The sequence below is a fragment of the Botryllus schlosseri genome, chromosome 1 (genome assembly GCF_051294905.1).
Source record: "Botryllus schlosseri isolate E-star chromosome 1, Bs_hap1, whole genome shotgun sequence".
Taxonomy (NCBI): Eukaryota; Metazoa; Chordata; class Ascidiacea; order Stolidobranchia; family Styelidae; genus Botryllus; species Botryllus schlosseri.
Genome location: NC_137236.1, coordinates 18,546,070 through 18,618,158, shown reverse-complemented (window position 1 = coordinate 18,618,158; position 72,089 = coordinate 18,546,070). Strand labels below are relative to the sequence as shown.

The 72,089-nt window shown below is 40.4% G+C and overlaps 2 protein-coding genes across 4 annotated transcripts; both read right to left on the bottom strand.

Moving 5' to 3' along the window:
* Positions 1–37,757: 37,757 nt before the first annotated feature.
* Positions 37,758–41,886, bottom strand: LOC145444011 (uncharacterized). The gene has a single exon (XM_080321917.1). The coding sequence runs from the start codon at positions 39,321–39,323 to the stop codon at positions 38,292–38,294; it is 1,032 nt and encodes a 343-aa protein (XP_080178043.1). The 5' UTR covers positions 39,324–41,886; the 3' UTR covers positions 37,758–38,291.
* A 7,568-nt stretch (positions 41,887–49,454) lies between these two features.
* On the bottom strand, positions 49,455–67,091 carry LOC145444050 (uncharacterized). 3 transcript variants are annotated; one of them, XM_080321969.1, is made up of 9 exons: positions 64,238–67,091; positions 61,523–61,645; positions 57,595–57,713; positions 57,121–57,211; positions 56,591–56,679; positions 54,605–54,736; positions 54,007–54,159; positions 51,377–51,555; positions 49,455–49,549 (listed from the first exon to the last, which is right to left on the bottom strand). In XM_080321969.1, the coding sequence occupies exons 1-5, from the start codon at positions 64,281–64,283 to the stop codon at positions 56,639–56,641; spliced, it is 420 nt and encodes a 139-aa protein (XP_080178095.1). In that variant the 5' UTR covers positions 64,284–67,091; the 3' UTR covers positions 49,455–49,549; positions 51,377–51,555; positions 54,007–54,159; positions 54,605–54,736; positions 56,591–56,638. The 3 variants fall into 3 exon arrangements, with proteins under 3 accessions (XP_080178095.1, XP_080178102.1, XP_080178087.1); XM_080321976.1 differs by lacking the exon at positions 54,605–54,736 and having other exon boundaries at positions 57,090–57,211; XM_080321961.1 differs by lacking the exon at positions 54,605–54,736.
* Positions 67,092–72,089: the final 4,998 nt, after the last annotated feature.

The window sequence follows — 72,089 nt, the reverse complement described above, 5'->3', positions numbered from 1 at the left end:
GAGTTTGAAAAAGCAGGGTGGTACCAAAACGTGATATTGTTTCAGTGTGGACAGGCGCCAACATGCTATTTTGTTATTCTCTCCCCGTGGCATGAAAGCAGGCGTTGGGGTGTCCCCGCAAGTCCACTGCGAGCGTAAGTCAATCTCACTGTTTGGACTGCTAATGCCGTCGCAATAATGATCACTCGCTCATGCTTAGAAAGCAGAAATTGACGCCTCGATTATTTTTACGACCTCGTGGCTTTAGTAGGCTTACTAAAGCGGAAAAGACACCGTCACATGGGACATTAAATGAGTTGATACTTGTTCTCTAGTTAGCGTTGATATTCGTTGGTACATGTGTTCATGCTTTTAAAATTTATGCTGGTTTTTGGGGTGCTCACCAATACAGTGTTGAACGTGATCTATAAGGACCCCGCTGCGTGCTATACGTCTAAATCAGGGGTTCTCAGCCCTTTCTTGGCCATGGCCCATTTTCCGGTTCAAAAATGTGCTGTGGCCCACCTGTTTAATGCGTCGTCATGGACAGCGCCGATATGCCTATTTCTCTAAAATAGGCGCATTTTTCTCTAACTGATGATATTTAGAACTCGATCTCCCGGGATATGAAATCGCGCCAAGCGCGAAATAAATTTCAACTAGAGTAAACATCCTCCAACAAACGACCAACGAAATAATCTTGGGCTCCTTCGAGCTCCCCCAATTGGGGGTGAGGGTGCGGCAGTTACAGCCCTATAGTATATCATAAGCTAAAACTCCTAAGTAGATTATTTTCGTCCGCTGCTCCATTCACGTCGCGAAACACAATGATCACTTCCCCGCACTGTGTGATTGGGACTTAAGTGATAGGCTACTATTGTGGGGAATACTATAATCATTATGGGCCTGCATCGGACAATTCATTGGTGAATATGGTACCACAGAGAATCGGAGAATGATTTTTCAATATGCATGATGTACTTTGTATGTCTTGTGCCAAAACAAGTGAAGTTGCGATGTCAGAATATTCAATCCAATGATACAATCAATTCCTGTGACTCTTCCATTATGTATACAATGATTTCCAGGCCGGACATTTTAAACCGACTTCAAAGATTTTTGCGCTCCGATAAATTCTCAATCCATTAAGATTCGTTGCGTTGGTGCAGTATACATCCGGCAGAAGTTGCAAATAATTTGCTATTATGACTCATTTTAGCTTGCAATAATACGGCCTGCCGAAGTACAGTAAATCTGTACATCAATTGCACTTCAATGCGAGTCCATTGCACACCCTTTTCAACGGCATACGACAAATGACCGTGCCGGAATACTTGGTTACTTCAGCATCATCTTCCAGTTATTATACGCTTGAAATTATTTTAGTTACTGTTAGCCGTAGTTTGTCATAGCCAGTAGAAAAAGCCACCGTTTCTCCCTAACGTTTTCGATTTGTACATGCTGACTTCATACGTGCCACTACGCCTAATCAGAGTCGGATGAAAAGCTTTATGTAGCCTACGTATAATTCGATTACGTATCTATATTTTTAAGTGAATAACGTAAGAAATATAACTAAACTTACATTAATTCTGAAATTTTCTAAATAGCTCTGTGGCCCACCTCAAAATGCTCTGTGGCCCACCAGTGGGCCATGGCCCACCCTTTGAGAACCCCTGGTCTAAATAAATATGTTTACTCGAGTTTACACCCTGCGTGGAGCAGTGAAGCGGGTGCAAAATCGCTATATGCTCACCCACTTTCATGGTCGTTTCTAATACTCGACTAGGACGAGTCGTGTCTATTGTAATACCGTCTCTTTTATCTCCGTAATACCCACTAAATGATTATAATACCAAGAAGCCTCGGACAAACAACACAGAATTACACAGACGCGAAAAAAAAACATTTATTGACACACTCATATCGAAATACGATCGGCTCACACAAAGTGAGTAGTCTCGTGTCTGTGAAGATTTGCTTGTGAACCAAAAGCTTTACCGCAAACACCGCATTCACATTCACACAGAACCTTTCAAAAAGGTTCGCGTTCACACGAACCCGAACCTTTCAGAGGTTCACACCATCCCTAGGAAATAACGATTTCAAGGATGCAACTCTATCCGATGTACTCGATTAGGATTTGTCCATCTGCGCTATATGAGTCGTTGTGTTTCAGACTGCCTCACAAATATCAGTCACAAATCGTCTAAGGGTCAGGTTTTGTCATCATGATGTGGAAATGTGGCGAAATTGTGAATTTTCCGCTGCATGGTAGCGCTTGCAATTGATGGGATAGTGAAGTTTGATGAATAGTTTCGGGCTTTCGGAGCAATCCAAGAGGAAATTCTTACTTTGCAACCTGAAAAGATATATGTGACACTTATATATTGCCAATTAAATAAAAATCTAAAATGACGTCGTGATAGGTGTGTGGGAGACTGTTTCCTGATCAATGCGGGTTACAAACTCACCTCCAGGCTCACGTGGGACTGAGAAAACATCCATGCGGTGTTTGCGGTAAAGCTTTTGGTTCACAAGCAAATCTTCACAGACACGAGACTACTCACTTTGTGTGAGCCGATCGTATTTCGATATGAGTGTGTCAATAAATGTTTTTTTTCGCGTCTGTGTAATTCTGTGTTGTTTGTCCGAGGCTTCTTGGTATTATAATCATTTAGTGGGTATTACGGAGATAAAAGAGACGGTATTACAATAGACACGACTCGTCCTAGCCGAGTATTAGAAACGACCATGATAGTGGGTGAGCATATAGCGATTTTGCACCCGCTTCACTGCTCCACGCAGGGTGTAAACTCGAGTAAACATATTTATTTAGACGTATAGCACGCAGCGGGGTCCTTATAGATCACGTTCAACACTGTATTGGTGAGCACCCCAAAAACCAGCATAAATTTTAAAAGCATGAACACATGTACCAACGAATATCAACGCTAACTAGAGAACAAGTATCAACTCATTTAATGTCCCATGTGACGGTGTCTTTTCCGCTTTAGTAAGCCTACTAAAGCCACGAGGTCGTAAAAATAATCGAGGCGTCAATTTCTGCTTTCTAAGCATGAGCGAGTGATCATTATTGCGACGGCATTAGCAGTCCAAACAGTGAGATTGACTTACGCTCGCAGTGGACTTGCGGGGACACCCCAACGCCTGCTTTCATGCCACGGGGAGAGAATAACAAAATAGCATGTTGGCGCCTGTCCACACTGAAACAATATCACGTTTTGGTACCACCCTGCTTTTTCAAACTCTTTCAAATTGCAAGCCGCAGCTAGATGGACTCGACTGTAGAGTTGTACTAACACGTATCGGCGGAAAATATTGTGGGTTATTTCCACATCAGTATATCATTTCTTCGGTTTGTGTGGGCTTGGGTGAGTAATGGTGTCACGCTACTGATTCGAGTACTCGTGCTATATACCCAAGTCGTTTTTAACTTACTCCTCAACCGCTTCAGGCGAAACCTGTCTCTCGTAGGTCATCATTTCGCGTTATTCATGGTCTGTTTGGGTATTTTAAGCTGAATCGGGAGATAAATTCACAAAAAGGAGTACATTTGTGCGAGGACATTTTCCTGGGGAAGGAGGACGTACGGCAACCCCCCATTAGTATCAACAGGGTCATCAAATATAACGCATTGCCGTCAACCTTACTGAATATACGAGTTTTCTCAAATAGCTGATGGGCGATCGTGTCACACTCGAATGATCACAGCTGATTTGCGCACGTCACACCGAAATTACAAGTACTCGTACGACAAGCGATGAGAGCCCGTTGTAAAACAGAGTTCCGTTGTAAAACAGAGTGAATTTCTCATACTGAGTCGTCGGTGAATTGACGCAATAGCGTGACAATTTGGTTTGTCTTTACTGGTACTTGTCTGTAGCGTCGTTAGAAAACAACTTAATGAATTGATATCTCTGTCAATTTAGGGTATCGGGCTTATAGACCACTATGAAACCTTATTTAAGTATTGTACCGCGCGTTAATTGATTAGAGAGAAGCAGGCATGGCGGTGCCTGTATAAAAATACTGTTATAAAATCCACATTGTCCTCGTTATTATCGGGGAGATACGGCTTTGTAGTGATATTGCTGTTGCCAAAATATATTGAATACGATTTATTCCTCGTATGTGTTGGTCGGTGGTCGAATAATGTATCGATTCAGCAATTCGCACCGCCCGAGGTACTATGCTACACACGCCCCGCGGACTGCAGAAGTTGCCTGCTCCTACACATACGTAAATGGTGCAATAGCGACAGCTAACGGTTGTCAATCAGCCATAAAAGTACAACTAACCAGTAATACAGCTCTCAAGGATAAACTAGGAATATAAGTGTGAGCCGACTCGGTTGACCTATGGGGCACGCATAGACACAAAAGCTCTGTCTTGGTACTTCATGTTTATGAAAGAGCTTGGCATTAGGTCAATGGAGAGATACTCTGATCCACCCGGACAGAAACGCGTGTATATCGCTTCCGGTTCACACCGCAGTGAATTGTACAGACTCGCCACGTTCGCCAAATTCTCTAAAGTATCATACGCGACACGCACCGATTTAGCATCTGAAGGATACTACTGGCTAGGATTTGAAGACAAAATCAAATGCTTTGGATGCAGTGTATACCTCGAAAGATGGACCGGGTCGAGTGCACGGCGTCATGACGCGAATTGTGTACGAGACGCGTTGAACATACCTATTGTGAAATCGAATTTCAAAAGTTTATTGAGACAGTGTAAAGCCGTTGGAAACGCCAACATCAACTTTGCGAATATCGTTGATCAAGAGCACGAGTATCGGGTTAGGAATCTCGACTTGCGAAAGGAGTCGAAGCGTCGCGAAACCTTTGAGAAATGGCCCAGCTATCCCATACCGCGGGCGGTCGGCGAGTTGGCAAAACAAGGTTTATTCTACCTCGGTGACCTGGACAGAACGCAGTGCTTCAACTGCTCCGGCGTTCTCCGCAATTGGAGGCCTACAGACGATGTATCTGAAATACACTTGACGTATCACCCGGGTTGTTGTTTCGCACGTGGCGACGATTCGGGGAATGTGGCGCTAACCGAGCACGAACGAGACAATTTGGATAAGTTGCTCGGCGACAAAATACGACGTCTCACTTTACATCTGCAAGAACCACGGGAACCCTCCGAGGACGAAAAGCGATGTCTTGAGCAACTATTTCCTTGTCTTAACCCCGTGAATCCTCTCATGTCGTCGTTGTCAAAAAGAATCGCAACGTTCGACAAGGGCTGGGAACCGAATAAAATTAGAGCTAGTGTTGAACAGTTAGCAAAAGCGGGGTTTTACTACATTGATTCGGACAGAACCAAATGTTTTTACTGTGACGGCGGGCTTCGTTGGGACCGTGAAGACGAGGTTTGGACAGAACATGCAAAATGGTTTCCGCAGTGTGAATACGTACTCCGAACGAAAGGTATCGAGTTTGCGCAACGTATCGAAAAGACACACCCGAATCTCAATCGCCCTGTGATTAGAAACCCCATAACCAGGCAAGAGTTGATCAAACGTCAAAAATTGATCTGCGGAAACGTCAGTCGTGTGATCGGGCTATGAGTTGAATAGTGGCGATAAAACGATTGTAGTGTATCGACACCTATTTACGAGACTTGTGTAACTGTGTCTTTTGTGCTGATAAAACTACCGACAAATGAGAATGGATTTCGTGAATTGTAAAATTATTTGATGTAACTGTGTCTTTTGTGCTGATAACAATACCAACAAATTAGAATCAATTTCGTGTATATTCATTGTAATATTATTTGAGCAATAAGAAGATGACGGGGCGCAGTGGCTTACTACGCGAGTCAGTCGGTGTGAATAAGCAGGCGCGTGGCCAGCAACGAAATACAGGCACTATTTCTGAGGTACTCGAGTCAGTTTTGTCTACTATCACAGTTACCAACGTGCTTGCGCTCGACAGTTTTATGGGCACCTACTCTTTTATAATTAGGATAGAAGGCGATTTCACGATACCGACATTTCTTAAAAACTACTTGAGTACTCCAAAGCTATATTTTGTCTTTCCGTTTTGAAGTAAATGTAGCATGTGTTGTAAATCGCTCCGGCTATCTCGATAACCTCGCCAGAATGCGTAGTTTCGTCTGGATCTGCAGCTCTCAGCACGTTGTGCATACACAGAGAGAGGGACTACAGCGGCGACTTGCTTCAGTCGGGTAACGGGCGATGTCGATTTCACACGCATTCCAAAGTACATCTCGTGAGAATGATATACCACCACCCCGGCCATTCTCGGTACGACGTTGGATCATTTGGCTGTACTAAGGTAGGTATACCCCGGCATGGTCGACTGCGCTCGATCTTTTTACATGTAACGGTAGATTAAGTCGCTTTTACTATTCACATGTTTACACAGGTCCGCACGTATATCCATGTAATAGACAGCACAATACCATCATAGCGTCATTTTTCCGATTTGGCTACATACCCGACTTTTGTAATCTAGGCCCACATTTTGCGTTACTCGTGGTGTTTTTTTTTGGATATGTTAAGCTAACAAGGAGAGCAAATTGACAGAAAGAGAGTACATTTTGGCGAAAGGGTGACTGGGAAATGAAGGACATATGCTCCCCTAAATGAGGCCGCATGGTAACCCTATTAAAATAGGAGGGTCGACGGGGACATCAAATATATCGCGTTGCTGTCAACCAGAAAACGCGAGTTTTGTCAAGTCGCAGATTGATGACTGACAGCGATTGTGTCACGCTCGATTGATCACAGCTGATTTACGTACATCACACCGCGTCGTTGACCGTTGACCGCATGTTGACCGGTAAAGCTATTGTCATCGTGACACGATTTTTACCAATATACTCCTTGAGGTACCAAATCTGATCGCCCTAATAACACCTGTATAGACGAATCAAACAGAATCCCGCCAAAGGAGCGATACCAAGTCTCCTTGTACGTAAATTATTATACAACGACACCTATATTACAGCAGAACAATCTTGTCTGGACGGGGGGAGGTCACGAAACATCTCCGGACCCGGCGCAGATTTCATCAGTTTTCAGCGAAGCCAGATTGGATGCGACCAAATGGCCTTGAAAGTCGGATTTATACTATATTTTGTCCTCACAACATGTGAAAATAACAGGACTTTACGTGCTAGCCACATTTTCTGGACTTTGATTTGGCAACCCGAGTCGGGGTGGAGTCAGAATTCGAAATCTCTCGCTCATCTTTACACCTCACCGAAAGTAGGCTAGATCGCATCTCGTATGATCTGACACAATTTATCCCCCATTATTGCACCACCGCAACCGAGCGTGTTTCAACAAAATAACGTCGGTCCACCCCGCTAAAGCGAGCTATCCCAGATTCGTCACTGTACAATTGAATCTGACATCGTACTCGCAGTTACCGAGAGGAAAATGCAAGGCTCAAAGGCGTGACACAGCAATTCTCTGACGGTAACACTCCCCCCGAATCCATATATCCGTAGTATGATGCCGCAAATATGCTTGGGGGTGTTGGCATAACATGTGCTGAGGATATATGATGCCGCAAATATGCTTGGAGGTGTTGGCATTATTATTATTATTATTAATTTTGAAAAAGGGACATTGTGGCGCTTGTCACCTTATCGGTCTGGTGCGCCACGACAGAATTGTCGTATTACCTGTCGCAAATCGTGTACCTTGAAGAAAATTTGTCAAATCAAAACATTGCTGGCCAGGACGAACTCGACGAGAGGCGAGAGAAGTTCTGGTCGTACGAGAAGGTTATATGTAGTGAACTCAACTTTCAAGTTCAAGCAGGAATGAATCAAGTATGCTCGGTGCCAATCGTATTTTGGGCATACGAGGAGGAAGTGATCCACATTCTCCGGTACGAGGCATAAGTCACACAAGGGCGTGTCGATGCAGCCTATTTTAAATAAATGCCCTTTTAGGCGACAATGGCCGGACCGGAGACGGAATATTATCGTTTCATACAAACGCGATCTGTGCATCGACGGAAACGTTGTTTGTACCGTTTGGTGGAAACGTTTGTAGTGGTTTCCCGTCTCTGTTGAGCGGTACTCGGTCTGCCACTCAGTCCGGACGTATTTGCGTACTTCGTTCTTGACATCTCTATAGGTAATTTGAGGTATTCCCTGACTGTCAAATGCGAAAGAGGCGGTGGAACGTGCAAGTTCATCTGCAACCTCATTCCCGGGAATGCCACTATGTCCTGGAACCCAGGAGAAGGCAACGTCCATCCCCATCCCTGCCATCTGCAGGAAGAGAGGAAAAATCTTATTGAAAGTTCTGCTCGGTGTGCGGTTCGGGGTGGCGATCGTGTTCAGAACACTAAGACAATCTGTCAGAATAACATATTTATCGGTTCGTCTGCCATGATTGATTATCCACGATAGGGCATTAGCGATAGCTAGCATCTCCACTTGGAAAACGGAAAATAAACTCGGGCAGATCTGGCTAAGTCGGACTGACTGAGATGGTATGTAAATCGCGAAAGCCGTTGCTGTATCCGTCTTAGAACCGTCTGTGTAGATCTCGACGGCTTGGTCGTGGCACTCGAAAAGGTAATCTCTGAAACACGAGTTCACTGAGATCGGCGAGTCCCCCTTTCGTATAAGCCCAAGTAATGATCTGTCGACCGTGGGGGGTGGAACTGTCCAGGGTGCCACGCACTGAATTCGTTCTTTTTCCACCACCAACCGTTCCAGAATAGGGGATTTTGACAGGGTATTGAACGTCTTGAAGTTTGGTCTTATCAAGGAGTAAATTTCATGCCATGTATCAGTTAGTAGTTCAGTTGATGGGTGTTGGTTGTATTCCTGACCAAGCAAATGGCACCGATAATTCATACACAAATATTTGTGTCGAATGTGGAGAGGCGGCTCGTTACATGCGGCTTGCAAAGCACATATGGGTGTACTCCGCATTGCTCCGCAACACAAACGTAAAGCTTGGTTCTGTATGAGCCCTAATTTGTGAGTGTTATACTTCGATGTGAAAAAGTATGCTGGCATACCATAGTCGATGACGGATCTGATAAGAGATCTGTATAACTGTAGGAGTGCGTGTTTATTAGCACCCCATGCGGTGTTTGTGACGACACGAAGTAATCCCATTCTTCTGGAGCATTTTTTCGCGACGTTGTCAATGTGTGTTTTATATGTCAACAACTTATCAAAAGTAATACCAAGATACTTGAAGTTGTCAACGAGGGTGATTCGATTTCCGTCAATGTGCAAGTACACATCGGGAATCTTTCTTTTCCTGGTGAAGAGCATTGCCACAGACTTCGTTTTTGAGAGGACGAATCCCCATTTCCTACACCAGGTGTTGGCATAAAATGTGTTGAGGATATATTTACGACACATACGCGAACACAACTGATTGTCTGCAGCGAAATTTGTCGACTTCGAGCGATAGTGCGTGGCTGCCGAAGCAATATACCCGTAGTATGATATTGTAAATATGTGTGGAGGTGTTGAGGATTTTTTTACGGGGCACGCGGACACAAGTGATTGTCTGCAGCGAAATGAGTCGCCCTCGAACGACAACTGCGTGGTGAGCTCGTGATCGATATGTGTATGTTACAGACGGGCAAAGCATTCGTTCGCCAACAGATCGATTCAAGTTGTGCAATGTACATCATGTACAACATACAAAATTAATATGCCGCGGTAAATTGTATGTTATTTACAGACACCGGCCCGATTACGCTTGACCAGACGTGAAGCAGTAAAAGAACCCATCATAAATACATTGTTTGGTTGGGACTGTCTGTCCTAAGACGCTAGAACGCGGTATAAGTATGGAACAGCAGTTGTTGCTTGCACCGATTACTAGGTACGTAATGCCGGAAGTTAACACGTTGATGAATTGAGGATCAGCTATTTGTTTAATTACTTATTATTTTCATAATCCTGCTTTATTTAAGTCAATCCATGTCGGGGCGCCTAATACAAATTTCTACCAAATCTGATTCTCGGTATGACTCGAAATGACACACATATTTATAATCATAACAGATCATTTCTCCTCACTATTTAAGTCAACAAAACAGCAAAAGGCGGACAAGTACGACAGTATGAGACAGACCACAAGCGTCACTTTACACAGCCGGACGTATGGACACCTAAAACACGCACCAGAATCTAACGGATCAGGAGAAAACTACACTGACGTCACGACCGGTAATTATGACCTCCCCGTACACGAAATTGAATCAAACGCGGAGCGACAAGTCATCCGAGGGGGATTTGAGGGGCAATTATTTCCAAGACTCGTCCTCGGATTGGCCACGGACCGATAGGTCACGACAGGTGGCTATTATCAAGCCTCATTAAAAAAATACTAAATATACAAGTCTCGTGTTCAGAGATCAAGCGAGGTAAAATCAGGAGTGGAAATTAAAAACCGAGCCATTGCTATTCATGGGAAAATATAATAAATACTATCAAATACGTGGGAAAATATAATAAATACCCAATACGCAAGTCTCGTGTCCAGAAGTCAGGCGAGGTAGAATCAGGAGTGGAAAAAGTACAAGTAGAATGACTCCAGTACAAAGGTCAATCCAGATTCTTTGTTCGTTTTCTCTCAGTCAATCCCCCTTTTTTAATTGCCGCACAGTCAGAAGGGAAATCCCCTCGAGTATTGCTGCAAAAATGAGAATGAGCTAATTCTTTCACTATCTTTTATCTTGATAATCTTTGTTTGTTCTTTATAAATCGCGAATGGGCGCGTCGTGCACATTTATCTAACTACTTATATATTTCTTGAATACATTTCGTCCATATCTACAAATATATCTTGATGCTATCGTGAGCCACTAAAATGTTGTCCGCATGCGATCCGCTAACCGTAGTTTGCTCATCCCTGGTTTTAATCATAATCTTTCAAGTGAGTTCCGTTGGTAGGCAAGCCCTACCAGAGTATATTTTGATAAATGCGGGAGTAAATCGTTATCGAGCCCCTTTCGTTAGCAACTTCTTCAGTAACACAAAATGGGTGACCAATCGCGACCTCTCGAAATAAATGAACAGCATGCAATATGAACAGGACATGAAGCTACGATGTCCGATAATTCCTTTCAATTAAAGTAGAAGTGCAGGGTTGTAACCAAGTCACATGGTTCCGAGTCACGAGTCAATCATACTTTTGTGGTTTTGACTCGAGTCGAGTCGAGTCATTTTCAATTCATCACAGACTCGAGTCCGAGTCCAAGTCACCGTTTAAAGGGTCAAGTCCGAGTCATGGTGTTATGACTCGAGTCGAGTCCAAGTCACAGTATTGAAGTCATGTTCAACTCATGTTTTCTATCCTGCCTGGGTGATATCGAATTCCCTGTTTGCGAAACATGCTCATTTTGTCAATATCAGAGTCTTGGCACGTGTTTATTTAGGCAGATAACGGACAGGTCCTGGCCTCATTTACCGATGCTAAAGATAACTTTACTAATCTTAGAACTTAAAATCAAATATCTCTCTTGTCAGTCTGATACATCACCAATACAAGCATTCAGTTTTTATTATGAACACATGGACGATAGCTCGCGAATAGCTGATAGAGAACCAACGAATTCACGTCTACATACTATCTGATAGAGAACCAACAAATTCACGTCAAGATACTAGTTGATAGATAATCAATAAATGCATGTTTATGTAGAGGTATTTACAACAGGCCAGCATGCTGTAAAAGCGTGCATGCAACTATGTGCATTGTGCAGTGACAACAGAACAGATACCTTTTGATTATACTAAAGGTTTTCCCAATTGCTTTACAGACTACATCGCAGTTACAGCATTGGAGAAATAATTGTACAATGGGGCTGTTCAAAAACATTTTTTCAAATTTTCCGGCTACTTCTTAAAATTGCTAGAATGCCTAAAAAATCAAATTTGGCTCAATTCCAACCAGTAGAAAGCAATGCTATGAAAGAAAATTTTAGACTAATTACAAATAGAGATTTTCGAATTTTACCGGCTATTTTATGATATTGTTACATTGTGTAAAAATATGATTCATAGCAAATTTGACTCAATTCCAACTAGAAAAAGTGAAGTTATTAGAGTAGAATGTTTTGGATATGAAAAAATAGTTGGCTTACTACTATGTAATTATATTATATGAAAGAATTTCTCACTAAAATACTCCATTTATTTTCAAATCCAAAATATTCTCCTCTCACATCAATGATTCCATTTTTTTCAAATTAAGCCAGATTCAGTGTTCCTTTTATGCAACTTAACAATTTTATCATGTAACCAGCCAGTAAAATAAAAAAGAAGTTATTTTAGAACAGGCATATTGTACAAACATCACACAACATTAGCCATTCATTATTACTCACGTGCACAATGCACATACCTAACAAAACGTCAAATGGACGAGGGGCATTGTGTGTTTTCACAGACAGCAGATCAAATCAATGAGTTACACCTCAAAAATACTAATGTGGAAAGGAGATCCTCAAATATGTTAAAGCGGCATGGCCGTAGAATGAATCCACATCTACTGAATACACGTTCCACTAGTGCACTAGATGCAGGAATTGATAAGCATTTTTGAACCACACTGAAGAGCATTGAATACTCATTCTTTCTAGTCGCCCAAAAATGCAAAGAATCATCGCCTTCAAGTCTACACATGAGCTTATCAGTCTCTTCACCATCTGAGTCATTTCATTGGTTCTAATTGAACTTTGATTCAATTATTTGCTTGCATAATTGAAAAGTCTTGAGTACTTTAATTGCGGTTGATCTATTACCTCTTCATCACTGGACGATTTTGTACAATGCATTGCTACTATGTATCATTTTCTGTTGTTTTTACGTCGGCATATCTGATATCAGACAAGTGCAACGAAAGCAGTGGTGACAAATAGCGATGTCGGCAGAATTCGTCGGATGCGTTGATCTAGCCATTATGATTCGCAAATTTCTTCATCTTCAAGTCATATAAAATAAGCCGAGTCAATGACTTGGGTCGAGTCATGCGTAATGACTCGAGTACAAGTCGAGTCAATCCAAATATTGACTCGAGTCGAGTCGAGTCATTTTCCCATTTCAAGAAAATGACTCGAGTCAAGTCGAGTCATAAAAAAATCGTGACTCGAGTCCGACTCGAGTCGAGTCATGACTCGAGTCATTACAACCCTGGTATATAGCTATTTCCGACCGAGTAAAACGTTACTCGGCATTGCGCTGGCGATAGTAGTGAGAAATGACATTCGTTTACTTTCGATAAATCCAACATACGGGCTCATGTCGAGGGTAATTTTTAGAACTCTAATATCGCATAGCCTAACTTTGCAATATTTTTCGATTTATTTAGTCATGTTTTCCTTGCAATAGCCATTCAGCATCGCGAAAATTCATAGTAGCCTACAATTTAGAATAAACTGCTACCTTTCATCAAGGTCGTTGAAAAAGTACTTATCAACATTTAACTATCATGACATAGTAAACTTCTACTCAAGTAAGAGAAGTAGCGATTGTAAGATGATTAGAAAATAAGTATTACGGACCCAGTTTTGCCTAAAACCTAAATAACAACACGTTATCTGATCCCTTCCGAATGGCGATATTGAATATCCCTGAAAAACGAATAATATTCATAATATTCACATTGCTATACATGAAATTTGCTCTGACATTGGCCATAGTGACCATTTAGAATTGGATATTCAAGGAGTCGATATTTCTTCGATGCGCCTAGTGCACTAATTCGAGTGCTGAAATCCGAATCGACTATGTTTGTCATAATGATTCGAGTCGAGTTGTAAAATTTAATTAGCGAGCACTGAAATTACAGTAATATAGTTATATGACCGATACGAAATTTGGTAGCCATTTCCCCGGAATAGTAATCAATCCGAAACATTATGATAAATAGATAATGTTGAAGAAACATAAAAATATCATCAATGGTGTATGTATTATGAAACTGGAAATATTGTATTTGCGGTAGACCGCAATTAGTTTCCAATTCGTAATTTCAACCGCATTGGTAGTTTTTTCATAAAAATAAATAAACAAATACTTTGATGCTAGTTTCAAAATAACGTAAATCTCTTAATGAATTTTCCTTGAATAGTAATTAATCCGAAACATTATCATGCAAGGTCTGGGAAACATAAAAATATCATTAATGTGGTATGTATTATGAAACAGGCAATATTTTCTTTGCGGTTACCAGAGAATATGTTCTAATTCGTAATTTCAACCCCATCACCAGTGTCTCATAATAATGAATTAGCAAATCCTTGGATCCTGATTTTCAAAGTAGCTTAGCTTAGATATCTGAATGAGCTCTGACTCGCTGTTATCTTCAAACCATGGAATTATTACGAGTTTCACCATCGGTCACTGAAGAAAAGGATGATATTATATCCGGGGCATATTCCTTGGCCAGGAATTTTATCATGTACGAACTAGACGGACCAAGCGTTAAAGCAAATACGAATGCGGAGGCAACCTTACGGCGAGTTGGTGATGAAATGTTCGAGCGACATCGAACTGTCGTAAACGCAATCTCTAAACGTCTCCGATACACTATTGTTGAAGTCGATGAAAAATATGAAAAATATTCTGCGGATGAGCGGATGTTTCTGATGATAGCTGATGAAATTTTTAAAGATACCCAAGAAAATTGGGGTCGGATTGTATCTGTGTTTGTGCTGGGTAGCATTCTTGCTCGCAAAAACGAGGAAGAGCATCACGGTGATAATATAGAAGGTATCATACAGTCAGTCGGGAATTACATCGGTAGAAGAAGACGAAAGTGGATAGGGGAAAATGGAGGATGAGTAAGCGATTTTGCATGCCCTGATAAGGATTTGGGAATTATCGTTTAGCTTGAGGTACTGTGTATCTGCTCTCGAGAGCCAATACCATCTATCGATAATGAAACTTAGCTTGCACTTCACAATTCGGTTTTCAATTCACATTTTGTCATAAGGCACAGAAATTTACAGACCAAGCGCTCCGAGCTTTGAATTACCTAGCAAGTACGGTGACTTTCCTCTGCAAGATTAGGAACCCTTACATTTTTTTTTGTTTCAGGACAGTTTTGTAGGATTTTTTGATAACGCAGCTTTCGATGATAGCAAAGTTTGGAAGAGGCTCATGTTTGTCGGAATTGGACTGACGTCTATTGCAATGGCAATAACAAGATCATGGATACTCCTTTGCCATACATCATGTAATATTTTTTAAATAATATATTTCTTCGCCGTTTCATTACATCAATAAATACTGCAGGACGGATGCAGTTTCTTCTGAGATTACATGAAAGATTAATCCATAAAACCGTCTTTATCTGGAACATTTCTATTCTTCAAATTTATCCAGCTGCGTAAGGGAATTGTTAGGTTACCTAGAAAACGCCGCAGGTCATATTCGACCCAATTCCGACCATAGTTGCGACAGGGACTTATGACAGCTCAAAATTATCCATCTTTCTATGCCAAATATCGTTGGTTCTCCACGACCAAATATCGTGTTCTATAAATATTGTGTATATGGATCAGATATAAATGTTGCTATTTTGTTGTTATTTACGAAGAATACTTTGCTCAGTGATTAATTTCACGGGGATTCTAAACTTCAATACATGCAAGTGAGCCAAGTTACATTTACCTGGGTTAACCTGTAGTGTTATGTAATTACCTACACTTTTACCAAGACGTAGCGAACACGATAAGTAATATGAAGTGAAGGAATAAGGGGGCCAAATCCCAATGTATAGATGCGTGTTTACGCGGAAATATCGTCTTACCGGACGAATGCAATTGTTTCCTTAAAGTGTTCCTGTCTACGCCATTCAAGCGCGGTAAGATCGGTTTGTGTTGGCGACATTCAGGATGATATTTCACGAAGCTCTGAATGGTAGTCACATATTCCTCGTCGATTCTTGTTCTATCGCTGTCACTGAGGTCGAATACCTTTAGCTGTTCATTGAATAATTGATTATTAGGCGGTTTAGATCAATTTCATAAACGAAATCTGAACTACATTGCTTTATTGAGAACCACGAGAGAGCAGGAAATAACTTACTGTAGCGCATCGCTTCCCCATCTCTTCGGTAAAATTCCTGATTTGCAATGAAAGCATCTTGCAATTACTCAGGTTGAATTCTTCAACGCGGGTTTTATGCAGGATTTCAGTTACTGTTTTGTAGCAGGAGGAAATGTCAGGATTTCTACTCAAATCCAGCGAATGCAGCTTAAACACAGTGTGATGATCAAATATTTTACGACGCTACAAACAGCTCAGTTGCTGTAACAATGATATTTATCGACGACAGAGCAATATTATCAATTTCTGCGCCTCATCGTAAAACTGGTGTAATACAGAAATTGATAAACGTCGATAGGACTTGAAGAAACTGCCGAAACTACCATTAATATGAATGAGCCATAGAAAACCTTCCGCTCATTAGCAATATGACACTTTTTATCAGCAGACGTGATCACGAATGCCTTATTGATGGTAAATTTGCTCGCTAATTGAAATGCTATGCCTGACCTTGATTGGAACTCATATTAGTAGTACACTATGCTTGTTTATTTAACTTGCAAGAAAACAAAATAGATCTAGCTAAAATGGATCACCTCATGATTTCCGAGACCATTATTTAACGAAGTTAATGACTGTTCAGTGATCATCTTATTCGCAAGCTGAGAGTCGAACTGCCTTCGTGTTATGCCTTTTCGCGAAGCGTCCGATTTCTTGCAATCCTACCGGTTCCAAATCCGTATTGTAACTTAGATCGAGTTTATCAACCTACAAAATACAGCAAATTATTCTGAAAACGACACACAAAATTGTGGAAACGAATGGCTACCTCGATTTCACCAAAACATTCAAAAGCATGAATTTCATCGGGTGTAAGGTCGCACCCTTTCATCACAAGGCTAACTGCTTTGTCTTTACAAAATAAGGGCGGCAGTGCAGCCATACACTCTTCACCCATAGACAATTATAACTGATGTCGAGATATTGGCGCTAAACGAATATGGGAAACTGACAATTTACGACAAGAATTAATCGGCGATGAAGACAAACATTACAAACTTATAACAGAGAAATGTTGATTAGCCAGTCACGTCATAATAGATTAGCGAAATGTTCTGAGATTAAAATAGCATTTCCGTGATTCCTCTCAAATGGACTCTTTGCAACCAGTCATAAAGAATGTGACTATTGACCACTACTCAACATAAGGAATTTCAACTTGATCATGGTCCATAAGTATTGATTGATGATACATCCTCTTATCACCTGTAGCATATGTGAATTATCGTGAATTCATGATCAGAAAATAAAATTATTATTCATTCTAATCAACATCCAATGTGTTTTGGTGTCGGACGATTTCAATATTTCCATAAGTCGGATAAAATGATGATACGTGGCATATATACTCAAGCAAGAAACTGCTCCAGTACCAACACATCCACGTATATGCCAATAACATAAGACTAAATCATGCTAGTTTGCAGAGTTTAGTCAACCATTGTACAGTTTATGCGCTATGAGAATATCGAGTTAATCCAATTACATCATCATAAAGTTTATCCAACTATATTATTTTCCAGTAATGTATGGACTAAATTATTAGAAATAAACATCCAAAAAGTTTAAGCTTTGGTTTTTACTTTATAAGAATAATTTATATACTTTATTATAATCATGGTACGGTACTTGTAATAACGAAGGTGTTTTTTAACAACAAGCTATCAATAATTTCATCAATGACACAAGCTAATTGATAAATTTTGAAATTGGCTGTAAGATATTAAGCTAATCGTCAGAGTCGGCGGCAATAAAACTATTTTACTTGAGTAATATTTATCGCTACATAAATATCGTTACGCCTTCGGTACGATGTAAATAGTTGTCTCGTGCGGCATCCGTTGCGTGTCGTCACCCTTCGTACACCGTCGAGGAATAGGCTACCCGGCTCCGTTGACTTGTGACTATTTGTCGTAGACTTAAGTTGTGATATTGTAAGTTTCGAGGTTCTAAGATGGGTCCGTTCTGGTAAAAGGAGTCCGCGAATACAATAAAGAGACAATCCTGAGGATGCCGCCCGCCCCAATTTAATCCCTATTATTGGCCCCGAACCCAGAGCGTGAGAAATAGATAAATTCCCAATCAAACACTTTTCATACATACGAATCAAGTTTTTTCTCAATCAGGGTGCTGATATTGGTGTTTATTAAAACTTTGCTTATATCATAACACCCTCCACCACAGCGCAAGAGTTGGTATGCATGAAAATAATTTTTATGGAGCACTGATCGAACACTCGAATCTCGGGTTGTGGACCAATTGGTTAATAGGTATTCCGTATTGAATTTGTTTGTATAACGATAGCCTGCATTATAACACATGGATTCTCTTGCGAGATATTTTTCAGTCTATCACTAGTCAAACATTCAAATCTCGTATGCTCAATATACAATTTGGTAATCTCAATGTCACATTACCCGAGCAATAATTGTTGTGTCTTACAGAATATTAACTTATTTTACAGTTGAATAAAAAATCACTGATCGAGTTGTAAGGTTTCAAACCTTGTTGATGACTCTCACTTTACAAAACGATATGGCATCGAACAGTGTCAGCAATATGCAAGTCGGAGCAATTTCAAATTTTCATGTCGGTGTCAAATTCGTTTCATCACCCAACAGAGGCGGCGTTTGTCAATATCTCAAAGGTATATTCATCGACGGTAATAATGAAGAGATATCTTTCACGTGTTTCAATCGTGAATTATTCGGGAACATTGAGAAAGCATTCAACAAACGAAAAAACTCGTGGTCAAATCCGGTTGGGTCCAAATTGATAAATTTACTGGAAAACCTACTGTATTACTGGGTCGGGCTTCGTCAGTAACCCTACATGGAAAATCGAGCCATACGACTGAAGAATACCCATTATTGACCTGTGAATTGGTATACGGACATAAAGCTGAATACGTTTCGATCACCGCTACGTGTGTTTCTCGAGAGGAGAAGACGGTCAATTCCGGCACCGGAAAGGAGTTGAAATTATACAGTTTTACATTGAAGGATGATACTGGTGAGGTGGTTTTGGATCAATGGAACAAAGCCTCGCTCGTACCCGGGAAGAAATATCAACTCACTCGTGTTAAAAACTGTGTCGGCAGCTTGAAAATCGATTCGTTAACTAGACTTGTTGAATTGAAAGAATAGTTTGCATATTTGTATACCACAATACAATATTTCATTTCGCGTAAAATGTATGACCTATGTGATTCGACAACTGGGTTAGTGCGGTGTTGTTCTACTGATCGAGGTGTGAAAATTGTGCTATCGCGATGAAGTTGTGACTGTGAACAGCAGACTATTCTGTAGGTGCGAAACAGCGGTATGGAAGGTGCAATAATCCGATCTGAATCTCGGCGTACTATTCAGGTTACGTAGGAATCAATAGCTAGCGAGGAAAGACTTGAATTAGAACACGATCGGTCATTTGTCACGACTAAACTACGGCGTCTTCATGTGAAACCGTGTGAGCGATCCCTATACCTGTAACGTTATCATGTCGCGTCTATATCAGCTACGTTACCATGTCACCGCGGTCTATACCCGAAAGTACGAATCCCCGTCGAACCCATAAGAATAACGATATATCATTGTCGCACTCACCGTAAACGTTGGGATTACCTCGAATCGGTCATATATAATATTTTTGAATATACATACTAAGTAATGGCGTCACTGTTTACTATACTTATTCAACACCACTTCATCAGAGATCCCTATACCCGTAACGTTATCAGGCAGGTCATCGATACAGCGTATACCTGAAAGGGTGGTATCACCGACGAGACGGCAGGTCATCAGCGATAGGGACTCGAAAAGGGTGGAGTCACCAATACGAGTTTTCACGGCAGGTCATGAGCGAGCCCTATACCTGAAAGGGTGGGGTCACCAGAGATCCCATAAGAAACAATGGCAGGTCACGAGCGATAGGGGGTGTAAAAGGGTGGGGTCACCAATACGAGTTTCGCGGCAGGTCACCAGCGGGCCCATAAGGGCCCCATGCAAAAAACACCAAGTCACGACCGATCATATACACTACTTACGTGTCGTGTGAAATTCTTGGACACATCGCATGTTATAGTAGGGGTATCATATTTTGGAAATCTGAAAAGAGGACACTTTTTCAAAATTTTCAGACTTGCAAAACCGGAGGAAAATCCTAAAAAATGGTAAAGTTTTCCCACTTCGTGGTCGGTTGACAAAAAAGGTCATCTTACCGGCCCAGCTCCAAAAATACCTGCCGCAGCTGTTCTTTAGTGCTAATTTACTGTATCCAAGTCAGCGGTTCTCAACCGGGGGTCCGCGAAGCCTGGAAGTAGTTGATAAATTAATTTGTATTATTTCTTAATTCGGAAAATCACGATGCAGTTTTGCTTCCTTACTAGTAAAACTCCAGAGCTCATTATCCACAGAGTCGTCATCTGAGATGAAATATCCTACTGTGCAGACTCATATTTATTGCTAAATTGCTATCAATCGCCTACTGATACAAAAAATTTGCTGTTTAGAGATGTTTTGTTGGGGATTGTAAAAAAAAATTGAATGAGCAAGGTCAATCATGGTGACTTCGAAATTTAAAAAAAATCCATTTTCTCCTGTGATATAAGCAGGGTTGCCATACCGTCCTTATTTCTAAGATTTGTCCTTATTTTGAAGGGCAACGTCTTAGAAAACTCAACTGTCCTTATTTCTAAGAGATGTCCTTATTTTCGACTTGCGTCCTTATTTTGTCTTATTTTCAACCACTACAGAACTTCGATCGTTTTCCTTTGGTATCTGTGTTGCATAATATTCTCAAATTATGCTTTTGCGTTGAGATCTTATGACATCATAAATGAAAGGAACTCTCGTGACGTACACACAACAAGATTTGTCTTCTAAGTGGTGAGATAGTTAGGGCAGTGAGTGGTAGCTTAGCAGTTTTGTCTGCACCAAGCTACCGCAGCGGACGTCATATTAGCAGTAAACAGCAGTACCAGGTTTCTGCTGTTTAGTCTGCAGCAGAATAAGCTCAAGCTGTGGGGAAGGCAGCATTTATTGCGTAGTGAAAAAAGGCGCAGTGCAGTCGACACATTGGTTAAAAAGTAGTAAAGCTATAATTCATTGATAAATTTATCTAAATTATATTGCACTTGCGCATATAGTTTTAGCTACTAACAAGGCTAAATCTGATTAGTAAGAATGAGCAGGCGTAAAAAGCTTGAAGGACCAATGTTTCGCACATTGCAATATCTGCAATTGTGACACTAACTTGGAGGCCGTACAAAAGACCGCTATTTCAACTCACATTGATATCCCAAAACACAAGAAGTGTGTCATAATGATTAATTTGAGCCAGTGGATCAGCACGAACGACCACAGACTACTAGGCTGCTGCTGCTGAGGGTACATGGGCATTCCATAATGTCAAACACCAGCAATCATTCCTCACCATCGATTGCACATCGCAATTGTTCAAAGCGATATTTCCCGATTCCAACATCGCAAATAAGTTTTCTTCGGCCAGGACTAAGACTACAAGCAATGTTACTGGAATTCTTGCTCCATACGCTCAAAAATGATTTTGTCTAGACTTGGTGTAGCCTACGACCTTTTTCCATCTTCGTTGACGCCTCTAATCACAACGAGGTCCTGAAATTTGGTTTACAGGTGCTTCTTCGATATACCCCCGAGATCAAAATTTATGAACGGAAAATTAAATTCTTTTTTCATGTTGGGTACGAAATATTGGGGTTGACAGTGGGTAAGGGTTATGGTTGGGGTTAGGTCATCCCAATATTAGGGTTGCGGGTAAAATATATTAGGGTTAGGGGATGACAGATATTAGGGTTGTGTGAATGACGTATACTATAGGGTTGGGTGCGAGGGATATTAGGGTTAGATGTGACAAAATCCCCGAACCAACGTCCGAAAGCCGTAACCCTAACATCCGCCATTTTCTAACCCTAATATCTCCCACTCACAATCCTAATATCCCGCACCCACAACCCTAATATCTCCCACCCACAACCCTAATATTGGGATGCTCTAACCAAAACCCTAGCTCTAACCCACTTACAACCGTAATATGCAGCACCCACAACTTGAATCCCACACCAATCCCAGACACGAAAAGAATTTATTTTTCCGTTTTTAAATTTTGATCTCGGGGGGTATATCGAAGAAGCGCCGTTTTATATCCCTATGGGGACGCCCAAGACCAACTTTGTTTTTTTTTTTTGGGGGGGGGGGGAAGGGGACTGACGAAGTGCTGTTTCGGCCCTGAGTAAAGGTAAACCTAGACCTGAGCTGTCGTGAGATCCATGAAGCACTTTCCAATATCAAGGAGTTGCTGGAGCAGATTGTTTCTGGCGAAAAGTATGTAATGTGACATGCCGCGGCTCGTATAAATACAGAGTATGTACAAAAATGCTTTTTCATGCTAATCTAATTTTTCGACTGTCCTTATTTTTGGGCCCATGTCGATGGCAACCCTGGATATAAGCCTACGCAACGATTTTTCCATAATGACTTCAAGATAAGCTGCTCTGGTGATTTGGACCTTTGCATCGTGCTGAATTGCTTGAGTCATTCGATGAAGGCAGCGAAACATTTTGTATTGAAATATTATCCAGCCCAAAAAGTTGCAGCGATGACTTGGATTTCGAGATTCTTCAATGCGGATACGCTCGAGGCCTTGGACCAGCTGGTCATGAGTTTTATTGTTGTGACAAACTGCCAGAGAGCATCCAATTTGGTGGAATATCATTTCAACAACTTGAAATCGTTCAATGTTAGCTGTGATGGCATTGGCAGTGATGATATCACAACAGATCGATTCAACAGTGAGGACTCAACTGACGTTCATCTAATCGACATCAAGTCATGCGATAAACGCCATGAAAAGAAATCCCCATTTTTGAAACGATATGAGGATATGGCAAATCAATTCCGGAAATCAGAAGATTGCTTGAAACACAAGGACAGTAATGGACTCCCTGACTATAACGTGTACTACAGCGAAACATTTTGCGACAAAGTAATAAGTGTTATTTTGAGTAAAATATCCACGACCTCCAAATTGATGCTGGGTGATTTGTCTCGCCATTGCCGAGCGGATGGTCAAACGACATTGGAACAACAAGAGCTCTTTAATACTTTCTCGTCGAGATTTGCAAAGATCCGCGGTCTTGAATGTCAAAACGAGTCGAAAAATAACAGAACACAAGGTTGTATCGAGCAGCATTTCGGATATTTGAAAAGAGTTATACTCGAAAATTCTCGTGCCAATGACCTTTCCCATTTTGTTAAGCTTTATACAGCTGCTGTCAATGTAATACAGAAGCAGTTCTATGGAGAAATCCGGCTTCATGGTTAATGGTCCATTATCTGGTCTAGTTAATCCCGATGATGAAATTGGCTCTGAAAACACTGGAACTGGAACGGAACTCATTGAATCCAAATTCAAAAAGAACAAAACCGGAAAAATCATTACTTCGTATTATCATGGCGAAATCAACAAATCTCGGCTGAAATACAAAAATGCAGTGTCATCAGTCGTTGCGTTGCAGGAATCTCGAGAACAGGAATCGACTAATAGCATGCTGGTTGCATGCGCGGACACAATACCTGCGTATCTGAAAGACGCACCTTTTCCTGGGCTGTTACCACCACAAACATTCGAAGGGTGTTGCCTTAGACTTTCCAATAAAGTCTGGCATCAAGCGGAAGATATCGAAGATATGAATACTGTAGCCGTTAAATGTGACACAAAAGTCATTTGTTGGTCCGATATACTCTCCACAAGACCATTGTCTGATTTTACCTGTAACAGACCCGGACCCAGCAGGCAAAAAACCACTTCCGATCCCAATGGCTGGTTGACAGTCACAATGGTATACCGATATATCGAAAATTCCGCTTTAATTGCTTCCAAGACAAACTCCAAAAAACAAATTTTCTGCGTCAATCCGGATTTGACGGCAGAAATACTGGCAAATAAATCGTATAAAAGGGAGTCGCTTCGTTCGCTATACCCAAAATATGTTAACCAAACCCAAAACTCGTTTGTTTTGTTATACCCTTTACTTTGGCGAAAGCACTTTATCTTGTTGACAGTCAGCAGTGATGACGAATATATCACGATTTATGACTCACTTGGCCCTTCACCCATTGATTTCAATATGAAAGTGATCGAGCATTTATTTCCGCACGTGAACAACACCACCCGGTGTCATGTACGGGGGTACAAATTGAAATGTTTGGTCAAACAATCGGATTCATTCAGCTGCGGTGTTTGTGTTTGCATGTCTGCGTACGCAGTGTGCTTCCCTAATTGGCTTAATTGTCATTGCTGCTCCGCTGATCAGCTTGATAGCCAAATCGCGAAAATTCGCGATTATCGAGCATGGATACTATTTAAAATCATCTGCGGCGCCACGAAATTGGACGTGAGAATACACCACATTATGTCTGCCGTGTCCAAAAGTCATACCATTCCATGAATACTTGTATTTGGTAGATTCATTACGTCATTGATCTGATTAGTTGCCTGCCTTGTTGCATTCCTATTGTCTGTATACGCCTTTATTGTAATTAATGCATTATTGTTATTATTTTTCTTGTTTAGTAAATGTGCATTTCGTTTGTTGTCGTGATACTGCTGCCGACTTCTTGTTGCAGAAATCGGACCCCCTTCCCGCCGTCAGGACTGCGTGAATTGCTGAATTCCGAAATGCTCTTTCGAAAGACAATTACTCACTACCTGTCCGATATTGACACCGGACACGTGGAATTGGTCGCTAATCGCATGACCTACGAATGCAGTGTGCGGCACTAATATGAATGTGATCTTCGACCGGAGTTTACCGCACCAGTAGTTCAGCTTCGCACCCGACCAACTAAATCGGTTATAGTTGCGAAAGTCATATCGCGATTATATATGGTAATCACAATTACCGCGACAGAGTTTCGCTGATCCCAGTGGATCGATTCGTAAACTTTGAGCATTGACTGTTGCTACCAATTCGGCAATTTCGCGACTTCCTATGCGGCCTTGTAAATAAATGGTGGTCATCTGTATCACAGACTAACTGACATTTTGCGTTCGACAAAAGATTTTTGTCTTTTGCAAGTCATATCCCCTTATAAAATAATATCATTGACTACTGGATTCGACCTTAAAGCGTTAACATATAGGCTATTCTATACAGTTGAATATTACAATTATTACTAGGGCAAGTTTTTGCAATTTTTTTTAAACTTCCGGCAGCTTCCTAAATACTCAAATTCTTACATTTTGTACTCATACCGCTGTTCAATTCATTTACCGATGATGCATGCACGTGATCACGTGATCTCTATTCGTACATGGTATATAACCCAATGCCTATCGTATATTAACTAGATAGACTCATGTGTGATTTATTCGTACAATATATCTGGAAAAGGCGATGGTCGTGTGTTTAACTACTAGTCAAGGACTCATTCGTCAGGACGTTCGTCTCACTTCCAGTATATTTGTAAGCCGCTATCCGTAGACCACGAACTCGCTGTATAGTGTATACCCTCGCAGGCTATACGTTATATAACAGTAAGCCAGTTGCTCAAGGGTGAACTCTGGCCATGAGCAAGCAGCTATTGTCCCTGACCTCGACAGAGATGGTCAGTAACCAAGTATTTCTACTTTTCCAGAGTAGTCAAGTATGTTTTTCCTACTTGCGCTAATAATTACTCGACTGTTTACATATGTAGGCTACTTTCACTTCTACTTAAAGTAGCCTACTCATGTTCATTTTGCTTACTTGCATACTTAGTTATTTACCGGATTGGAATTCGCTTCTTCTACTGTACTTGACTATAGAGATTACGACGACGCCTCTACTTCTACTTGAGTACCAAATACGACTAATTTAACCACCTCTAGTAGTTGATATTTTTCTAATTTTACCTCCGGCCATGCATTGAGGCTTGGTACTAAAGACTTTTTGAAAGGTTATCAGTAAATTCGGAGGCCTAATCCTCACCCCCCCCCCCCCCTACCACAACGTCTTTAACTTAATCGAACCCCGAACCGCTGACACAAAGCTAACCCCTGTTTTAATTTATTCTTTACGCGGGACTCGACTTGAAAGACGCTTTAGTACTCCCTCGATGCAGCTGACTGGATTATCCCTAAGGATCGTATCTCTGCAGCCTGTAGTATATTTTTGAATGTAATTTTTACCGAATAAAAACTGTCTCTCTCAACACTAGCCTAAACCTAAACCCGAGCCCGAAAACAATGATACCGAGTGCCGTCTAGGGATGGTGTGAACCTCTGAAAGGTTCAGGTTCGTGTGAACGCGAACCTTTTTGAAAGGTTCTGTGTGAACGCGAACGTGAACCTCATGACGTCACGTGACGTCATATTGCTAATTCCAAACCTATCTTTCAATGAAATGAAGTGATAGCCTAGCGACGACTCGAGCCACATAATGCCACAATGCTGAAGTACATATCGGCGTTTTAAACGTCGCTAGATGTATCAACTGAGGCAACCAGATGATAAAATACTTCCATAAAATCAATATCATCCGTCGCGTTGCCAACAATTTCGACGAGGACTAGCCAGGGAATATAAGCTTACGCCTTAAACGATCTTGGCCAGAGCGGACAATGTATTCGGCGTCTGAGTATTGCCATATTGATATTGAGCAGAGTGTAAAACTGGTTTCTAAACTTGCTACCGATATTAGGCTACCCCACAAGTTATACAGCTGTAGCCAACACCTCAATCGTACGGATTTGGTTTTAATGATGGACTAAACATATGAAGCCAAGATTGACCCCGTGCACCTGCTAGATTTGTTACATCAAAAAACTAAATCAATCTCATTGATTGGTTGAATAAACATCATTCGCTGACTACATGTAGTGTATTTCGCTCGTGATGTTGTGTGATTGCGGGTCAAGCTCACAGCAGAGGCGTCACTAAATATTCACAAACGGGAAGCTGGATATTTCGGGCAAACTTTTGTAACAAAACATGTAAAACTTTTGAGATTGTCAAGGTGCATGCTCGTTTTGCGTTGATTTTTTATGCTGCCAGCGCCATGCATAGAGTGGCCCGCAGTTGAAATGCAATAAATTTGAACCAAAGATGCCATAATGAAGTGAAAATTGTAATACATGAAAAAGGTTCACAGTGCAGAACCTACCAAGGTTCTGTTGTGAACGCGAACCTCTAAAATTCCGAGGTTCACACACAGAACGCGAACGTGAACCTCACGTTCACACCATCCCTACACTTCACTTTATTACTCCGTGAAATATTCATTTCCAAATTTATTAATACAATATTTTTGCATTGATTTCATAATGATAGTTATTACATTGGAAGTGTCAAATTCACCAACTGCCGATTTCAACGTACGGAATTCACTGCAACCGTTTGAAATAGAGGCGCATTGCAGAAACTAATTCAATTCACTTCAATACACCACAAGGCTGCGATGCAATGAAAGATAACCGAGTTCAAGTTGACACAAAACAAATACAGCAGAAGTAAACAAATGCACAGTCACTTTCATGCACTCGAAATATATAATTTTGTTTTGATTTGGTGGATTGCCATTAAAGTATGTAATTACCGTGATGAATATTTGGTACATCGACGAGCGAAACACTGCGTAGACAATGAGCCAGCAGATTCGTATTTATGACGTGTTCATATTCCGGCGGCTTCACAGTAGTATGATAACCTGGTGTAAGTTGATTGCGCTATAGACCATGAACGATGCCTGTATTGCGACTGTACATCACAATCCCTCATCTGAATTATTCAACTTATCGACTGGCACGACATGAGACACAATCTCTCGCCTGCAAAGAGCACGTTTTGTTTTGTCGTTGAGTCGTTAACACATAACACTTAGCACACTGGCCCATCCATCCATACTTGCGGTTTCTTTTCCTGTGGGGAAACCCCATAGTGGATATCACCGCGTAGCATTTACGCTATCTAGCGTGATCTAGTTTAATGAGTTACATCTTCTAGGCAGAATCTCGGAAAAACAGCTATTTTTGAACAGCCCTAATGCACATGCAGTGATATCTGTAATTCTCGCATAGTAGATATCCTCGAGTGACAGTATTTTCCGAGTAAATTTCGAAAGAAATGGTTTTGATTCTCATCAGTCACATCATTGGTGTCAATAACTACAGAAATTAAACATGATTTTTTTAAATTGCATTGGAAGTTTGAAACGTATTTTCCGCATGGTGTGTAATAAAGGGTTCATGCTCTACGATGCCTCAAAAGTATGAAACCTCGCTTTGGACTAATGCCTTGGATGGTATCTAAGGTGAAGCCCCCTCCGAAGTTAGGTCGTTCACCCTATGGGAGGGCATGATCAACGTTTCGGGGGGTATAGACGATGCTGTTGCGGCTCTGGATGGAGGCAAGAGTTAATGACGAAGTCGTATTTATTTGAAAGGAAACCGAATAATCGCAATACAGTTAGTGGCCTTAGAATGGCACTAGAACCTCTGCAGGGCGATGTTGTGAAGGACTACCCCATCAACATGAAATTCGCAGCCGCTAGGTGTCGCTATGTTAATGAGCAAAATCTCCAAAATTGTAGCTCCACTTTCTTATCCACATAATTCGGATTTGACAGAAAATAAAGTGTGACGACACCCGTAGCTTCTTACCTCGAGATTGTTATGCCCCTTCACCGATCCAACCAACGCCTGTTTTAGGAATTACTAGGACATTCCTACATGATTCTAAATTTTGAAATGTTAGCTGCAACTCATCTTGGAAAAATATCGTTTTAGAGTTTTAAAATCGTATTTGTCCTTCCAAACGTTTGCTGATCGGTTCCACAATTCGGAGCATGCTAGATTTGAGAAAAAAAATTAATACAGGCCTGGATGAAAGCTTTCTATAAAACTTTCGGGGAATATTTTACGAATAATATTTCATACAAAATTTTGATTTACGGTGAAGCGATGTAATTACTGTTTCCAACCAAAAGATATAGATAGATAGTGTTTAATGGTGATGCGTCTGGCTTCTTGATCGGTAGTTCGTGGGTTCGATTCTCGGCCTGGTGAGACCAAAGAAAACTGGTATCCGCACTCCGCAGATATCCTGCTTGGCACTCAACATCCACCGATAGCGCGGGAAAACGGTGGTGCAGACTAGGTGACCTTACGGTCGCATCGCATCTCAGTCGTCAAAAGGATCTCGATGGTGCAGGCGAAAAAGAAAATAATCTGTCACTCCCTCTCTCTTCATTGATCCATCTCGTCCGTTGTCATATTTTCATCGTCCACATAAGAGCTACATGACATCAGACACGAAGTAGTTTTATTTTACAAGCACTGAGCAGGTCGTTTTTTCACTTAACCAAGTGCTTTCTCGTTTGAGAGGCCTTGTCAAGGGAATATTAGTGGACGAGGCGCGACCCCCAAACGGAAAGGTGCACTCGACACCCCTTTTCTGAACTCACTTCGCACAAATTAACACACCAGCAGTGCTTTCGTAATAGGGAATTTTTATTTGTGAGTTCGTCGGGACCCCAACACATATCCAGCATGGGAACAGGACAGGCGAGAGCTCATATGGAACTGAAACAAACAAACAAACGTTCAAGACCAAGAATTTAAATATTTAATTCTGGGTAGTTAAATCTTGAGGAACGAGAAAACCCAATCTGTAATCAATCCATCTTCAAGATCTTCGCCTAGGCCAGTGGTTCTCAACCTTTTGGACCGTCACGAACGCAAAGATTTAGTTCAAATATAGCTAAATCATCGTGCAACCGTCATCTGTCCTGTGCGAATATCAGCTGTAGCCCAGTGATAAACAGCAACAAAATGACCATTCTTGAAAATAACATTTACCTAGAAATCGGGAAGATTTCATTATTTCAAAGCAAATTCTGCGGTGCAGCTAAATTTCTTAAAATACAGGTCTTCAATCTGATATGAACGAGTGCCGAAAATCAATTTCCACAAAGACAGGTGGTGTGGCGAATGTAATTATAACGCGCGACGCTTTCGACGTCACCTTTGGGTACGATCGCAACATATATGACATCAAAATTGATAAACAGATTTTTAGTGAATAACGTCCATCAAAGTCTATCTTGCAGGTCATCTTGAAGTTATCTTAGAAAAGTGGTTATGCATATAGATTTGTGCAAGCAAATTTTATCCAAAAGGCATCAAAACAACTCCATACAGCAATTCGTTTGTATCAGTAGATTCTTGGCAATTTGGAAATCAAAATGAGTCTGCTTAGTAGAATATTTTATCCCAGGCGACCGTCCTGAGCAAAATCTCCAAAATTGTAGTTCTACTTTCTTATCCACATAGTTCGGATTTGACAGAAGATAAAGTTTGACGACACCCGTAGCATCGTACCTCGAGATTGTGATGCCCCTTCACCGATCCAACCAACGCCTGTTTTAGGAATTACTAGGACAATCCTACATGATTCTAAATTTTGAAAGGTTAGCTGCAACTCATCTTGGAAAAATATCGTTTTAGAGTTTTAAAATCGTATTTTTCCTTAAACGTTTGCTGATCGGTTCCACAATTTGGAACATGCTAGACTTGAGAAAAAAAACTCCAAACAGCAATATGTTTGAATCAGTAGATTATTGGCAATTTGGAAATCAAAATGAGTCTGCATAGTATAATATTTTAGCCCAGACGACCATCCTGTTCATGTGAGTTACGAAGTTTTGGCAGTTATGAAGCGAAACTGTCTCGTGATTTCTCTAATTCAAAAAAATACCAAGTATGTTATCCGAAATTTTGCAAATTTGGCGAATGAAAAAGTTCGCAAACTCCTTGGAGTGATTGCGGGTCACACGAATTGACGTTTGATCCTCTTCATAGTCGCCGAAGCAGGGATGTGATGTAGGGCTGAGGATTTTGATTTGAGTTCTTAAATCCGAATCGAGTAGTAACAGGGTTGTAATGCGGCTACTGGCTGGAATTGAACCAAATTTGGTGTATAGGCTTAAATTAGGTAACGTAACAATTTGATCAAGTAGCCAGTACGATTTGAGAAAAAAGTCATTTTTGAAGACCCCTACTAAACACAGTTTGGATTTCGAATCAATCAGCTCATCACTGGAGGTCAGTGACTCAGATCTGCTTCTGCAATGTATGCAAAGTGATGACATATCTACCTACTGCCGTCACTCGATATCGCCAGCCCCTGATCGTCACGTGAAAGCAAAAGAACTCCTACCGTCGCAGGAAAAGAATCCGTAAGCGGCACATTGAATACCAATACTTTCACACAGTTAGGTATCGGCAGAGGTGGTCAAAGTAGTCAAGAAAGCTACTCAAGTAGAAGTAGAAGTAGCGACGAAAAAATCTACTCAAGTACAAGTACTTATTTCTTGAGCAACCTAAAACTACTTGAAGTAGAAGTACGATTTACTGACTTTAAAAGTACTCAAGTAAGTAAGTAGTTGTGAAAACGATCCTGATTGGATGGATTATAAAAAGGTGCAAATTGAGCTATGTGATAGGCGACGAGCTTGATTCATATTGATGCATACCAGCAGGTATCCAATTTTCGATAGCATAAGCATTCGTCCACATCATGGGATGAAAATGATAATATTGATAAGGAAATGCGATACTAATCCTCTGTTTTCTCGAACAACACGTTTTGGAAAATAGCATGGTATGGCGCCATCCCCCATATTATAAGGCCCGTAGTTTAGTCGAAGAGCAATATGCAGGGTTGTAATGACTCGAGTCATGACTCGACTCGAGTCACGATTTTCTAATGACTCGACTTGACTCGAGTAATTTTCTCAAAATACGGAAATAACTCGACTCGAATCGAGTCAATCTGTGTATTGACTCGACTTGGACTCGAGTCATTGCAAATGACTCGAACCAAGTCATATGTCTCGAGACTCAGACGGTCAAGACCAACATTCATTGTAATTTCGAAGAACAAATAAAGTAACCACCCTATTGGGATTTCGTCTATTGGTACTGGTACTTGAAAATGCAACCAGAAACTGTTAAAAGTTAGGAAAATTAGTATCCTATAAATACGAACCATTCGATATCAACAAACAGAGTTATAAAAGTGGGTTAACAAGACTTTATCTGGAAACTGAGCAGTCAATACAATGACTTGGACTCGGACTCGAGTCATAATACCATGACTCGGACTCGAACCTCTGCTCGATGACTTGGACTCGGACTTGACTCGGTGGTGAACGGAAAATGACTCGACTTGACTCGAGTCAAAACTATAAAAGTGAGATTGACTTGTGACTCGGAGCTTTATGACTTGGTTACAACCCTGGCAATATGGAGAAGTTGTATAGGATATGGTGTAAACACTTTGCGCGATTAGTAAACGTTAATAAAAAATATGGTGGACCGTAAAAATGCCATATTGTGTAGCTTTATTTCCAGAAATTAAAGGCATTACTGCACTTGCTTTTATACTTCAACATGTATGTTATTCGGACAAGAACTGATATTAACTATAACTCAAAGTGTATGATACTGGGAATTGAAAGTGAAATATAAATACTACTTCTAAAAGCAGAATATGTATTTCATGTTTTTAGTCCAGAAAGTTTCAAAGGTGGTATGCTAATACAGCTCTAAAACTAAAAAAATGTCAAAGTCCACTCTTCCAGATTAGGACACGCCATGGACATATATGCTAGATTACGATATGACAAGAAAATGCTAGATTGCGAAACATCAGTTTCAAACGTTATCCTGAGCCATATATATACTGTGAGGAATTATTTCATATGGGTGAAGGGCGACAACGTGGTGTGAACGGAACCACGACAACCCTCCACCTAAATTATATTCACCGATACTTTCGTGAAATCATACTGGTCACTCCGTATCCACTGCGCGCGAAGCGCGACGAAAATTCTTTGCTTTACTAAACTTTGATGAAAATTAAATGTTAATACTCCGTGAAAACAGCTCCGAAATTCCTCAGGCTATCTTCCTGATTGGAAGATTGAACTACTTCTACTTGACAAACTGAAAATAGCGAAAAGTAAGTAAGTATAGATCACAAAATATTAAGAAGTAGAAGTAGCGAAAATCAGATCTACTTGAGTAAGTACCAGAAGTAGAGGAAAACTACTTGAGTACTTCGAAAAAGTAGAAGTACTTCGTTACTGACCACCTCTGGGTATCGGGTCCTCTGTCGGCTTGGTATTAGGTATCGGGTCCACTGTCGGCTTGGTATTGAGTCGAATATGAATGATTTCAAATGCTGTTTCGTAATTATCCATACAAAATTCGATGAATGCCCTGAATGCTGGCAACCCAGACTACTCGCAGTTCAAGAACCAGTGATGGGATGACTCGAGTCATGACTTGGCTCGAGTCACCTTTTTCGTATGACTTGACTCGAGTCCTTTTCCAAAATTGACATAACTCGGCGTTTTAGAAGTGTGGATAGGGTCGTGACTTAAGCAAAACTTATGAGTCAATTTCAAGTCATCAAGTAACGGTGTCGTTAGAAATGGCATATATTGTATATATTCGGATTATTCGCGATACGCAGATGTGACCTGTGAGAGTTAGCATACTCACTCAATGATTGTGCGTTTAATTGAGCCCCGATTATCACAAACAAATTGACCCCAAACGAAGTGATCTGAGCCAACAGATAGCGTTGCCGTAAACTAGTAGTGAAGTAATGTCAAATGGCAAAAGTATCCATCTCTTTTCTATAGACTGCTCAAGTGCTCATTGCGGTCGGTGCTCGCCTCATCTCATGATTTCCCATTATAAAATCAGGAAATATATTTACAATAAATCGCGCAAGGAAAATTTGTAGGTTGAATTCATCTCCCAATAAATCACTTGCCCTTCAGTTACTTATACGTAATTTAGCAGTTCTACGCATGCGCGAGCGATACGACGCTTTTATGGGTGTTTAATGAACTCTGCATTCGTACCTCAATCCAAAATAAATGGCGACTACCAATAAGCTATTAAAATTCAATGACGTAGCCTAATTGTATGCCTAGTACTTCAAAAATCCAACTTCACTTGAATTGTGACTTGACTCGAGTCTCCTCCAAAAATCAATTGACTTGAGTCAAAATGTACAATGATTGTGACACGAAGGTATTGACTTGATCCCAACACTGTCAAGCAAGAACATGAGCAATTTCATAAGGAACAAACGTGACATTTCAAATATAAGTAATTTGAAACCGGAATGTCTGCTTTTATCGATTTTACCAAAAGTGCTCTTTGTGCGATTGAATCACTACTTTCGCTTTTGCGTCAACGGTTTTCAAAATAGGCTTCTTGAACAGCATACACATGATGACATTACAATGACAGAATAGTGGACGCGAATCCTACAAAATACGCATTCAGATTATGCGATGACATTCACGCCAAAGATATGTACTTTCGTAGTGACGTTTCAGTGATTTTATTTGATATCTAATAAAATTAGTTTTCCATACCAGGGATATCGCATCAATGAAAACTTATCAATGGACTAATCCTGACCGAGTTCTGATCTATGATTCACTTGAGAATTGCATGCTGTGCTGTTTATTACAGTTTAGTAAACACATTTTTATACTTGGCGCAATTAACATGAGTTGGCAATGAACGAAATATTTGATCACACGTCAGAAATTTAAATACGAAACCAAAATACACATACAGGGAGTTGAGCACTATATAAAAATCACACATACTATCTTTGCTGAGCTGAACAACATGTAGCCTCTCACAGAATTGGTTCTGTTGAAAACCAATCAGTGATTATTATATCCAACGAACATCAATTGAAAAGCAACTAATTATATCCAAATCGAGTTCGAACAAGGGTTACCATATCCTAGGGTCCAGAAAGAAGGACACTTTTTACAAGACATAAATGCTATATTACCGCACTAGAAAACTACAGATTCGAAAATATTTACCGGGAAAACCTCTAGTGTATACTAAAAACTGGCATTTTTACAGTCCATTTAAAAACCAGCTCCAACATCCACATTACGGATTTCACGTCATTTATGGCGTTTTTCGTTGTTACTAATCTGTAACGCTGCATCACACACGACAAAATGGAAGGAAATACCCAAGAGAAATGGCTCTGTCTAATGCTCATCGATTGAAGCGAGGTCTTTTTAGCTTCAAGGATGATATGCAATACACGGCGAAAAAATGGTAACGCGAGGTATTCCATCAAGAACATTGCTTGAGAGCAACGTCTTAGGGAGTGTGACTTCATAATGCTATCGACGTGACTTGGATAGATATCAGATAAACATAACAATAATTTGATATGAACGCAGAGAACCAATGATCAAGAGGCGTAATTAGTTTGCCCCTCTTACCATGACAAGTCATGAAACATATCAGGTACATGCATGAAAGTATTTATATTACTTTTATTAGCACTGCCGTTCCCACAAATTCTCATTTATTGTATTGTAATCGCACAATACATATACAGATGACTGCTCAATATGATATTTGTGTAAATTAGTTTCTTCAAGCACCGATGTTATGATTTTTGGCATCAAAATACATATTCTTGAAAGTATTTTTTCTCAAGAGCAACCTCAGCTGATGCTTGCCACTGATATACATTAGGGTGGAGTGAAAATGACTTTTTTTTTTCAAATCAAAAAAGGCCTTCCTCAATCCTGACAAATGACCTAAAACTTCAATAAAAAGTGACTTCAGGGTTTTGCCCCCATTTTCCAGCCGGCAACCCCCCAATTTCTGCGCGTGGGGGGTAAAATGGCCCATCTCGGCAACCGCTGGTCGTAGAGTCATGATATATAGCTCAAAATCTGCGGAAGCATCATGTTTCTATCTGTCTTCTGAAGAAAGTTTTCTCTATTGTGAACACAAAATGAGTTATAGCCAAAAAACTATATATACGCACATTTTTGTTTAAATTCAGCATTTATTCTGACGAATTGTGATCTGTCATTAGTTTTTTTTTAAAGTAAAGTAACACACTGGCAATACCGAATATTGGGACCATATTACAAATATATTCACAACACAGTCCATTTAAAATCGGTTCAAAACATCATAATGAAACATTCACATTTAACGACTTTTATTAAAAATGCATTCTTTTGTCAAGTTTTTTCATCAGTTTACGATACTTAATTTTTCGGCGAATGAGGCCATCTCGTCTTTGAAATCCCGAAACTAGTGCTGATGCTTCTGTTACGAGCTTTACATGTCGTTCCACTGTTTGATTGTGGCATGGATGAAACAAAATCAGAGGCTTCTCGCGGCATTCTTCTAACTCTGCATCAGTTAAGTGCTCAATCGTTGGAGGAAGTTGTTGATAAGGTTCAATATCAACCAATTCGTGGTATGCCTTGGCTTTGGGACACAGAATAAACGAATAGGACCCCAGTTCAATTGGTTGGAACTGCTATGACTTTCAATGTCCACAAGTGAATTTTATTCAGCGGCATGTCTTCGAAACGCAAGCACCTTGGTCACACCCTTATTTCGTATGTCTTCATTATCATCTACCAGCATGCAATCATAATATTTTCGGGGTGTGCGGAATAACCGTTTCTTATCACCACATTCGGAGCAATTTTTCGAACGTTTCGGTCAGAGAAATTCCAAACCTGTTTAATCAAGTTGAAGATGTTTCTGGGTCCATGTGCTATATGTTTGTTTCCCTTGATCTCAAACCAAGTTGGAAAATATACTTCAAGGCAAAAACGAACCAGAATCTCCAGGTTTAAAGGCGGTTCATTAACTGTTACATAATACCGTAAAACTCTGCACTGCATCCTAAGGTTAGCCATCTTGAATGCGCAGCCGGTGGTCCAACCTCCAAGTAAGCCAGATCATCATCAGCATTTCCTTGAATAATTGCCCAGCACATTTATAAGCATATAACTGGTCCTTACTTAAGTCACTAACAATTTCCTATGGGAGCTTTTGAAAGGCCACAAGTGGTGGCGAGAGCTTTTTGAATTGAGTAACTGGCCAACAAGATACACTTCCACGTAGTTTTTTTCAATTGGGTGTGACCAAGGTGCTGGCGATTCGAAAACATGCCGCTGAATAAAATTCACTCCTGGACATTGAGAGTCATAGCGGTTCCAACCAATTGAACTGCGGTCCTGTTCGTTTATTCTGCGTCTCAAAGTTGAACTTGGAAGCAAAGGTATACCACGAGTTGGTTGATATTGAACCTTATATCAACAACTTTCTCCAGCGATTGAGCACTTAACTGATGCAGAGTTAGAAGAATGCCGCGGGAAGCCTCTGATTTTGTTTCATCCATGCCGCAATCAAACAGTGCATGGAACATCATGTAAAGCTCGTAACAGAAGCATCAGGGCACGTTTCGGGATTTCAAAGACGAGATGGCCTCATTCGCCGAAAAATTAAGTCTCGTAAACTGATGAAAAAACTTGACAAAAGAATGCATTTTTAATATAAGACGTTCAATGTGAATGTTTCATTATGATGTTTTGAACCGATTTTAAAAGGACTGTGTTGTGAATATATTTGTAATATGGGCCCAATATTCGGTATTGCCAGTGTGTTACTTTACTTTAAAAAAAAACTAATGACAGATCACAATTCGTCAGAATAAATGCTGAATTTCAACAAAAATGTGCGTATGTATAGTTTTTTGGCTATAACTCATTTTGTGTTCACAATAGAGAAAACTTTCTTCAGAAGACAGATAGAAACATGATGCTTCCGCAGATTTTGAGCTATATATCATGACTCTACGACCAGCGGTTGCCGAGATGGGCCATTTTACCCCCCCACGCGCAGAAATTGGGGGGTTGCCGGCTGGAAAATGGGGGCAAAACCCTGAAGTCACTTTTAATTGAAGTTTTAGGTCATTTGTCAGGATTGAGGAAGGCCTTTTTTGATTTGAAAAAAAAAAGTCATTTTCACTCCACCCTAATATACATATCCCTATGTATCTTCAGATCAACCCTATGGGAGATTTCTTTCCCACAAATATATAGACCTGTATACGATTTTTACAACAGTGTTAATATCAAAGTTCCTTTTAACTGTGATGTTCTGGTAAATTCTTTCCCACAAGCATAGTATTTCTGACTTTTGACATGCACAGCCACTTTATTTGTGGCTTGTCATACAAGCATGAATATGGATATGCTTTTTCCAGGCAGAATTATACGTGTAATCGTTCCAACAAGTATCACATTTATGCTTCTAGAAACCAGCATGCATATACATGTGTGTCATAAGTTGATCCTTCCGACCAAATTTTTTCCCACAAATATCACATTCATGATTTCTTCCGGCATGCATCTTATAATGCATGTTCATGCCTGATTTAAAAGTAAATTCTTTCCCGCACACACCACACCTATATAAGCGCAGAGCTGTATGCATGTCCATATGTGTCTTGAGATTACCCTTTTGAGTAAATACTTTCCCACAAACATCACATTCATTGTCCTTAACACCAGCATGTGTTTTCATGTGCATACTAAGGGTGCCCTTCTGAGTAAATCCTCTTCCACAAACTTCACATTCAAAATTTATGCTGCCGACATGAAACATCATGTGAGCTCGGAGGGAACTCTGGTAACTAAATTTCTTCCCACAAACATCACATTCATGATTCCTGACACTGGCATGCATCATCATGTGAGTCCTAAGGTTGCCTTTCTGAGTAAACTCTTTCCCACAAACGCCACATCCATGGTTCCTGACACCGGCATGCATCTTCAAGTGAGACTTCAAACGATGATTTCGAGCAAATTCTTTCCCGCAAATATAACATTCATGATTCCCGTCACCAACATGAGTATTATAATGATGCATCTGTATTTCGTGTTTGTCAACAAATGCTCTTCCACAAACATCACAGCAATGATTTTTGACCACAGCATGAATCTTCATGTGACTGTTCAGGCCATTCTTCGAGGCCAATTCCTTCTCACAAATAACACAGCGATAATTCCTGCCACCGGTATGCGTATTCATATGTAACTTGAGAGAAGTCTTTCGAGAAAATTCTTTCCCGCAAACATCACAGCTATGGTTCTTGACACCGCTATGCGCATCAATATGAATCTTGAGATGACCTCTTCGAGCAAATTTTTTCCAACAAATTTTGCATTCATGATTTTTGACACCAAAATGGATATCAACATGTTTCTTTAGCGAATATTTTGAAATACATGCTTGTCCACAAATATCACAAGTATGCTTACTGACACCAGCAGGCATAGCCATGTCGGTTTTGTACACTATTGTAGGCAAACTCTTTCCTGCAAAGAGCACAGATGTAATTTTGCACACCAGTATGAATATTCCTGTAAGTCTTAAAGGGGAACTGCACTCTAAAAATGATGTGGTCTCAAATTGAAGGGCAAAACGAAAGAAAAATTTTGGCCGCAGCCGTTTTCTTCAGAACGCCACCGTAATGGAGCTGTAATGTATTGAAATTTCCAGAGTTGCAGCACGCTCCGGCAGTCACGCAGAGGTCGAACTTTATATAGTTGTCAGCCGATGTTATGAAGGAAATAGAATACACTAGGCCCGATTTTGACATAAATCTCCTGACTGGACATCTTCCGTTGAACGCGGTATCCAAACCACCTTGGCGTGTACGACATATTTCCTTCATAACATCGGCTGACAACTATATAAAGTTCGATCTCTGCGTGACTGCTGGAGCGTGCTGCAACCCTGGAAATTTCAATACATTACAGCTCCATTACGGTGGCGTTCTGAAGAAAACGGCTGTGGCCAAAATTTTTCTTTCGTTTTGCCCGTCAATTTGAGACCACATCATTTGTAGAGTGCAGTGCCCCTTTAAGACCAGTGGTTCTCAACCTTTTTCACCTCGCGGACCGGTAAAATTTTGAATAATGTTCTGCGGACCGGTGGACATTCAAAATTTGAAATCAATCCAAAGTATAAAGCATGCAACTGTTTTTTGCAAGTACGATACTAGAACGTGACAGTATCAGGATTTAGTTCGTAATCAAATATGTTCATAATAGTATTCATGTAATGACGAGTCGAGGTAAAATTGCCTTGCGCAGATAACCGTGCTACCACTGAGAGTCAATTACAGTCTTTCTCACCGTAGGCCGTTGATTAACCGCCTACGCCAACTCAAATATATTCTTCTCTTTTACAATATTGAGAGAAGAACCGTTTTGGAGTTAGACCAAGCACCTTGTCCTGCTACCTTGCTCATTTCCCACTACCACCAGACGTATACATTATGCGGCACAAAAATACCTGGCAATAGCGATAACTGGCCATCCACAAAATGAATGAATCGAACGCTAATGATCGCGATTACTACGTGGTTTAGCGAGTCTGCTGGTAGGCCTACATGTTGCTAGTCAGCCAGTACTTCATGTCGTCACCAGAGACGGCTTGAACTTCAAGTCAAATCGAACATGATTCCACACCTAATATAACCTCACAAAGTTCTGAATCAGCTTGAAATTTGTTATTTTTTATTTATCAATGGACAAGCCTTCACCATATTGCATCTTGAAATTAAATTATAAAATTTTAACATACCTGGTGGACCGGCGGTTGAGAACCACTGCTTTACACTACTCTCTTAGATTATTCTTGTTTGTTTTATGCTATTATAATAATATTATAATACAATGATATAATCTATAGAGCACCGAATATATCATTACTACACTTGGGCGCTTTACACAAGAGGCAGTAGCATCTAAAAGTTTATGATATGCATAAAGACGGAGTTCATAGTTGTAGAGCAGATAAACACTACGGTTCTAATTTTGCGCTTGAAAACATATATTGAGTCAGACTATGTGATAGAAACTGGGAGATTGTTCCACAGAATGGCAACTGAGGAAGAAAAGGTTCTCACGCAGTAGGTCGATGCTCTGACTCTTGCAACTGACAAGAGCTTTCGCGACTGAGAACGTAACGCCTTCCTGTGATTGTAGGCTACATTATTTATTATGCGGAGGGTAAGATAAGGAAATCAATATAACACATGCAATCTCTCTTCATTAGATTCCATTGCATTCATAGATGTTTATTGACTATCTCCATCGTATATTGGTTCAGCAACCACATCATAGGCAGATTTTGACATGCTTCGCAACAGAATTCAAACAATTCAATCTTCAAACAATGTTGGTTGCAATTTCAAGGTTTCAAGCGAGAAGCATATATTATGTGGTAATTCGTAATAGTCAGTCAGAGGCGGTCAAAGCAGTGAAGGATGCGAACCGAATAGAAGCAACGATTTAGATGACTTAACAAAACTGAAAGGGACTGAAGTATGCAGTTCGTAAATTAGATTTCGTCAAATGCTTGCATACTTTAACCCAGATAGAGTCGAATCGTGATTTTCTGTTGACTCAACTTGACTAGAGTCATTTTTTCAAATGCATACAATGACTCTACTCAATTTGAGTCAAATTGTGTATTAACCTGATTTGTACTCCAGTCCTTGTGCATGATTTGAACCAAGAAATACGACTTGAGCAAGAACAGTCCGGAGAGAAATTTCACTGTAACTTCTAAGAATAGTAGGTATTTCGTTTATCAGTCCTTGTACTTGGAGAATAGGGACAGAAACTGTGAAGACTGAGGAAAGCCACTATAATATGAATGCTACCCAATCTATATCACCAGAGCAGAGTTGTAAAAAGTGGGTAGAACCGAGTTGAGCTCAAAACTGATCATTATAGTATGACACTATGAGTCTGACTCGACCCTCTAGTCTAGTGGTTCTCAAACGTTGTTTGAAACCTCGTTCCTCTTTATGATGATAAAAAATTTCGCACCCCCCCCCCCTTTTACTGTCATATCACGGATGCTAACAATCTCAACGGATAGTTTTATTTGATGGCATGTAAAGTTATGACTAGGACAGTGGTTTCCAACCTTTTTCGACTCATCGCCCCCCTTTGAAGCTCCACACCGATCATCGACCTCCAAATATTGGGAACCGAAAAACAGCACTCCGTCAGCCCCCTGCGGCTAACACGCGAAGCGCAACAAATTTATATAATTCATGCTTGAATCGGTCAATATGGTCGATTTGGTATGTTGGAAAAGGTAGGACCCCTATATGATGATTTAACATCTTGGGGCGGAATCTTTGTTATATCGAATTCTTTATATGATGTTATTTCGTGACCTCCTATATCTGCTATGTCAGAAGATAGGGAAATCGTCAAAATGTACCAAACTAAAAGACACACATGATGTCATGTTGGTATTTCTTTGCTGGCAAATAATTTTTTCTTCGCCAGATGGCATTTGTCCTGTAGGTTTAAGGTCGCCAGGACAGGACCATTCTACGCCAGCCATTGAGGCGCCTATAGACAATTAAACATATACGGAAGATTTCGGTCAGCACCAGGGCATTCCTTTTCGGCCAAGGTCTTCTCGTTGCTCATCGTTCTGGCACACTTCTCGGAGTCTCATGTTACATGGCCTCTAACTACATATGTCTTGGTGCGTCGTGGCGCAGTAATGGCCGACGCCGAAGTCTCCCATTTTTATAAATCATGCGTATTTTAGTTAAGCGACAGGGCCCCAACATCAAGATACATGAAAATATTGAATCGCACGCGGCACGATAAACTTTAGAAAAAGTCGCATGAATTTCTAAAAAATTACTCTATCATATATGTTAATTCACGAAATAATTTTGTGCTTCCTTCGATTTTGGGCCCCCCACTCCCAATTGGGGGTTTGGGGTGCGGTAGTTACGGTCCCGACTCCAATATAGCCGTTTTAACGCGCCATTGCCTCCTTCGTTATTTTCGCCCCCCTAGACCGCCAAATCGCCTCCTAGGGGGCGATATCGCCCGCGTTGGGAACCACTGGACTAGGGCTATTTTTTTTACCTGAAAACAGAAGACTTTGACGTAGAAATCATAATTTTGACATTTTTAAGCCATAAGAAAAATAATTGTGACCAAATTTTGACCTAATGTATGCATATCAAGTTTTTTCCCACATAATGTTAGAATTGTACTACTTATCTTCATTTCTAGTTGGAACTATCCGTCCTTATGAAGTAGTTCGGCCTAAAATAAACATTTTTTGACTAAAAATCTGACTTATTTTGAATATGAAAAAACTTTGTTGTGACGAAATCTGGACCTATGAAGAATTCCAGTTGTTACATCACGCCTTATGGTGGAAATAATTAAAATTTGTTATAGGAAAACGAAAGACACTTTCCTACATTCTGGGGTAGAAAGTTCATGTCCCTTTTTAAGTACTGAATAGATTGCCAAGAATGGAGAAAGAGCGTTCAACAGCAGCAGTTGATGGCTGAAAACACTGGAGTTGTGTGTACACTGCTGGTGACACACCGTGCAGCTTCATTCTGACAATATTGTCTACCTACATCACAGTTTTTCATCGTAATCTTTTTGATATAAGAACGAATGCCCACCCAGTCTTGCTTCAGTTAGTGTATATGTCTACCTATTTGTTTCATTTGACCGTTTATGATTCACGATGAGCAGACAATGCGCCATCCACAAAGGTAGGCCTATAAAGTAGGTTACAAGCTGTAAAATGCCTAATGATAAGTTCATCCATAGTCCTTATATAGGCTATGGTTCATCAACAGTGCAAACATCTACAATACGAACAAAATCCAAGTTGCAAGTTGAAGTTAGTCCAAAATGGCGGTTACGTATACAATAGGACAGGGATGGGCAAACTTTTGAGCTTGCGGGCCGCATTCAACATCTGAATCCATTCGCGGGCCGCACAATATAAAATGGGATTATAAACCAAAACGCAATATTGGTATTTGATTATATAGTGAGGACATGGAGATAACATATGTGCTTATTTTAAACAAAACAAACATTGCTTTGATGATATCATACACGGGTCGAAAAGATAGTGGCGAGATTTGATAGGCTGGTCGACTTCAATAACCAATTTGTCAAAACCATAGAGATGAAAGTCGGTTGTTCCGATTCTTAGAACAGGATTAAAAATCAAATCTGTGAGCAGTGATCTGTTCATAGATTCCATAACTTCACCTATGTTTCAGTTACAGGACACACAATGCTCCCAGAATAATAACTATGTCAGCTTCAAACACGCTTCTACTATGTGTAGATAAAATATAAATGCCCCAAGTCTACACATAAAGAGAACGAATCTACCTAAGACACACGCGAATCACTGCAAGCACATCGCTGAAATAATTAAAACTGGAGTGGCCAATCTGAAATCCCACGCGTGATCCCAATTATGTCAATCTCGTTTAGGATTTCTGTTATGTTTAGCAGTTGAAACCTTTCAAACTGTGTGGGCCTTGAGATCGGGCTGTCGCGCTTGGAATTGAACATAAAAAAATAATATAGGAAGTAGGCTATTTACCTTAGAACAGTGGTTCTCAAACTTTTATAAGACACGTGCTCCCTCTTATGATGGTTAAAGATTTCATGCCCCCTTATCGACATATCACAAAACGCAACCATATGTTGCTAGCAACCTAACGGATAGTTTGATGGCATGGAAGGTTACGACTATGGATGTGAGATTTTTAACTGTGAAATTCAGACTAAATACAGAGCAACAACAAATATGAAGTAGTTGTTAAAAAAAATTTTCAGTTGAGCTCGGCTTCGCGCCCCACTTCTGATGCTTTCACGCACCCCAGTTTAAGAATTATCATGGTGAAATATACTAAGAATAATATGATAATAAGGTAATCAGATGTGATTACCAGTGAACTCGGCACTTGGTGAATTCGGCCGCACAAACTCAGCACTTGGTGAATTCGGCCGCACAAACTCAGCACTTGTTGAATTCGGCCGTGTTAGATCTCGTAGCGGTACCGGTCACCATGAGTGATTACTGGAATGTTTGCCGGTGAACTTGGCACTTTGAGTGGTTGTCAATGTTGTACGGGGGTCAGGGCATGCGTAGATCACACAGTCACGGCGTGATTAGATCACAGATTGCGTAACCGTGGAAAATGATGCGACGCTCTTCAATTGGTGAACTCGGCCCTTGGAGGAATTGGCACTGGAACACCTTCACATTAGAAATGCATTTAATATGAATGAACAGTATCAAAAAGGAAATTTAAATGTGTCGTGGCTCGCGGTAGATCTCGTAATCTTGGGATCCTTCAACCCTGTTATCGAGACACCCTAACCCCAGAGTGGAATCGTCTCTCCGAAGACAAAAAATAATTTATTTTGACGTGATCATGCAAAACATTTGATGAGGAACACTGGCTTGTCGTGATCGATAAACGAAGAATCGCCGCTTGATCGTCCACAGCTGCGATCTCACATACAACGCCAAGATTCATCTTCTCAAAACTTACACGACACACGCCCGTCATTCACGCCATCGATTCCAAGCAGACCGTATGAGCGCTGCGTTATTTCCCGCGGCTACGCAATCCGTGATCTAATCACGCCGTGACTGCGTGATCTATGGATGCTCTGACCTGCTTACAAGATTGACAAATCACTTGATAACACTATTATAAGTTTAATAATTCATATTAATAGCTGTTAATACACTTCATTACAAAATTTCCCGAGGGCCGAATTCACCAAGTGCCGAGTTTGTGCGGCCGAATTCACCAAGTGCTGAGTTCACCGGCAACCGTAGAAGTAGGCTACTTCATCAAGTAGTAAAGCATTAAAGCTGCTTAAAAAGACCTTGTTTGTCAAATTTTACTGGATACTACTTGACACAATTGTTCGGTTGGCTAAAAATACACTTCACTCCTATTTTGGCACAGTTGCAACCAATAGAAGCATTGCGATCTGTTAAAAATAATGGTGCAAATTATTATTCAAATCTCATTGGCTACCCCATAAAATTGTTATGTTATCTGAAAACCTATGCATAAACAAATTTGCCAACACACGCAAACTTAAACATGTATACTGACGGCCGCATGATTTTCGTTGTACGGCCTCGGGTGCACCACTCCTGGGTATACCATTTCTGATGCACACTGAAATCGGAATTACAGCTTCAGAAAGTATCAGTATGTATAGAATACAAAATCACACATCAACAAAAGCTGATATAGCAGCACCAGCCAACATATCGGATTATCGGGTGCAGTGGGTCTGACGTCTAAGCACCTGGTGAAAATCGATCGCATGAACGATGCCAGTATTGCGACTGTGCATCACAATCCCTCATCTGAAATATCTAACCTATCGACTGGCACGACACAAGACACTATTTCTCGACTGCAAAGAGCACGTTCTGTAGTCGACACTTGACGCACGAGAATTAACGAGTATGCTGCCTGCTCCTCCATACTTGGGCTTTCTTTTGCTGTGGGGAAACCCCATAGTGTAAGTCACCGGGCTGGTGCATTTACGCCATCTAGCGTGATCTAGTTCATTGAGCTTTCAAGCTTCTAGGCAGAATCTCGTAATTACAAATTACGATAACAGGAAAGCTTATATATACTTCCATGATCGTTGGATTATAGATAACTAACCTACGGGCTCAGCAATCTGAACGCAGCATATTTGCTAATCCCATGGCTGATGACCTGAGCGCTCAAATTGAATAAAGTTGATCTTATTTGAAAGCTACTGTCGCACTGATTTCGAAAATGTACATTAAAATCGGATCAGGGCAGCTGAACCCATTCAAAATTCACCTCAAAGTCTGAAAATCTGCATTGTTGTAAACAATCGCAACCATGCAGGGCCCATTGTTATGGTCATTGTGCTGCGTCTCTGCCATTGTTAGCAACAATGCCAATTTTCAGTCTATGAAGGCTATTTCGAGCTGGTTCCATTCCCTTAATGAACTTTCATTGTATATTTTCAGAATCAACGCGACAGTAGCTTTCAAATAAGATCAACTCTATTTAATTTGAGTGATCAGGTCGTCAGCTATGGGATTAACAATTATGCTGCGTTCACATTGCTGAGCACTAATTTCCTCCGGGCAAGAGAGCGTGACGACGGGTGTTGCGTATCTATCCGTAGGTTAGTTATCTATAGTTGGATGCAGTGATATCTGAAATTATCGAGTTGTAGATATCCTTGATTGACAGTATTTTGAATCTATGAAATTTCCAAAAGACATGCTTTTGATTTTCATCATTCACATCCTTCGTGTCATTCGATGACTTCAAATAATGAGGTACGGTAGCGGTGTAATATCTATTGAATGTGCAATAAATTAATATGCAATGGGCGGGTTTATTTATTTTTACCGATCAAGACACACAGTGTACAATGCGCTAAAAACATAGTGTGATGTAGTGTTATGAGAGGAGGATGTCGAATCGACCAAGTGCGATCTCTCACTCAAACACAGTGGTTGTCAACCGCGGTTCTGCCAATATATAGGAACCTTCTATCTCACTTTCAAAATGCAATAATTTGGACGCGTGCCAATACTAACCAGAGAAATTATAAAAATGACTTTTTTAATTGCATTGAAAGTTTGGAACGTATTTTCTGCATGGTGTGTAATAAAGAGCTCATGCTCTAGGAAGCCGCAAGAGAATGAACCCGCGCTTTGGACTATTGGCTTGGACGGGCTCTGTAGGTGAACCCCCCAGATGTCAGGTCGTTCACCCTAGCGGGGGGGGGGGCGAGTTCAACGTTTTGGGAGGCGGTGACGAAGTCATATTTAGTTGAAAGGAAACCGATTAGTCACAATCCAGTTAGTGGCCTTATAATCATAACAATTACAATCATAATGGGACTAGAACCTTATCAGGGCGATCTTGTGAAGGCCTGTCCCATCACCGTAAAATTAGCAGACGCTAGGTGTCGCTATGGTACAAGCGGAATCTCAAAAATTGTAGTTCTACTTCTTACCTACCTAAGAGAGAGAGAGTCTTTATTTTTCATCCAACCAAAATACATAACATACGGCAGTGATGGCGGTACAGAAAATATGCGTGCACAGTATTCGGTATTAGATAGGAATGATCGATAAGACCGTGAAGGTCATCTAGTCTGATCACACCAGCATCAAACAGGTACACTTGACTCTGAACAGTCTGGCTGTAAAAATGTTAAAATAGAAGAAAATAGAAGAAAAATTAAACGATGGTAGCAAATGATCAATGAGGCAATGTCTGGGCGAGGTAGGGCAACAGTGTTAGTGTAACGACAGGAGGTGATCAAGTAGGGCTTTTTTGAATCTATCATAAGGCAATTCACGGATATGTGGTGGTAGTGCATTCCAAATGATAGGTCCCGAGTAGTCGATATAGATCTCTTAGTTAGGTTGCTATTGGGTGGGGGTAAGTAGATTATTCCCTTTGACGAGGATCTCGTGCAATGGGAATGGACATTTTTAGCAGGTATGAAAAAGTCATCAAACACAGGAGACAGACTATTGGAAAAATATTTGTGAACAACTTTTGATACTTCGAAGCGGATTTGACAGAAAATAAAGTGCTACCACTGCTACGACACGCATAACATCGTACCTCGACATTGAGATGTCCCTTCACCGATCCAACGCTAGGTTTTAGGAATTACTAGGACAGTGCTACATGAATATAAATTTTGAAAGATTAGCTGCAACTCATCTTGGAAAAATATCGATTTAGAGTTTCAAAATTGTACTTTACGTTCTCAACATTTGCTGTTCGGTTCCACAATTCGCAGCATGGTAAACTTGAGTAAAAAAATAATATGAACACACAGGCCTGGATGATAGCTTTTCTACAAAACTTTTAGTGAATCTTTTACGAATAATATTTCATACAAAATTTTGATATACGATGAAGCGATGTAATGAAATGTTACACTATCGAACATTTCCGCAGTAAAAGAAACACTATGACGGTATAACCAGTAGAATTGAAATTTTTAATGGCAATTATTTTTAATGAACCTGACCGGGTATCATGTTACTGTTTCCAACCAAAAAAATAGAGATAGTGTATAACGGTGATGCGTCTGGCTTTTTGATCGGTAGGACGTGGGTTCGATTCTCGACCGGGCCAGACCAAAGGCTCGAAGACTGGTATCCGCAGCTTTAGGTGACCCTACGGTCGTATGGATTCTACATCGTGGAAGAATCTCGATGGTGCAGGCGAAAAGGAATGTTATCTCTTACTCTCCCTCTCTTCAGTGATTCATCTCTAGTCAGTTGTCATCTTTTTATCGGGCACATAAAATCTAAGTGACATCAGAAACGAAGTAGTTTTATTTTCCGTAGTAGGCAGGTCGGTTTTGTCACTTAACCACGTGATTTGTCATTTGCGAGGCCCACTACTTCCACAATTTTTGATGCTGATACAACCAAACCATTTCCATCTCCCTTATATTGTCAAGGGAATATCAGTTGATGGGGCGCGACATTGGACACCTCTGCTCTAAAACCACCTCGCACAAAAGACCACACCAGTGCCTCCGTAATAAAGTATTTTTATTTGTGAGTTCGTCGAGACCCACCAACACATCTCCAGCATTTGAACAGGATAGGCGAGAGCTCATAGAAGCCAGCTGAAATAGAAACGAAGCAATGTTCGACACCAAAAATTTAAATATTTAATTATTCAATTCTGGGTAGTTAAATCTTGAGGAACAAGAAAATCCTATCTTTAATCAATCCAATTTTATGATCTTTGCCCTAGACCGGCGGTTCTCAACCTTTTTATCTTCGCAGACCCTGTTGGACCATCACGAACCTCTGCGGACCCCTAAAGATTTAGTTCAAATCCAGCCCAATTATCACGCAACCGTCATCTGTGCTTTGTAATTAATTATCAGCTGTAGCCAATTGATAAACAACAACAAAATGGCCATTCTTGATAATAACATCATGTAGTCCTCAGTTACGTAGAAATTGATGAGACATTTATTATTTCAAAGCGAATTCTGTGGTGTAGCTAAATTTCCTAGCACACGCCAGGGTTGTAATGACTCGACTCGAGTCACGATTTTCTGATGACTCGACTTGACTCGAGTCATTTTTTCAAAATACGGAAATGACTCGACTCGAGTCAATCTGTGTATTGATTCGAGTCTCAGACGGCCAACCCCGACATTTCATTGTGATTCCAGAGCCAACACACAATTGGGATTTCGTCTGTAGGTACTGGTACTTGAAAATGCGACAAGAAACTGCTAAGAGTGAGGAAAATTGGTATATTTTGAATGCGAACCATTCGATATCACCAAACAGAGATATAAAAAGTGGGTTTACCAAGATTTTAACACGAAACTGAGCAGTGAACACAGTGACTTGGACTCGGACTCGAATCATAATTCCATGACTCGGACTCGACCCTCTGCTCGCCGACTTGGACGCGGACTTGACTCGGTGGTGAATTGAAATGACTCGACTTGACTCGAGTCAAAGCTATAAAATTGAGATTGACTTGTGACTCGGAGCCTTGTGACTTGGTTACAACCCTGACACACGCGGTTGTGTCTTGAAAATCCGCGCCGTCTATCTGATATGAAAGAGTGCCGAAAATACATTTCCACAACAGATGTAATTAAAACGCGTAACATTACCAACATCACATTTGGGTGTGATCACAACATACACAACATCAAAATTGAGAAACAGATTTTAGTGAACATATTACGACTAGGGCTGGGTAAAATCGAGTACCTGAGTGATTCGATTCTGAATCACGTATTATGCTTCGAGTCGAGTACCACTCATTATGACGTCATAACAGAATGTTATATGTCAAAGCTCAAATATGTATCTTTTAAGCCACCACAAATAATATAATTCCTGTTATTCATCACATAAAAGATATATACTTAGGTATATTTTTCGACCATACCGATCTCATTGCACTGTGTGAGAATGTTGTGGGATAATCTTAACTATGTAAATGTGCTATACTGCTATTTCTAGTAACGTTCTTTTTTTCACTGTTTCGCATGCTGCGATAAGGACAAATTGTCCGGGACAATCAAGGTTTCAAGGCTACCACAGTGGAAAATAGCATCGTAAATTTAATTCTCGTTTATAAATTACCTTTCAGTGGCGAGGAGCGTATAATTTCCGTACTCGAAAAATTCGTCTTTTACTACTCGACTCGAATCATTAAAATTAATACTCGATTCAGATTCGAGTACTCGAATCATTGTGCCCAGCCCTAATTACGACCATTCTGTTTATGTGAGTCATGAAGTTTTAGCAGTTGCAAAACTGTCTCGTGACTTCTCTAATTCAAAAAAATACAAATTAGCCTGTCAACAATTTTCCAAATTTAGCGGTTTCGTGGATCGTCTGAAAATGTCAGAACCCCGGTTGAGAAACACTGTCCTAGACCTTTAACGAGGCATGGAAGTCTTTGCTGCGATTACCGATGTACCCTCGATCCGATCATTTGTAAAGGCACAGTCCTGGATCTGGACGCGGTCGAGCTCGCGAATTCTTTGGCGCGCTTCTCGTTCACATCAATTCGTATTTACTCCTCTTCGTAGTCATCCAAGTTTGTGGCGTCCACAGTGTGCTTCAATTTCGGAATGAGCAGCGCGTCTACCTGGCAGAGAACAGACCAGGGTCGATATCTATCAGTGCAGGGATGTGATAAGTAGAGCTGGGCATATTGAATCGAGTACTTAACAGGGTTGTAGTGACTCGAGTCGCGATTTGAGACTCGACTCGACTTGAGAACTGTTAAAACTGAGGAAAATTACCATGTTATGAATGCTAGCCCTTCTATATCTCTCGAGCAGAGTTGAAAACAATGGGTTATGCTGGATCGAAATGAAAACAGTACAGTGAACATAAGGACATTTGGACTCGAGTCAAAACACTATGACCAGGATTCGAGCATCTACTACCCTACTTGGACTCTGACTTGCCTTGGTGAATTGAAAATGACTGGCCTTGACTCCAGTAAAAACTATAAAAGTGGGATTGACTTGCGACTCAGAACCTTGTCACTTGGTTAAAACCCTGATGTAGTAATCCTAATGATTCGAGACCATTTTTAAGCGTTATTTTATCGACGAAAATTATAGTTTTGATAGTATTTTCCACTGAGGAAGCTTTGAAAGCCCGACTGGTTGCATCGCAGTATACGAAACATGTAGTACAGAAATACCCGCATTAGTGGAAGTGATACAGCTGTGAAGTCGGAATCAACATACAGCATCGTCACAAGGTGCAATGAAATAGGTATGGTACAAAACAACAAATTATCTTCAAGAGGACTAGCGACCATAAATTTGAAAAAGTTTATAAATTTTAATAATATCTTTTTTGGTTGGAAATATTAACATGCAAACTCTGTTTTTTCGTCGAGGCCAAAAAAAAATTAAAAATTGCAAAATTTCAATTTCACTTGTCATACCGTTAGTGTTCTCTTTTAATTGCGGAAACGTTCAGTAACGTTTTTCTCCATTGTAAAATTTCGTAATATTTCTTAAGCAGAAACAAGAAATTGGTGCGAAATTTTTGTCGTAAATGACTTGCTCATGGTTTTTTTGAAAAGCCAACATCCGGATCTATGTTTTGCTCATTTTTGTTTGGTCTAGGTATAACATGGTCTGAGTTTAAGGAAGTCACATTAAATTAAAAAAAAAATTAATTTTGAAATTCCAAAGCGAAATAACTCCGAGACGAGTTGCACATAATCCTTCAAATTTAAGCAACAAGCAGGACTATCCTTCCGCTTCCTAAAACAGGCATCAGATCAGAAAATGGGCAATGGGCATCACGGTGTTTCGCGTGCCGGAGTAATGTTTCTCTTGCCAAATCCAAATTCAGTGGGCTAGAACTACAGTTTGTGATATATTTTTATAGCATAGCGACACCTAGCAGCTGTGAAAATTTCATGCTGATGGGGATTGCCCTTGGCGAGGTGGTGCTGTTGAGTTGCTAGTCCCCTCAACATATGATGTAGAACTGACATTATATTCTTTGTGTTCATATAAAAGGTAGGCCTACATATTTTAACTTTCAATATCTTTCATAATGATATAATGTTGTAGTCAGTGATACTCGATACAACTCGAACCTTAACACTAAAGTCAGAATCGCATTAAGCAGGTACTCAATTTGGCCAAGTCGTATTGAGAAGCAGTCTTGTCACGTTTTTGCGAGGTATTTTGGTTCTCAACTTTACGTTCTGATAAATCTTCAACAACGTGACGTCGAGGGATGGTCAGCAATAGGGGAAAGCAAACTTCGAGAACCTACACGGGTCATTTAATAATGACACAAGCATTAAGCTTCAAGTGGAGTATTTGAGTCAGATCTGAAATATCTCGAGTCCCTACCCCACCCTGACTTGATCTGAGTCGCTACACGCTACAGGCTTGGGCAAAATCGAGTAGACAAATATTAAATCTTCAGTGTTAAGCTTACAATTCAATGGTGGGAAAAATCAGGTAACTGGATGATTTGATACCTTGTCGAGCATAGTACTACCTATCATGCGGCATACCGGTGTGATGAGGCAGAAAGTTCAAATATGTCCCTTCTTTGTGGAGCCAAGGATAAGGAATGCACCCCAAGCTACATGCTATTAAAATAACTTTCCAATCTTAACCATGACTATTTCGTATCAGTACTCGACAGAAGTATCATACCATGGATACCGTAACCTTGTGGCAATTGTATTGGATGTGATATGACGATGTGAAGATAATTATTTCTAGACAATATTTCTCATCGACAAATCCACCCTAGAGACAGGCTAGAGTCGGTCTGTTACTTGAAAAAATCGAATCTAGCTACTCGACTCATATTTCAGTGCTGAATACAGCCCTACTTCAAAGATGAGCAATGAGCATGGATTTGGAACATGAACTGAACATAGTTCGGATTTCGAAATAATAAATCAGCTAATATCTGGAGCTCAGTAACTTAGATCTGCTTCTGTAACTTATGCAAAGTGATGACATTTCTACCTATTGCCGTCACTCGATATCGCCAGCCCCTAATCGCCACATTAAATCAAAAGCTGTGGACTTGGTCAGCTTACTTTTTTCCGGTGAATTGCAGACCAGTCAACGGTTGAAAACCAGCAGTGAATCTGGATGTCTGCGACGGTGTTTTTCACTTTGCCGTATCGTTTGGTCAGGTCAACCGTAACTAGGTTGCAGAGAAGATCTTCCAGCTCGGATCGAAAACAGACCTGGGAAAAAGAAGAGCCGCTTTGAATAGGGATTTACGAATAGAAACTGGAATTCAACAAACTTAGTTAACAAATTTGAATCTAGAGTTGGATTTGAAAAGACGTATAAATTTTGATGACGGTTCTTCGAAGCTGGAATTTGGACGGTGAATTTCGGATCTAATTAGCATTTCTTCAAAACTATATGAACTTATCGTTTCTGTGCAACTTTTCTGAGAAAAGCTGCAAATTTCAGTATGAACCAACATTTTGCAAAATATTAGTATTCATGATGGCAAATTTTGTTGCTACGCCCGTCTTCTTGATCGGGAATTCATGGGTTCAATCCACGTCCGGATCTGACCAAAGACCTGATTAGTACCATTGGTATCCGTGGCTTCCCAACTTCAGGCTCATCATTACCAGGATAGCATGGAGAGGTGGTTCAAGACTTGAAAATCCTTACAAGGCTATTTGTGTACACTTCCTATTCCAGCGGCATATGCACATCATGCTCTCATGGTATGTGTATGAACACTGAACAGATTGTGTGTATGTCCATCATGAGTCGGTGTATATGGCGCAAATACATCGAGCACTGAAATAAACAACATCCTATCATATTCCAGAGAGGGTTATGTTGCTTCCTTCATGTACTGCACAGTACAGTGGTAGTCAGAGCAACGCCATAAATGTGTAAACTATGAATTTCAAAGACATGGCTCGTAGACAGGAAAGATACGAAAAGTTCCCAAGGAGTTGATTTGGTCGATGGATCGCAAATTTTAGCGGTTAATGTGAGATCGCTACTTTGAAAATGGCGAGGTGCATCTACGAGACAAACACAAATTGACTATTGACACAAGAATTAGATTTTATAAAAATAGTGTCACCGTGATTGGATAAATAGCACAAGCAGGTAAAACATACTTGAGTGCTCGGAAAAGTAGGAGTACTTTGTTACTGACCACCAGGCACGTATCCAGAGCGCGAAAAAGGGGGGGGTTTTGCGTTACGAAATTGGCTATTGTGACGTCATGATTACGATCACTCGTCTCCACACCATGGCGAATATTTAATATATTATAGTTTAATAATAAACAGAGATTTGCGGTGAGTGGGAGATGTACGAATACGATACGGACATTGCCTGAAAATCGCGTTTCTTTTACGGTATGATTGAAAGAAATTCGTAAATGCTCACATTTAGTCATGAGCCGGCAAACGCCGCCCGTCTTCAAGCGCCTAGTTCCGGTCAGAGATGCGCGATTTTGTTGGGTTTTGACGATATTATGCGCAAGGTCGGTAGTATCGCAGCGGACGAACAAGCGCGGAATAGGGCGGTAGCATAAACGAGGGCGATCGCCACAGAGAGGTGTGGTGTGAGCAGTGTACGTCGTACACGAATGTGTGCTTTTCGATGGCTTTACTAGCCGTACGGCTGAGCGTGTAGTACGCGCGAAGATAATTAGACCTTAATTGCAAGCACGCAAGTCAGCCAACTAATACAGAGTACACACTGGGATAATAACTTGATCGACAGAGAAACTTGTCAGCCGATATAATTAGGTTAACTTTACTACTAGGCCTACTCAATTCTCCCGTTCAGCGACAACATAGGCCTGTATTTGGACGACAGCAAGCCACCTAACAATCGAGAACGTGGATTGCTAGGCTTGTATTTTGAAATGTGAATGTCAATCCTAGGCCATTTCTCGCCAATAATCGCGAATACAATGTGGATTTGAGAATAGCATTGTCGTACTGGTGCCGTCGTGTCTGCGTCTCGCCGATCAATCAACACGCCGCGTGCAATTCTTAATTAGGATTTCATGGCGAGCAGGTGCAGCGAATTCGCGAGCGATGTTGATTGCCGACAACTTCGTCTTTCCAATTACGTATCGTGTCGGCCAATTAGATTAGATTTTCCTAAAATGCGTCTCTCGTTTAGCAAGGCGAGAGAGAAATCGAGGGAAGAAAGTTGAGAACGTCGGCAATTGCCACAGCTGAAATGTAGCTGAACAAGCGCAGAATTCGTATGGAATTAGCGAATTATAATGACCTATTTTATCCTTTCGACTAATTCGGCGCATAATTCCAATATTTTGTAGGGGTTTTAGTCCCCTTAAATAACATTAAGACGCCATATTCGCCTTTTCATACGTAAAAACGAATATGTTAAACTAATAAATTAGCAAATATTAGAGGCTATATTTGACATCATTTTTTATGATTTTGAAAAGGGGGGGGTTCCGACCCCCTAAAACCCCCCCCTGGATACGCCACTGCTGACCACTACTGTTCATACATTTTCACCTTTAGAAAGGCCAGTGCTAGATAGTCGGCCCAACGATACACTTGTTTAAGCGTCACTTTCATCAATCTCCATTAACCTGGTAAAGTTATCCATACCCTTACCCACAATGGTCAAAGTAAGGAACTGGCATATTACCTTCCCGGACAAAATATCTTTGTTAACCTGAAGGCTAGATACCAGCAGTCATCTCGTAGAATCCCCCATTTCGCTGTATTGTTGTAGCCCTGGACGAAAGACAGAACATTAGCGCCGATAAAACACGCCGGGGTCATGGATTTGGGATTCTAATCCAAAATACAAATTTAAAATACGGTCGACACTCGAGGTGAGCAGAGAGCACGTAATTGTATTTGATAAAAAGACAAAGATCAGATCCACCAATTTTACCAGGAAAAAGATTTGGATCACGTGTATGCCAACCTATTTTAGTAGGAAATCACTCATCTGACAAAGATGAGCATGGAGTTGAATTTGAGTTAAATTTTTCCAATCTGGTTTCAGATTTAAACATACAATTTGTGGAAACCTCCCATTTTCATGTGATTTTCTGAGAATATGAGCCACTATCGCATTTAGACTGGGATCTAAAACTTCAAAGTAACTGCAGCGAGCTATACATACCACCCTACTTCACCTTGCAATTCTATGCTATGACTGATGAGCACATTTCTCGGGTGTCCCTTGATATAAAAACACCAAGTGAGTGATTGTTCTTCGTAAAATTCCCAGTGGAATGGTTGATCCAAGTAAGACATGCTGCAAGAAAGAGCAGGTAATAATATTGACAGCAGGTTTATAATGATAATTAAAATGGTATCTGACCAATACAGTTCCAGTCAGCAAACCATACCGAAAGAAACATGTAAATTTATCGAAGTGGCCGAGATAGATATGATGTCTAGAAAAATAGACAGGGTTGCTACAGGAAGGTTATCTAGTGTGTAACTTTAGCAAAAACTATAACGCATCTCAGAGTGGGCAACCCCTACATGGGTAAGGTCGAATTACAAAGACTTTAAAATTGAAAATTCTCAAATCAATTCAAAGTCATTACATGGAAAGTGGACGTAAAAACAAGGCGTGGCAGGCCACCAAGATCTTAAAGACCAGGATAGACAACATTGCAACAAAATATATACCGAGTCTTCGCATTCGAGACTGATCTTGCTTAAGATGATCCCGAACTTTAGATTGTTTGGAGTGCCGCAGAGATCCAAGGTGCGAACCATCGCACTTTTGTGAGACAGAAATAGGTCACCTATGACAAAAAGACATAATTAGGACCAACATACTTATACAGATAGAATAAATGCCATTTTGCAACATCATATAGGAGGAAAAAAATTGAGCTTTCCATTGCCTACATTTTTAACTTTATCATTTACTAGTGGTAAACTCTGTTTTTGCTTTATAACTAAAATGTTAATCTTCCTACGGTTGCCGGTGAACCCAGCCTTACAAACTCGGCCCTCGGTGAACTCGGTCCTCGGTGAACTCAGACCTCGGTGAACTCGGCCCTCGGGAAATTTTGTATCAAAGCTGGGAGCTGGGATATTAGGGTTGGCGGAGGTAGGATATTAGGGTTGGTGGAGGTGGGATATTAGGGTTGCCGGAGGTGGGATATTAGGGTTGCCGGAGGTGGGATATTAGTAGGCTTACCATACGTCCTCTTTTAAGAGGATTTGTCCTCTTTTTTGACTTTTTTGAAAGTGTCCTCGGAGGACGCCCTTTTGTCCTCTTTTTTGAGATTTTGTCCTCTTTTTTAGGATTTAGAGCAGATTTAGAGCAAATTGCGATTGATATGCCACATATTAGCACAGACGTGAAGCTCCGACGGGTGAAAAACGGTGATTTTAGCTCTGAGCGAAAAGATGACCTTTTTTAAAACGTTATTTTGTGATCTCAGCGGAAAAGATGACCTTTTTTTTTTTTTTTTTTTTTAGTTAACCAGTCACAAAGTGGGAAAAATTAACCGGTTTTTGACAATTCTACTCCGATTTTGAAAGTTGGAAATTTATGAAAAAGTGTCCTCTTTTTAGATTTCCAAAATATCGTAAGCCTAGATATTAGGGTTGCCGGGGGTGTGATATTAGGGTTGGGGGAGGGGGGATATTAGGGTTGCCGGTGAATACAAAATTTCCCGAGGGCGGAATTCACCTAGGGCCGGGTTCACCGAGGTCCGAGTTTGTAAGGCTGAGTTCACCGAGGTCTGATCGATATGTGAACGTCGCGTTCTTTCCCGCGCTTGGCGCTTGCGCAATCCGTGATCACGCCGTGACTGCGTGATCTACGCATGCACTGACCTCCTTACAAGATTGACAAATCAGTTGATAATAACATTATTAGTTTAATAATTCATAATAATACTCGTTAATACACTTAATTACAAAAGTTCCCGAGGGCCGAGTTCACCGAGAGACGAGTTTGTAAGGCTGGGTTCACCGAGGGCTGGGTTCACTGGTAATCCAGCCTACAATGTCCATGAATGTAGAATGTAGATTTATACACTCTGTCTTTGACTCCTTGTTATGACCAGTCGTGTATTTAGTGAGTCAGTTTGAAATTCAACTGTACTTGATTTGTATTTCATTTTTCTACTTGGTTCGATTTCGTTGATTAATTAAATTTGTACACTGTCTGAAATCACTTGCCCACATTACATTTCCTATGTCTCTGCTATTCACTCTCTCTATTCGTCAAGCACAAGACGAGCAATCAATATCCCGAATCGCGCTTAGAGCATATTAGTATAGGATGCTTAATTGTAGGTGAATACAAGATCGGAACGCAAGGCTTGCGAAGTCGAAATTTAAGCAGATTTAGTTCAGCAGATAGGATTCGAAGCCTGAGAAATCTGCACTCATTAGGATTGGAGTGTCTTATCGACACGGTCCTCATGGAAGAAGTAGAATAATTTTTGCATACACTTCTGGAATGAGAGCTCGGTACAACTTCTCAGTCATATTAGTTTTACTGAATCGCAATGCCCATGGGTGATTCTACTAAGTATAAAGGCCTCTCTATTAAAAACTGAGCACACTTCCATTGAACTACCTCTATACATATGGAGGAATTTATCGGGGTCATTGGTGTACTGTCCAATATTATGAAGGTCTTGTTCACATATTTCACAATTTCATGATGTCCGGTTCACACAAACTTTTGGTTTTATCGGTAGACACACAAAATGCACGACACTTATTTTAATTTCTGATCAAACACAAGTTTGACCAAGTGCTATGCAATGAATGGCGATCACACCACTTTCCTGTGACTAAGGTTAGGCAGTAGAGACAAGGACATTACCAAATACAAAGGTTTCGTTTGTCTAACTATATAGTAAGTACCTAGTACACTAGTAGTTAAGCAGCTATTGCTTTTGCCAGATGTCAGGTCAAAATTAACGCAAGCGTCCATTGTCCAGGTTATCGTACGAGAAAAGTGTTCAATGACGCCAAAGCTTACTTTTTCAAACTAATTACTTGAGTTACTTTAAATTCTACTGCCAGTAATCTGGCATGTCTCGAATATGGCTACCACTAATAGTAAATGAGAAGGAATTTACAACAGGGGTGCGCAACCCACGATGAAGTGCCAATTTTGTATGATGTGCAGCCCATAAATGGAGTTTTTAATCTGCTACGAGTTTAGTCTCTAGTATAAGCAGGGTTGTGATGACTCGAGTAGCGATTTTTTGACGACTTGACTCAGCTTGAGTCATTTAAAAAAAAATACAAGAGATGACTCTAATCGTTTGGTTCAATCTGTGTATTGACTGGACTTGTAGTCGACTCATTATGCATGACACGGACCAAGTCATATCACTCGAGACTCTCAGGGCCAAGACTTGTATTTAATTGTAATTTAAAAGAATAGTATAGTTACCACACTATTGGTATTTCGTCTATTAGTACTTGTACTTGAAAATGTGACCAGAAGCTGTTAGAAGTGAGGAAAGTTAGTATATTAAGGATGTGAAGCCTTCGATATCACCAGAGTTGTAAACTTGGGACTTTTATCTTTAAACCGAACAGTCAACACATTTACCTGGACTCGACTCTCTGCTCGCCAACTTGGACTAGGACTTGACTCGAGTCAAAACTATAAAAGTGAAATTGATTTGGGACTCGTAATCTTGTGACTTGGTCACCAAGTCTTGGTACAACCCTGGGTACGAGTGAGCTGAAATCGAGTTCGAAAAGAGAAATATTACATACCGTTGGTTAGTATCAAAAAATTATTCTATGCTTACTTCGCAGATGAGTATTCCGAGAATAGTTCATTCATTTATTTATTTTTTGCATCCAGGTATTCGGATTTGCTATTTGAAGATTGACACCGAATTTAATATCAAGTCTCGCTATCAACTTTATTAGGCTAATCGCTAATGAGATGACAGGCCTTTTATGAACTGAGCAGCCTATATGTGCAGGCAGTGCGGCCAATGGCCCCTCAGCATTGTCGATAGCCGAAAGTAGCAGACAAAATTAAAAGAATAGTTTACTTCGAGAGATGCACACTACAAAATTCTTCACCGAAGACATAATTTTGCTCGAAAGGCCTCATTTGTACTGCAGAGATCATATTGCAGTAACAAGCCTATTCGTCCACGGTCATTTAGGTGCCTATGGACAATAAACAATCGAACATATACATCATCGAAGGTAGAACACGTCACAGAGTCCAATGTTAATTCAAACTTCATGTATTTTGGAGTGTCAAAAATGCCTTAGCTCAATAGTCACACACCCACAGGTTGCACACCTTTGAACTCAAACAAACGCAGCAGCGCCGAGCGATACTAGGAATATACTTGCTCGCATACCGGTATTTAAGAATACAATCAGATTCATTCCTATAAATTATGCTAATTTTCAACTCAGGGTTCACTATATTAAAATCAAGAAAACTAGTACTGACCACTAAACACAAAATGGACAGTCGAATAAATAACTGAACAAAAATACTCTGCGTCAATTATTGATTTAGGAAAATACTTTTCCCCTGGCCACAGTTGCGGGAAGTCAGACAAGTACTCCCATGCACCAAACTTTATTTCAGACTCACTTGTAAACATCCTTGTAAGCCTTGGTGTGGTTTCTCGGGCTTCTAATATTCGTAGCCGATGTCTAGAAATTGCAGGCACACGATCTGCACGGCGTAGCACCTTTAATGCTTGAATGTGACTTGCTATGACAAGAACAGGGTATTAATAAGCAACTGACTAACGTCAGAGATATGTTTAAAAATCTGAGATCTATATATGTGCAAGGTAGTTGGATTATCAGAGGTATTTTGACATAATGATAAAACAGTGCAGCAAGGTATCAGGATTTTCCAAGTTGCTAGCCTAACACTGTAGACCTATAGGTAATGATTGACCCTAATAAGAATGTTCCAACCCAATTCTCGCAGTTTTCAATATTACTAGGCCTAGCATTGGTGAACTGCTAGAATTTTAATAACAAAAGATATTCGTTCCATGAGCAGTAAATAATTTAATCACTGGACCATATACTGGAATTTCTATTTTTTCAAGGTTTTGGGTCGATTTTGTTGAAGTTATGCTGCTCGAGCGATTGTAATACAAACCACTTCCATCTGACATCAACGATTTTGGAAAACAAATTCCTTGTGCAGCTTCATCAGACTGACAGAATATAATGCAGAAATTGTTGCTACACATCCATCAAATTGGGAATAGGACGTTATTTTCATCCTTTTGGCAGCATATACACCCGCTCATATAGTCTAGCACACCATCCCTCCATGCTATCCCAGATATGACGAGCATCAAGAAAGGACGCCAAGGATACTAGTTATACTGATTACGTCTTTGGTCTGAAACAGCAGGGGGCGGAAACCATAACCCAGTGGTTCTCAACCTTTTTCACCCCACGGACCGGTAAAATTTCATAAATGTCTGGCGGACCGGTGAACTTTCAAAATTGATATGAAGCCAAAATGTAGAGTACGCAACCGTTTTTTGCAATTATATGGTGCTAGAGAGTGACATTTTATGGTAGTGAGTCTGCTGAGTCGAGATAGAATTGCCTTGTCCAGATAAACGTGATACCGCCGAGAGTCGTTTACAGTCTTTCGCGCCGAAGGCCGTGGGTTTAACCGACCACGCCGACTCGAATAATATTCTTCCTTTTGACAATATCGAGAGAAGAAGCGTTTTATAGTCGAATCAAGCTCATTGTCGTGCTACCTTGCTCATTGCCCACTACCACCAGATGCAGGCTATTCTGGCAGCTATACGAATACAATGCGTACAGCAAGAAAACACCTTACAGCAGCTATACCGGCCATGCGCAGAACCGGGTCGAAAATGGACTTCGTCAGCCCACCAAAAAAACGTTGGTCTTGGGCCCCCACAAGCCGATAAGCAAAACTTCCGGGGACTTCGGCCCCAGACCCTGCTTTTGGGTCGAGGTTTTCACCTGTACTAGTGAGCACATTCATTCTACTTAGTGTAAGGAGAAAGTTTATGTAGCTTAATCGCGCCAATAGCGAAAATTTTTAATCATTCATGACTCAATCGGTTTTCTCGCTGCCGAAATTTTAGCACGCCTTTCGGATGGGTTGTAACCAACTCACAAGGCTTCGAGTCACAAGTCAATCTCACTTTTATAATTTTGACTCGAATCAAATCTATAGTCATTTTCAATTCACCACCGAGTCAAGACCGAGTCCAAGTCAGGGAGCAGAGGGTCAAGTCCGAGTCATGGTATTATGACTCGAGTCCGAGTCCAAGTCATTTTGTTGACTGTTCAGTTCCCAGTTAAAGTCTTGTTAAACCCACTTTTTAGAATTCTGTTCGATGATAACGAATGGTTCGCAATTCGCATTAATAATATCCTAATTTTCCTAACTTTCAGCAGTTTTTGGTCGCATTTTCAAGTACGAGTACTAATAGATGAGATCCCAATATTGCACGTGGTTGCTTTAATATTGTTCGAAATTACAATGACAGGTCGATCCTAGCCGTCTGAGTCTCGAGTCATATGACTTGGTTCGAATCATGTACATTGACTCGAATCAAGTCGAGTCATCCGAATACCGTGACTCGAGTCGAGTCGAGTCATGACTCGAGTCATTACAACCCGGCCTTTCGGAGTCCCATGTTAGCGTAAACCTAATTATATGTGTTGGACTGTTGGTACGTCGTGGCGCGCTAAGGGCTGGCGCCGAAATGCCTATTTCTATAAATCATGCGTATTTCTCGGAGAAGGGAACATAATATGCAAGGCATTCAGTGACACTAAATCGCGCAAAGCACGAAAAGAAATTGAAAAATGTTAGGAAAAGTTTTTAAAAAACACGCTCTGATTTATGTTCATTTTGCAAAATATTTTGGGGCCTTTTTCAAGCTCGGCCCCTCTCCAATTGGGCGGTTTGGAGTGCCCCAGTTACGGCCCTGCACAAAATGAATGAATTGAAAACGAATGATCGCGCAAACTGCACTGTTTATGGGTGAGCTCGTATCTGTTCTGTACTTATCACCGTCAACATTGCATCTTGAAATTAAGGTATAAAATTGTAATATACCTGGCGGACCGGCAGGAATGTCGTCGCGGACCGGCGCCGGTCCGCGGACCGGCGGTTGAGAACCACTGCCATAACCTACAGACCAAGAAGCCGGACACTCCACCAATACGCTATCTGGACAGTAAATTATTATGCGATGACACCAATGGTTAATCTGCGCCTCGCAATGTTCAAACTTGCGTGGCATATCAACTAAAAACTACTTAACTAAATTACTTTCGCAATCACCTTTTAAATGCTTTCCTTGATATCGACTCAAAGGTATTTGCGACATGCCCGAGAAATTGCTTTTTCTAATCTACTCTACCATATCAATGGACTAGCTGAAACGGAATGATTATTTCTGATGACATGATACAATATGAGTACTCGGACTGCATTGAAATAGATCACCATGCTAATATAAAATTACACGATTCATAAGGCGAATTTAACGTCCAAGTAGAGTTACTTCATCCAACACAGTCTAATAGTTGAGTAAACACATTGCCACACATAGCGCTAATTACGTGTAGCAGAAATACACTCTTGGCTTTGCAATGAACGTCAAATTTGATGATGCCTCAGAAATTGAAATACCATTAAAAAATACATAGACAGCGCGCTTAGCGCTGCACAAGAATCCATGTAAGCCGCTTTTAGTGTGCAGCTTCAAGTTTCATACATAATTTGTTCTGTTGAAAAACAATCAGTGATTGATGTATGCAAGTATGCAACAAAGATGAATAGAAAGTCAACCAATTACATCCAAACATATTCCAAACAAATTGAAAGAAGGCATAATACATCTACTCAGTAAAAATACTGAACATCTGTTGAAAATTTCATCATACATCGACACATGACAAATCGACAGGAGCAATAACCATGGCTTTGACAATCAAAAAGGTAAAGTGGAAGTAGCACCGGAGTACATCTCACAAAATGGAAGAAACAGTGACCGAAACAGTGACCTTAAAAAAAACCAATCATGTACAAAAACAGAAATTCATATTGGGCACGGGTCGGGAACCTATGGCATGGCTCTTTTGGATATAACATATGGCTCTTTGACATATTTTATGTGAAACCTAATTTATCAATATTGCAGCAACTTGTAAAGTAAATTTACATAACGGATAAGACAGTTGTTTCTCGAGGCAGCATGAATATATCTTTGAGAGGCCAAGGCAGTGTTGTATCCATGGTTAGGGGCTCAAACGTTATGTTACCGGCTAATACTTCAAAAATTGAAAACTCGATGGATAGGCAAGGCCTAGCTAGATTTTCGCAATCAGTGCAACATTATTCAATTAATATCAGTTCTGAGTTATTGAAGATGGATTGTGCTATGACACGCGAGGCTTCGTCCTCTCATTTTGAGCTTCATTTTCTAGCAATAAATACGCAAATTGCGTTATTTCGAGAGAAATTTTTTAAAAAATTTGTCATTCATGAACATCGATGGAAAATACCATATCATTGGAGATTTCATAAATTCCCTACGCACATCGTGACGACAGGCGAGGAACTCCCTTGCTTGCATCCCCTGACATAACACATCCTGTAAAAAGTATGTACTGATGTGGTGACCGTGTTTTGCTGCACCTGCACATTTAAAAAGAATCAGATGAACCCACAATCGCGTTTAATTGACGAAAGTCTCAACGGCTGTAAGTACAAATAACCATGGCAATCGAACATCAACACGAATACCATAATCAACCACAACGAATCCTATGCAGTGACTTCGATTTAGTGCTACCATGACGTCACGAATTTTTACTTGTGACGTAACAGATGATTGGCATGTATGGCTGTTTGGGAGTTGCAATTGAAAATGAAGGGCCAGTATGGCTCTTCGGACGAAAAAGGTTCCCAACAAAAACCTGCAATTTAGGCTTCTACAAATTGCACAATTGTAATCGCGAATTGGGTAATTTCTTGTAGATTCGATTGCACCATGTTGTGTCGAGTTTATTTCAAGTGCCTCAAGATATTTTGAGGTGATAGACTGTACACGGTAAAAGTAAATTGTAAATGGTAGAATGGCATGAAAAAGCGCAATCTCCTGGCGAATTGAGCTTTATACTGCCATCAGCGTCAATTCAATGGATATCGGTAAACCATATTCATACTTCAACAATAAAATAGAAAACTGCTGATGAATTTGGCTGACCATTCATTCATACTGTGGCACATATAAGATGAATATCAGGTGCCTTGGAGAGTCTTCATATTCTATTTTAAGGACTTTCTTTCCAGCTAAGATCTCATTTAATAATATTTAATAGCAGTTTCCATATCAAGATGGCTGTTCAAGTGTTTTTCCAATAAATTACTGCACGACATTTCTTCCACAAACTCCACAGCAATAATTCGTGTCGCCTACATTGGGGCTGTTCAAAAATAACTTTTTTTCTGGATTAGAACCATTCTGTGATTAAATTGTCAGGTTACCCTAAAAAACGCTGCGCAACAAATTTGGTTCAATTCAAACAAATATAGATAGGATTCCGCAGATCCAATTGAAATTTTCAATTTGTCGAGGAAAATTTCAAATTTTTCAGTCAATTCCATGAAATGGTTGAGCTGTCTTCAAGGACGATGCAAAACAAATATGACTCAATTACAACCTGTAGAAGTAGAGTTATTCGAGTTTTTCGTATATAATTCTCGGATTATCCTTGATTGGTGGATAGTTGAAATCGAGTCAAATTTGTTTTTGTTATTTTCAAATTTAACCTGATAAATTAAAAATTTTAATTGGATCTGGGTGCCTCAAACTTGTTGGAGCTGAACCAAATTTGTTGTGCAGCGTTTTTAGGCCAACCTGACAATTTAATCACTGAATGGCTGGAATCCAGAAAAAAAGTTATTTTTGAACAGCCCTAACCTATATACATGTTCATATAAACTCTGAGACCAATTCGAGAAGAGAATCATTTCCCGTAAATATCTCATTACGATTTCCTTCATCAGTGTTAATACCCAGATGTCTTTTCAATGCAGATTTAGCAAGTAATATCTTCCCGCCAGTATATCATTTATGGCTTTTGACACGAGAAGGAATACTATGCATATTTAAGGAAGATTTTGCAGTCAATGCTTCCACACATACATACATTCATGTTTTTTGACACCAGCATGCAAAGCCATGTGAGCAGTGAAGCCACTCATGAAAGTTGATTCTTTTCCACAAACCTCACATTTATATCTCTTGACATCAGAATGCATATCCATGTGACCATCCAAGTTACTCTTCTGAGTATATTTTTTTCCACAAACCTCACATTTATGATTCTTGACACCATAATGCATATCCTTGTGTCTCTCGAAGTTACCCTTCTGAGTAAATTCTTTTCCACAAACATCACATTTATGCTTCTTGACACCAGAATGCATTTTCATGTGAGTCTGCAAGTTGCCTATCTGAGTAAATTCTCTTTCACACACATCACATTTATGATTCTTGACACCAGAATGCGTATGCATGTGAGTCTTGAGGTTACCCTTCTGAATGAATTCTTTTCCACAAATATCACATTTATGGTTCCTGACGCCAGAATGCATATCCATATGAGTGTTGAGGTTACCCTTCTGAGTAAATTCTTTCCCACAAACACGACAGCTATGTTTTCTGACACCAGCATGAATATTCATGTGAACTCTAAGGTAGCTCTTGTGTGCATATTCTTTTCCGCAAACATCACAGCTGGGATTCTTTACACCAGTATGTATATTCATACGGTTCTTCAGTTTATCCTTTCGAGAGAATTTTTTGTCGCAAACATCACGTTCATGATTCTTGACACTATGAGTATCGCGATGCCTCTTTGATGGAGATTTTCCATTTAGTTCTTCCCCAGAAACACAATGCGTATGGCTTTTCATATTAGCATGCACTGCCCTATGAATATTAAGGTTGAGCTTTCCAGTAATTTAGTATCTGCGAATATTGCATTTTTCATATTTTCCTACCTCATTGTGGCACAGATCAACAAACTCCGGGAGACAATCTATTTAGAATGATTCTCCTTATTGTCGCAGTGGAATTAAAGAAGCTTTATGTCCACTTTACAACTTTTGATAAAATTACCATATGTAATGCTTTCATTTTCATTCTACCATATCTTGGCCATGATTAACTCTGAAACAATAAGATAACCATAAACAATGGTCGAGATGATGCCGAAAAAAATGAACATTTTACAAGAACTTGATTTTCTATGAGTTTGAAAAGGGGATCTCAAAAGGGATCTCAAAATTTGAAAATGAACATGAGCTACTTTGATTCCACCACGACGGTCTATCTCAATCAGGTTCTTTATGGAGAATACAAAAAAAGCAAATTCAATTTAACATTGACGGCCAAACATTAGATTAGATGTGGTAATATAGAACCCAATATTATCCGATATCATGGAAGACTGGATAAAGGAAATACGTGCAACAAGCGAGTATTTGAATGAGTAGGATGGTATTGTTCACTATTGTTAATAATGAATATTAGTTGTACAGATTAACTGACAACATTCAGCCATTTTTATTTGTGCTTGTTACCGGTAGGCCTACCCACTCTGTTTCAGTCATAGTTGTGGATATAAACGTTTGTTGAGAGCCGGTACTGTACGCAAATTTCTGTAACTAAACAACTGTGGTTTGCCAGGCACAGTTACTTCATGATATAGGCTGACAATGACAACTATCAAAAGTTCCTTTCCTGCCTCTAGTGCAGTGGTTCTGATTCTGAACCAGGGGTCCGTGAAACCTCCAAATTTGCAAAATGTGTGATAACTAGGGCGTTTTTTTTTACATGTCAAAATTTGTCAAAATTTTGTCAAAATTGTAGCGTTAGGTCAAAATTTGTCAAAATTTTTCATGGAGTCAAAAAATTTTTGACGTCTGCATTTTGTTTGTATCGTAGATTTTGCACTGTCGGTGAACTTATAATTTGATATTTTACCGCTGTTAGCTTATTTTATAGGCCTACCGTTGTAAACGGCTCATCGTCTGCTCATTGTGAATCATAAACGGTCAAATAAACCAAATAATAGGTAGACATGGTGTTATGGTCAACGTACCACAATATTCTAACTCAGTGGTTCTCAACCTTTTTTGACTCGCGCCCCCCTTAGAGATGGTCAAAAAAATCGCGCCCCCCCTGACCCCCCTTGCATTTATCGTCATGTCAAAAAGAGCACATCATCTAATACAGAGGTGGGCAACGTTTTTGATGATCATGGCCGCATTTCGATTACTTATGTACGGGGTAGCGTAAGGCCGCATTCCAGGGCATAGCCGCAATGAACGATCTGGACACAAAATTCCTATGGTAAACTGTCCATATCCATTCCCGGTGAACTCCGGGCTATTCTACTTTTCACAATGGCCTATTGTACGCAACGAAATCGCGAGTGGCAATGGTATGAATAGTTGCCGGGAGGTGCATATTGTCGCGCGGAGCGCGAACATTTTTCAGGGCTGCGAACGAATTGTTATTTCTTGCCAATTCCCATTCCGGCTCAGATTAAGACGGGCGCTACTGCATTAAAATCAAAAAATGAAGTCTTGTTGAATTGCGCGGAGGGCGAAGAAAATTTCAAGATTAATTAAAATCTCTCGAAAATGCGGGAGTGAATTCGTAATTGCAATTTGCATGTCTACGGCCGCCAACATATAGCCTACTAATTGAATTAGGCGTCGAACGCCGCTCAAATTCCCTTCTACGGCCGCAGGCTGCCCACCCCTGATCTAATAGTATACATAAGGTAGGCTATATCTTACGCCAATTTTGAATCGGCATTCCAGTTGTTGAGTCTTTTACATGACAAATTTCTCCAAACTTGTTTGAAAATAACAAAAAACATTGAACAAGACATCCATTAATTAATTTCAAGGTAGGTCACCCTGAGACTAATCCTGATGCTGGTCGTGAGTACAGAGCGCAAGGCGTCGTTCTGTCCTGCCAGGCTAAATTTGATCAGTTTTGGAAATTAATTAAATTGTGTTGATTTATAGCCTAATTGAGGGCGAAACCGGGCAACCTATGTTGCATTTAATTCTGTCTTAGGCAGTGCAGTTCGCAAGCTACTAACAAGAGCTGCCCAGCGCGCCAAGCTTTAGGCTACTGTCAAAGCTATCAAGCAATGAATGACTTACACGTGGGAATTGCTCTCTATATCTCCAAAGAATTTCAAAAATTTGCTCAAATCAAGTTGAAATCAGACTATACTCCGTTGAGCGCGGTTGCTAGAGTTTGTATTTTGCAAGCTTTCTTGAATATGTAATAAATTTCATCTTCATTAATCGTCTTCTCATAATGGATGTGAAACACATGTTCGGACACGTACAATTTATACTGACTTTGTCAATTTCTCGCGCCCCCCCTGAGAGCCTTCCGCGCCCCCCAGGTTGAGAACCCCTGTTCTAACTGAAGAAAGACTTCTTGTGCATTGCATCATTCTTATATTAAGAAGCGCATGATGAAAATTTGTGATGTAGACAACATTGTCAGAGTGAAGCAACACGGTGTGTCACCAGCACCAGCAGTGTACGCACAACTTGAGTGTTATCAGCCAACAACTTCTTAGTAAGGACGTGCACTTTCTACCCAAGAATGTAGGAAAGTATCTCTCGTTGTACTACAAAATATTTTAATTATTTCTACCATAATACATATTGTAACTACTGGAATTCTTCATAGGGCCAGATTTCGTTAAAATATTGTTTTTTCATGTAAAAAGTTGCCTGTTTCTAAGCCAAAAACGCTTTTTCAGGCCAAACTACTTCGTTAGGACAGTCAGATCCAACCAGAAATGAAGATAAGTGGTACAATTTTAACATAATGTGGGAAAACACCTAATTTGCATACGTTAGGTCAAAATTTGGTCAAAAATCAAAATTTGGATTTTTAGGTCAAAATTTTCTTTTGTTAGGTAAAAAAAAACGCCCTAGTGATAACCTAATTTCTTGGGTTAAAATTAGAGAAATCACAAAGTAGTTTCGCTTCATAACTGCCAAAACTTGAGGACTCGCGTAAACAAAATGGCCGCCTAACATGGAATATTCTACAGTGCAAACTCATTTTAATCGCTAAACTGGCAACAGCCTACTGATACAAATATACTGGTTTTTAGAGATGTTTTGTAGTGGTTTCGGAATATATTCGCTTGCAAAGGCTGGACGTTATATTGGTGACATATAGGCTAAGTTGCGATCATATCTAAAGGTGTTATCCGAAGCGTCACACGTTATTATTACATTCATGGATTTTCGGAACTCGCTCATGTCAAATCAAGGGCACTGATTTTCGAGATATGACAGTGTATTTCCAGAAATACAGCCACAGAAGTCGCTTTGAAATACTGAATGTGTTTCCCATTTCCACATAACTACAGAAATTTTCCAAGTATAGTACGCCCCCATGTATAATACGCGCCCTTAAAATGGCATGCAAATTCTGAGAAAAAGCCTGTACCCACTACCGATGTATAGTACGCACCCTGCATTTCAGTGCACGAATAGTTGCGATTTAGTATATGTCATTCTGTTTTGCGGTGCCACTATCGAACAATCATACAATTACCGGCATTCTCTTTAAATGATAGTAGAGAGCAGCCAAAGCCTGCGAGGCCGGCGGCGCGATAGTTCAGGCTAGCGGCGCGAGGCGCGACATCTTGCGCACGAGGCCTATTACAGATGCGATTCGTAAAGCCAACAGTTATGTTGTGCGCACCAGGCCTGTTGGAGATGCGACTGATTACACAGGCGATTATAGCTTGCGCACATAGCATGCTGTATATGCGATTATTCTGGTCTGTCGTTGACGCGATGAATTAGCGAGGATTGCCGCGCGCGCATACAGCAATCAATCAATTGCCTAATTTCGCTCGCGTACAAACGACAAACCAACTCAGCAGGAGGCGGCGTGCTGTGCAGTCGACTCTTGTCAATTGGCAACACGCTTCTCGCCAATTGGCAGCGCGTTACACTGATAATACGAATTACTGGGCACGATGGCTGTGAAATTGATGCGCGATTGGAAACAATCATGAAGAAATGCGTGATTTCAAGTTTTTTGAGGGTGATTTTTTCACAG

Bases quoted from the DNA above. Each gene is read 5' to 3' on its own strand.
- LOC145444011 (XM_080321917.1), bottom strand. From the start codon at position 39,323: ATGGCTATGCCTGCTGGTGTCAGTAAGCATACTTGTGATATTTGTGGA.
- LOC145444050 (XM_080321969.1), bottom strand. From the start codon at position 64,283: ATGTCGCAAATACCTTTGAGTCGATATCAAGGAAAGCATTTAAAAG. The intron at 57,714-61,522 runs GTGAGTCTGAAA...TTTTTGTCATAG, and splicing joins GCTTACAAGGATGTTTACAA to GTGACCTATTTCTGTCTCAC. The intron at 57,212-57,594 runs GTATATATTTTG...TCTTTCTTGCAG, and splicing joins GTCTCGAATGCGAAGACTCG to CATGTCTTACTTGGATCAAC.